This window comes from Spea bombifrons, chromosome 2 (genome assembly GCF_027358695.1).
Source record: "Spea bombifrons isolate aSpeBom1 chromosome 2, aSpeBom1.2.pri, whole genome shotgun sequence".
NCBI lineage: Eukaryota > Metazoa > Chordata > Amphibia > Anura > Pelobatidae > Spea > Spea bombifrons.
The window spans coordinates 125,208,592-125,276,908 of NC_071088.1; the positions used below are offsets into that span (position 1 = coordinate 125,208,592).

General features: G+C 38.2%; 1 protein-coding gene and 1 long non-coding RNA gene across 2 annotated transcripts; both read left to right on the top strand.

Annotated features, from left to right (window-relative positions):
- The first annotated feature begins 29,607 nt into the window (after window positions 1-29,607).
- FLT1 (fms related receptor tyrosine kinase 1) lies at window positions 29,608-60,694 on the top strand. The gene is made up of 13 exons (XM_053456395.1): window positions 29,608-29,863; window positions 40,156-40,246; window positions 40,673-40,905; window positions 42,654-42,778; window positions 45,946-46,108; window positions 46,213-46,349; window positions 46,742-46,919; window positions 48,280-48,397; window positions 50,630-50,799; window positions 50,904-51,060; window positions 55,948-56,065; window positions 57,758-57,866; window positions 59,949-60,694. Exons 1-13 carry the CDS (start codon window positions 29,803-29,805, stop codon window positions 60,350-60,352), a joined length of 2,064 nt encoding a protein of 687 aa, XP_053312370.1. The 5' UTR covers window positions 29,608-29,802; the 3' UTR covers window positions 60,353-60,694.
- Window positions 60,695-64,104: 3,410 nt separating this feature from the next.
- LOC128474125 (uncharacterized) lies at window positions 64,105-65,293 on the top strand. Its single transcript, XR_008346315.1, has 2 exons — window positions 64,105-64,416; window positions 64,454-65,293. It is a non-coding gene; the product is annotated as an uncharacterized LOC128474125 (long non-coding RNA).
- Window positions 65,294-68,317: the final 3,024 nt, after the last annotated feature.

Below are 68,317 nucleotides of genomic sequence, written 5' to 3' on the forward strand. Positions count from 1 at the left end.
GCTACATTACCCCAATCATAAACATTTCAGTGAAGGACCCTTTATTTATCTTGTTATGCAAGACATAAGAAAAAAAAAATCTATAACTAAATTCACAATGTAAAATTTCAAGATTTTTAATCTTTAACTTATCTTAGAAGGGGTAAGAGTTTAATCTTTTAACCTGCAGGTGAGAAGGAGGCATTGTTGTGCTGGATTACTTCCAATATAAGATGGAAAGACAATTATTACATATTCAATGGTGCAGAAATGATATTTTAAAAGTAATTGATTAAATTTTTCCTACTGATTCGATTCAATGTAGACCAGCCCTTTGTCCATTGCTCAAGATTCATAAAGATCTAAAACTCATTCTATTTTGAAACCTGCGGTACACTCCATTGATATATTTCTCCAACCTTTACTAGTAATATCCAATGTAAATGACACATTTTGCATGTTTAGGAGAAACTCCACCCAATTTACCTTAAGGTGAATAAATTATACTTTTATACAAACTGTCCTCGTAGAGAAGGGATAATGATTATAGAAAAAGTTTTAATTAAGAATGACAATAATAAGCCCCCTACCTTCATTAAACATAATTCTTACCAAAAATTACTGTTTTAAAATACTTTTTATCAACAGTGCCAAGAAACTGTAAAGAAATGGGCAATAATGTGGTATCGGCATATGTAAATGTATTCATGGAAGAATTAAAACAAAGTATTACCGTATTTGCTCGATTATAAGACGAGGTTTTTTCAGAGCAAATGCTCTGAAAAATACCCCTCATCTTATAATCGAGGTCGTCTTCTAATTAGACCTCAAAAAAATGTCTGCTGGGGCCAGGCTGCTTACCGGTGCTTTGGTCCCGAGCAGCGTCTCTATTAGCAGCAGGAAGCTAGCAGAGTGTCACATAATTCTGCCTCCCCCTCCTTCCTCTGAGGGCGGGGCCAGAGAAGTTGCTCGCACAGCCGGGCCCCTGCAGAAGTCTGCGAGTGGGAGATCTGCAGTTCAGGTAAGGGGGTGGGGGGTTTGAGCGTGTGTGTGATTAATGGAATGAATGAGTATTTAAATGTTTGTGAATGAGTGTGTGTGTGATAGCATGGATGTGTAAGGGGGGGAGGTGGTAGCATGGCATAGGGAGGCTGTACTCAAACTCCTATCATCCCCAGGTTCCAGCATGTACTGGCTGCCTTGGCTTGATAGGAGTTTGATTGCTGTTAGCAGTTTTATATATATATATATATATATATATATATATATATATATATACCTCCAGAAATGCCTTTTAACCCCCTATATGCCACTCTGGCATATAGGGGGTTAAAAGGCATATCATGGGGCAGAGTGGCATATAGGAGGGCATAAGACATTTCTGGAGGCAGAGTGGCATATAGAGGGTTAAAAGGCACATCATGGGGCAGAGTGGCAAATAAAGGGGGATTAAGGCATTTCTGGGGGCAGAGTGGCAACCTTGGGGGCAGATGTGCATAACTGAGGGGGGGGGCAGGTTGGCAAATAAAAGGAAATAAAAAAATATATATTTTTCTCAATCATAGCTTTTATTAAATATGAAAAAATTGTTTACATGAATTAATATTTACTAGTAAAACTTTTTTTCCTATAGGGTAGTCTTATATTCAGGCTTTTTGTTTTTTTCCTAAATTAATATTTAGATTTTGGGGGGTCATCTTATAATCAGGGTCGTCTTATAATCGAGCAAATACGGTATTTATCAATCCATGGCTTGTTCCAAAACATTGTTGACCTATTGTTGGTATGACAAAGGGCAGAAGCAAGTATTTTCTTCTTTGAGTATGTCAACAAGAGAGGGTACCATATTAAATTGGAGTATTCACAATATCTCCTGTCTGGATGTGAACATGCTTCTAGAAAAAAGAAAAAGAAAAATATATATATATATATATATATATAATAATTTTTTTTTATTTTTAATTTTTTTTAGAAAACCAACTTTCAGTCCAAACATGTGCCAATAAAAGCATTACCATTCTCACTATTAACGGGAGTCAAAAAATTGTTTCAGAAACAGATGGTTTGGATGATAGGATCCAGGAAGCAGCAGACAGATTCAGACACAAAATGTTTTAAATAAGCTATTACTTATGCCCTGCAAATTGGTCTGCCCTCACAGAAGAAGGAGACAAATCTACCACAGCTAGTCAACACACTAAACACATAATCAAAAAGCACTGGTTACAATTTTAGGGACTTATTATAAAGAGCTCACCGTGTATCTTCCTCGTAAAATTAAATATTTTCCCTCTATAAATAAAGTGTTATATTTTAACACAAGTGCCTCATTAATGGTGCCCATTAACATTTATATTGCAGGAGAGTCATAGTGGGTTAAAAGGCAGTGCAGTCCCACTCATTCAGCTCCGTGGTAAGCAATACGTCCATGTAAATTTAGATAGGACTCGCTGAAATGGGGGTAGTTTGACATAGTTGAGGCCATATAGTGTGAAGGAATCCCCAATAGTTATTTGCTGATTCTTTGTTGTGTATATTAATATTGCAGGCTTTGTGAAAATCCTGGACTGGATTGTGGCTTCCTGGCATGGACATCCAGTCTCTTGCAGTACTGGCGTTGGAGAGCTGGCCCGTCCTCAGGGATCTGGGGCTGTACAGTGTCACAATGTATATGCATTATAATGTCCATACATCACCATTGTCCATATCAGTGTATTTTCATTTGGATAACAACGGTCTAAAATTTCCATAAATTACTTTACATTTTCTTTGACGAAGAGGCTCTTTTAGACTTCGTTTTAGATGCTATACCCTGTTTAGAGCAGGTATTGCAGACAATGCACTCTTTAATCATATCCATTGAACTTTCATTGATTATGGTACGTTGTGTCTCAGGAAAACACGGAATAGGACTGAATAATTGTACCTATTTTTCTTTATTTCATGTCTGGATGATTTATGATACGATTTTGCCAAGCCATTGTAAAATGATATTTCATTAAACAAATAGAGTTTCACACTGTGTGAGTCCCTACTGTGAACTGTACTTTTTCTTTTAGGGGAACAAACATTTGAATACAAATGAGATAATGTTGGAAATACATCAAATAACGGGAGTTTTATAATCACAAAGGCAACTCACAATTCCGTTATAATCTGACACACCCTTTGCATGACAATTTCAGTTCAGGTTGGATAAGGTGTTGTCATGATGCCAAAATAGCGTGTGACTTCAGTACAAGTACTTGCTCCACACCAACATGAAATAGCTTTGGAAAATGTACTGTTTTCATTTCCCCGGGGGGAACCTTCGAGGACACAGTTGAGAAAATGTGAAGGGTCCATTGTGGGAAATGACTTGCTGCCACTTCCCTTATTGTGTGTGTGCTTGGTGCCTAATTACAAAGTTTAATAATCCCATGGTACATTGTTCCTTTGGATGTTGACCTTGTAACAGTTTGTTAGTTATATCTCCACTGTGGCGAGAGAAGTGCGCACAATCCTTGGAAGGGAAATTGCGATTGCCCAGAAATTTTAATTTATCTCCAATATAATTATGTGATCAGCGGAATTCTACTAACATAGTTCCTGTTACAAAAGACCTTCAAAAATTACTATAAAAATGCTGCCATGATCACGAAGAAACAACATATTGTGTATTGATCTGTTTTTCATTTCAAAAGAGCTAAGTATCTATACATCTCCTCCAGTTATGCCAATTTAGTCTGTTCTCTAAATTGTGAACTGGTCTATGCCCACCTGAAAAGTCATAGCTTTTAGGTCATTGCCTGAGACTCACCTTTTAAAGATGCTCTTGGACCTCGGTGCTCTGTTGAGTTTAGTAGGAAGCCTATTAAACTACTCTAGTAGGCCAACATTGCCACCACATGAGATGATGCAAGCCCTTCAGAGTTCAGCTCTAACAAAGCCGACACCTGGGTGGTGGTGTGAGTTGCACTTGAGTGTCCCTGAGTTGCCCAGAGAGTTAGGGATCCAAATGACTAAAATGCATGGAATTGGTGAATGGTGCACATTTGTGCCTTATTGATTATTTATTAATATTGCAGTATCGTAGAAATTAGATAACATTAAACACACACAGTTGGCATACACAGACAAACTAACGTCTTGTTATATCAGACACTAGTTTAGTGTAGCAACATGTGGTCAGCTTGTTTGCTATTCAGACATGTTTCTGGATTAGTATCAGTGCATAATGGCTGAATATATTTGTGCTAAAACAAATGCTTCACGTTGAAGGAAGTGCAAAGAAAGGATGACTGGGGAAATAAAAACATTGAGAAATCCAACACACGCAGAATTTGTTTTATATATATATATATATATATATATATATATGCAATTTCCAGATGGCACGAGCAATACATGGAATTATTGGAATTATATCAAATACAAGTATATATTGTTTTAAAAAGTATTTGATTACCAGTAAAAATATTTTCTTGTGGTTTTTTTCTTGCAATGCTATGTCCAAATTTCACATCATCATAGATTCATACAGTCTTGGTGAGGATAAAAATATTTCCAATAATTTGTGCAGACATAGGTTTACCAACGTGCATTCGCTGGATACTATATACTAATACAATACAGGGAAGTAAGAATGGGCTAAGTTTTCAACACCTACCATTCGTAAATGCTGCCACAGCTAAAACACATACTCCCAGAATGATGAAAATATGCTGAAGCTCCAAGTAATGACATCAAACACTCAAGGTCACTCAATGTCAGCAAGCTCTAAACTCTAGAGGTTTTACCCAGAGTCTCCAGGTGAAGCCCTCCTTACCCGAGTCTTAGAGTTACTTTCTTCTTTCTCCAGATATGGAAGCAGCGTTTGGCTGGGGTCCAACCTAAGAACCAACAGCTGCTCCTTTGCTTACAAACTGGTGATTAAACACAGATATCAGTCCTCCCAAAAAATCTGCATATTTTTACGGAAATAAATCAAAACAAATGTATTTATTTATCCAGCTAGGGAATATTCTAAAGTTTATGCAATTAGCTATATGGGAACCCACCAGCAGTTGCTTGTTCTTGATTCATGGAACCAAATGTTAGTATAACTGATAAATGTATACCTTATTGTATTTATAATTTTGAGTTAATACTTCTGCTTTGTCTGAACAAATGAAATATGTTTTTCTGTTGTCTGTCAACCAAACTAATACACCTACACCAAGAAACACTAATCCAAAGGCATGTCGATAACTGAAAAAAAAAAAGTTTCTCGTAATAATTAAAACATGTTTCTGCTTGCAACTTCTTTAATTACCATCAGTTTGTAATTTACCGTTGAGCGAAAGAACGGTAATTCCAACATCTGCTCTTACTGGCAATGATGTTTTTGCAAAACTTAGAAATTTATAAATGGATTAATATGTGGAAGATTGCAAAACCCACATGGTTCTATCAGGATGTCTGCTAGACAGTCTTTGACTTACAATGTATCACAAGCCATTCAGAAAGCAAACATCACATTTTGTGCCCAAGGAAGGTCTGCAGAAAAGCTTTCACAGTGGTTTTGTTGAAGAGACATGAGACGTGTTGGTAGCTTGGCTATGTTATGCCATGCACAGGTAGCCACTCATTTTCAGGTTCACCGGCTGTTGCATATTGATGAGTGAAGAAGAAAGCAGGCGATAAGATGTGTAGACTGGTACGAAAAGGAGTAAATATTTGACAGACAAAATCTAAAAATCAGAAGACCTAATGTCCAATTAAATGAGCTTCTGTCAGACAATGACAAAACTGAAAGTAGAAGGTCAGTTTTAACTGGGAATATCTTGTTTCTATAATATATATATATCTCAAATGTAGAATTATCTCGGATTCGGTATTTCACGGCGATGCACAAATACAATGGCACACTTCTTTGCCACAAGATGTGCTTGTAGTGTGACGAAGGCCAGAGTCAATGATTAACGTGACATTTGCTATGTTTCCTGTAGGCGCAGAATTACTAACAGTATAGATATCACCTCTCCCACTAATTCCTGCTTGCCTACCCTTTTTCATTATTATTCATCCGGATCAGAATGATCAGATGATTTTTTCTGCATGCATACTGATAAGCTCATTTAGCTGTAGATGGAAACCACTAAGCTGCCCGTCCCATGCACTGATTCTTGTTCACAAAGATAGGATCATTAATTTCTGTTGTAGGAGAGGCTTCTGATTTGTGGCTACCTAAAGAAACAATTATTTAGCAACTGGATCCCCACAGGCATCACAGATCCAAACGTACCGCCACTAAAGTCTTTTTTTGCCAAACATGGAACTCATATACCGTATTTGCTCGATTATAAGACGACCCTGATTATAAGACGACCCCCCAAAATCTGAATATTAACTTAGGAAAAAAAGAAAAAGCCTGAATATAAGACGACCCTAAAGGAAAAAAGTTTTACCAGTAAATGTTAATTCATGTAAACTATTTTTTTTTAATAAAAGCTATGATTGAGAAAAATATTTTTTTTTTGTTTTTATTTCTTGTATTTTCCAACCTGTCCCCCAGTTACGCACATCTGCCCCAGGCTTGCCACACCAATATGGCACTGTGGCCCATGATATGCCTTTTAACCCTCTATATGCCACTGTGCCCCATGGTATGCCTTTTGACCCCCTATGTGCCACTCTGCCTCCAGAAATGCCTTATACCCCTATATCCCATTCTGGCATTTAGGGGGTTAAAATGCATATTATGGGGCAGAGTGGCATATAGGGAGGTATAAGGCATTCCAGGAGGCAGAGTGGCATTAAGGGAGTTAAAAGGCATTATATAGAGCACTCTGCCTCCAGAAATGCCTTATACCCCTATATGCCACTCTGGCATTTAGGGGGTTAAAAGGCATATTATGGGGCAGAGTGGCATATAGGGAGGTATAAGGCATTTCAGGAGGCAGAGTGCACTATTAAATGCCCCCTTAACGCCACTCTGCCTCCTGAAATGCCTTATACCTCCCTATATGCCACTCTGCCCCATAATATGCCTTTTAACCCCCTAAGTGCCAGAGTGGCATATAGGGGTGTAAGGCATTCCAGAAATGCCACACACACACACACACACACACACACACACACACTTACTTACTTACTTACCGGTGCTTCCAATTTCCTGCTGTATTGCCGGGGCAGCGGGTTGACGTCTCATTCCGCGGCAGCCGGAAGGAGGTGGAGTTGGCAGCGGGGGTTTGTATGCGTCCGTCGCAAATACCTTCCCCGGCTGTCAGAGATCAGGAACTCTTGAACTCTGATCTCTGACAGTCGGGGAAGGTATTTGCGACGGACGCATGCAAACCCCGCTGCCAACTTCACCTCCGGAAGCACCGGTAAGTGTGTGTGTGTGGGGGGGGGGGCGACGACAGGAGGATCCAGGTCCCCTGCAGCGGTGCGGGGGATCTGGATCTTAGTCTCCTAATCAGACCTCTATTTGAGGTCTGATTAGAAGACGACCCCGATTATAAGACGAGGGGTATTTTTCAGAGCATTTGCTCTGAAAAAAACCTCGTCTTATAATCGAGCAAATACGGTATATAGTTGCCACCCAATGGGTTAAATAGTCCAAGGGTACTTGTAATACTTTCAGCACACTGTAAGACAATCGCTTTTAGTTATTTGGAATATAACACTTGTCCGGTGGGCCTGGAGAGAGGTCAAAACTGTGCAGCAGTGATTATTTAACCCTTTCAATGCTAACACATTGACTGTAGCATAGAAAAGAAGCCAGAGCCCATATGCTAAATTATATCCCATCAAATTAGAATTTACATAGACTATTTTTACCACATCACCTTGACAGTCACTTCAAAAGGAATAGCTTCTTAACCAATCATTTATTTTCCCTTTCGCCCCAATATTTGACACACAAAGGCAGTTGTTTTTGTTTTAGAACATAACTGTACCTATTGGCTCATATTATCTGCAAACAGAATACAAATATCTCAACGCAGAGATGAACGAACATCAGCATCCACAGAAGTACTCACACTACTTGTGTAGCCGATTGGTTGTAATGAGCTTATGTTGTGGCAGTTGTGTGTACTAATATTAATGAAAATACTTCCTAATTTTATTAGGAAGCAGAAGGCACATACTTATGAGATATGGGTAGGCAAGCATTTGAGTAATTAGCAATATTTTTGTCTTTATTTGCTAGGAGTTGAATTTCTCACTAGTGATTTTTAACATGCAATTGCGATATTAGATGGATCACTGAAATGAGTCCATGGTCTCTCCTCTAAGGTGACTGTGTTTGGAACAAAAGGTCTGAAAATATAAAACACTTATGGACTCAAACACCTCCTCTCTGTCTGGATTATGAACACTTTTCTACTATAGTTGCCAATTCCACCAGTCGGTTCACGCTAGCAGGGAGGACCACTGTGGGTGGCCATTACCTCATTATAATTAAATATGGCTGTTATACCATAACCCTACCAATGTGTTATACTTTCTCTTAGCTTTCACATATTCTTTTTATTGACATTTCTATTTACTTTGTCTGATTATGCTCTTAGAACATACGCTAGAGCAAGACTATCATTCAATAATTAAACATCTTGTTTATGGATTATTTCCATGTATTGTTGTGATTATAAAAATATAGATTAAAATTGATATATTTTTTATTGTAATTCCTTCTTTTTTTTACTAAAGAGACATTTGTGTCCTTTACACAGATATTAAATGGCTTTTATGATTTCAAATATAATGATGTAAAAAGAATGTGTTTGTTATTCTAAACTGTTATAATGATGTCTTATTCTGACCTATGAATACAATGTACCAATATGCTCAATGTTTTCCTCTTCATATCTTATCACCAGACATTAAATGTGTTAGGAGTTCATGTCTCTTTTTTGGAAGATCCTCCAGTTTCCTGCAGACATTACCCACACCCCTATAAGCATTGAGCCCTATGTCTCATAATTTCCCATTTAACAATAAAGGTGATGTCAGATTAATGGTTCCTAAGTGTTCTTCTGGGGTTATGTGCAGATATGTAGCCAGCATGTTCCTCAAATTAACCTCTGAACAGGAACCTAATCGTGTACTCATATGCAAATGTCAAGCGTTAATCTGTAATTCCAAAATATATTGCAGTTTTGTCTTGTGTTTCCGTTATTTTAATGTCTGTTGATAACCCCTAAAAAGTCTTACGTGTCTGTTCCATGTTTTGGGTTTTAGTTATGAGACTCGTTACTATTTTACACAACTTGCTTGTTTAAGTTAACATGATGACCTTAATCATCTACAGATAAACAAAGGTCACAACAACTGCAAGGAGGTGTATCAACCTGCACACAATATATTTGTAAAGAACCATGTTTTTGTTATTTGGAGTTGTGGTCAGTAAAGAATGCTCAACGCCAAATGACGCTCCATGTCAATCCTTACATCTGCATACAATCTGGCAGGAGGATTACAAGGCAATCATCACTAAGGGATCTTGAATTAAGAGGACAATATGCCTTATATGCCCAGGATGTACCCCCTGATGTATATATAATAACAAACTGTGTTTGTATTTTTTAATGTATTGCTGAGCTACATGTTATTTCTCTGCAAAGGGAATTGGCTAAGATTGAGCAATACACAGTGCTCAATGTCAGTCAGCTGCTGCAAAGGGGTATTAACTCATAGAAGGAAAGTACATTTTGCCTCTGTCTAAGTCAATTGTAAGACCCCCACCTTGAATGTACAATGCAATTCTTGATGCCTGTTCTAAAAAATGACTTGAGTTAGGGTCCTAGAAAAGTTGCATTTGCACCAGAAAAAAAGGTGTTTTATAGGGGATATGATATTGTTATACAAATACATATGGGGGTAATACATACCGTTCACTTGTTCATTAATAGGACCTTTATGAAGAACAAGAGGTCATCCATTTTGTGAAAATTAATGTTCGCTTAAAGCAGCAAAAGTGATTCTTTACAGTAGGAAAAGTAGAATTTTTACCTCTTTTGAGTCACAGTTGGGAATTACCTTTATGTGTTGTTTTTGGCTTCTCCTGTATCAGCAGCAAGGCTGAACTTGAGGAACATGTGTCTTTTTTTAACCAAAATTACCATGTTACTATGTTGTCCCCTTAGGAAGTGAGTTGAAATTTGCTGCTTTCTTGCTCACACTGACAACTTGGGTTAGAGCCCACAGGTTGCTTGTTTTTTTCATCTTCCTTTGATTCAACTCATCTGCAAATAAGTGAATGCAAGTTAATTTCTGCAAGTGCCACTCTGAATTGGCAATATTGAATTTGCAAGTTAGAATTTACTGCTGTAACCAGAAATGTAAGTATGGAAAACATAAAAACAGAACATTATATTTCAACACAAGCGATCGATAATGATGACCTCATTTAATTATGTTGAAATATGTTAAATTCCTTTTCAATATTTTTATAAATGTTTTATCACGTTTCAAGTTATGTTTAAAATTCTGCTTAGAATATATTTGCAACAAATGTGCTTGCCTTATAACTGTCATGGTGACCAAGAAAGGGGAGCAGATTAGATCTGCTTTTTTATGAGCTGTTTTTGGAACTTTACATTAATTCAGTCTATATGTATTATATTGTAGTCACAATCAGGCCATTAAGTTAACTTTTGGGACAAAACATTTTATAACATCTTTAGAGGACCTGAAGTACTGTGTACCGAAGCATTTACTGACCATGGTGCCAGTGACAGCATTCTGTACGTATGCTGTGACTCCCCTCCATGCCAGATTATCTACCAGGCACACTAGGCACGTGTCTAGGGTCCCTGAAGCTCTGGGGGGTCTCTCAGTGCTTGGCTTTGTTAATATGGCTGTATAGCAGCATTAGCCAGCTGTGCTGTGTAGCCATTTGCCATACACTCACAAAATTACTAGCCCTGCCATTTTAATCACATGCGAGGAATGCTGCCAGATGGCTGGCAGGAATTCTGAATTTTCTTTTATGTTAGGGCAAAGGGTATGTGCCTAGGGACCACAGAGGGTTCTAATCCTACTCTATACCAAAGAGCTCAGGATAAAGTTTACATGTAAGGTTGGTGCTGATGGATACACCTAAAGATATTGAACAAAAATGACTCGCTCATTCAGGAAATACTGAAGAGTAGGATAAAGCTTTAAACAGCCTGAAAACTATTAATTTCAAATTAATTTACTTTAGAAAAGATGGATATTAGTTGCAAATATGCAAGGGAGGAATATTTGGAAGTAGGTGATTGCTGTAACCAACTTATCTGTTTCTCATACTCACCACCACCGCCAGAGAGGATCCGAGTGATCCTGAGCCATCCCCAATATGGCCGACCACGCTGGTGGGTTCCTTACCAAAGATGGCCGACAGAATGACTAAACAGCCAACCGTTATAACCTGCAGTGGACTGCGCATGCGCAGCCCACGAAATAAAGAGATAATACCTTTTGTATACATTCCAGCAATTAGCCGGAGGCGGGGTTATCTACCTGGGGGCTATTTAAGGACACCTTAGCTGACCACTCATTGCCTGTCAAAGAGTTTCTTTGTTGCACTCTGAGCTTTGTTTCGCTGTTATTTGTTACTCTTCGGTTTTGACCTCGGCTTTGTTCCAGTTTATCCTGCCTGCTCCTGTCCTTGACTTCGGCTCAGCTTCTTGGTTTACCTGCCTGCTCCTGCCCTTGGCCTAGGCCTCGTTTTAGACTTCCCTACCGTGTGTGTGTACGCCAATCCTGGTTCGTGTTCAGGCTCTGCATTGTGGATTCCCAGCTGCCGGTTCTGCCCGTTACCTGTCGGTTACAATTTCCCTCTGGGCTGCTCTAATTTAACAATTTCGGGCCACTGTCTGAAACCTTTTTGGGATTTACTTGCTATTAAACATATAGCCACTAGGGTAGCCAGAGTGTTAGATTTCATTTAAATGATGGCTGGACTGTTTCTGTGCTCCTGTTGAGTAAATGTACTTGGGAAGGACTATATTATGCATATTGAGTGTGTAGTCTGTCAAAGAAGTGTTTGGCTTGAATGGGCCACTTGGATAAATTCGCCTTAAGGGCTGATAGTTGCCAACCCAAACTTTACTAATAGCAATCACCTTGTTGTCCTATAACTATATAAATACCAGTGTTTCAAAATAATGTCATACCATTTATTATTAGAAAAGAAAAGGAATTAAAACATGTTCCAACAATAGTCATATCTTCTCTTGAATTTTTTGGAAACAGAGAAGTTCACATTGCAGGTGTTGGTGATGTCCAGAGACTCGCTAAAGTCACTTACTCACAAATGTGTCACAGTGAATAATTTGTCAAATAGAGAAGACAAAGAACATTTTTAGTCTGATTCATGCTATTATAGTATTACATATAATGAGTTATACATACATATCATACAGTTTTTAATAACTTAGTTTATATATTGATAACTAGAATTGATAACTAGAATTGTCTTTTTTTTCCTTTTTCTATTCTCTTAAATAAATTGCATTTGTATGCATAAAAATGTATTGCTGATCTCACGCAAGAGAACATGTAGTCACATACTGTCCTCCAAGTCGGGCACAAAGTACAAAATGCTCTGTTGGAAAACGGTTGCTGGTAGCAGTCAGCGTTGGGTTTTTCATTAGAGACACTAGGCCGTATTCTGATGGTTTTGGCTACCACAGCTCCGCTGGCCTAATAGCAGTAATTGAACTGTGCAGGCTAGTGTTAACCAAAGGAGGGCACTATGTGGGAATCCCTCTGACTCCAGTGGGGAGTCCACCTGAGTGATGAAAAGACTTGTGTGTGTGTGTGCGTGTGTGTGTGTGTGTGTGTGTGTGTGTGCGTGTGTGTGCACACAAGAGTACACATATCTAGGGCCCCAAGAGGGTCTAAATGCAGCACTCATTATAGTGTATTATGATATAGCTCTAAATGGATAGAGTAAATCCATGTGATGTGATACAATCAACTCAAAGATAAGATAAAAATCATTGCCCGGGTATTCAAAATTAATTCTCCCAAAGGAATGGTGCCATTAATTAAGCATAATTAATTTCTCGTGTTCTTCCCTGTGGCATTATCCTTGTCTCATTATTTTATTATTTTCCCTTTCACTATAGAGTTGCTAAACTGCCTTGTCAGCCCTATTCTATTGCTGGTCATGCGATTTAGAACTTAGGTGGTAGGCAAAGGCTTGAGCCAAGCGCGTCATACCACTAGTGAACATTTATAACCCTTGAATGTCACGTTTCTTTACTAAAGCCTTGTATTGTACTTTTTCAATACGTTGCTATTATTTTAATGCATATGCCCTGCTAGCGGGATTAGTTGCATTGTCCATTTTTTGTCTCTATGCAGTTCCTTCAATGAATCTTTACACGTTGCTCACTACCTATGAGGCAATTCCCCTACTATTGGCTCTGTAGATGTTTAGGATTGACAAAAATAGCTAAAATCATATACCAGGCACAGCTGATGGAGTACTGCTGTAGTAAAAATGGCTGAGATCAATGTGAGGAAGGAAATTCATGGAAAATATGTCAATGCTTTACTCACCCCAACTGGATTCTAAGAGGTTAAAGCTGGAACAGAAAGCCAGACGTGTTTTCCCAAATGGTTTCTGTCTTCTGTCAATCTGTGGGTCACTATCTCAGAAATGAGGTGGGCACTCCTTAAACCAAATATATCAATTTGTCCAATGTTTTGACTCCCATTAGTGACCTTATCAGAAACATTGGACAGCATACAATTGTGCCATTGTACACTGTGGGAGCTTTCAACAATATATGCGGTCCTATTTTTAAGGGCCTCCGTGACTTATAGAAGGTTGTGCTCAATTATATTGGTTGGTTTAAGAGATTATGTTTTGTTCCTGTTTAGAATTTCTCCTCACATATGTGGTGCTGCCATATCTGCAGAATAGTTGAATGATTACGGGGGCATTTAGTAAGTACGGGGGCTGCATTTGGGATATGTCTCACGACCTAACTTTCTATTGCTAGTGTCAGCTACTCAGAGTGAAGGTAAATGCATCAATAGAAAAACATCTTTAAAGATAAGACTGAATAAAATGCTATTTAAATACAGCAATGTAACGCGGAACAATCACACATTACATAGATATGGCAAACCCCATAAATGTGGTAGAGAAGGGCCACCTGACATTTGACCAATCAGGCCCTAGTAACTAGGCTTATCAGGTTCAAGCACAAAAGTCCAAACATAAGTAAGTAACGACTAGACACATAGTGTATCAATTACAGAACTTAAATAGTGTTCATTAAACCATCACACCGATCATTAGTAGGGGGTTGTAAAAGAGCCCCCCCCCCAGCTTTGCAGCTATAACAGCCTCCACTCTTCTGGGAAGACTTTGGAGGGTGTGTGGGAATTTGTGTCCATTCAGCCAAAAGAGAATGTGTGAGGTCAGGCATGACGAGAAAGCATGGCTCTCAATCGGAGTTTCAATTCATCCTAAAGGTGTTCAGTGGGGTTAAAGTCAGATTCCTGCGCACACAAGAAGTTTTTCCACACCAAACTTGTAAAATCTACCTTTTGGTTGTGTAGTGTGTGTATATATATATATTGTAGGGAAGAGCTCACACATGGGGCGGCAATGACAGGCAGCAGGTTTCAAAAGTTCCAGAGGGTGTTTATTTAAATGATTTAGGCACAGAGCACCTTGCAAACAAAACAAACTCTAAGCCTGTCCGGCTCTAACTAACAATCAGGATACCTCACTATCCCACTACAGGCCTAAGGTCTGGCACCAAGCAAAATAACAAGTTGTCCATAGGGAAAGGTTCATACCTGGTGGGCTGCAGCATGGGTTGTAGCTGCTCCTTGACTCAGTCTCTCCTCCACCCTGCAAACCCAACAGCCCTCTCTTTTAAGGCTTCCTCCCCAGAAGCCTCACCTGAGGACTCCTGGGAGTAAGGAAAACCCGTAGTGGACTAGTGGTGTGGACTGGAGCTCTCCCACTTCCAACCTGTCCCCCAGTCCAAGAAATCCAGCCCATGTAACTTTAAACAAAAGAGCCCTAGCAGACTACACTCTGCTAAAGCAGCATGGATCCTCCTGGATTTCTGCTACCGTGCCTGGCTGAGAAAACCAGGTGAGATATATACCCCATCCACCACTTTCCCATACACTTTACCACAATATATACACACACACAGCACAGTAGGAAGATTTTATTGACATTATAGAAGATTGATAACCAAAGGTAGTGCTTCACCATGGTACTTTCTGTTTAACTCTTTGAGTGCCATGTGAGAACATATATCGACACCCACCCTACCCCCAGAAGGCAGCGCCAATCTTTGTAGTTTTGATCTAGTCATACTTAGACTATAAGCAGCTTACCTACGAAAATCATATATATATATATATATATATCATTTTTCCTCAGATCAAATTAAGCTATGCACAGATGTCACATTACATGATATAATATAAGTACAGATTTCTTTTTCCACAAATATGACAAATGCAAAAAATAAAATTGTAACAAAATGCATATTTAAAAAACAAACATATGAGGTTCTACAACGATTGCACACGAATCCCATGCTGGTGACAATACACAGAATATTCCGTATACATAAAATGGGTTTTAATGCCATAATTATATTAAAGGAACACAATACCTCTCACGCAGTGGTAAATGTGTCCCTGCTTGTGCCAGCTGCCCCAGAAGCAGCATCTATGTAAAGATTAAAGACTCTTAATCATTTTAACTCTAATAACATGACCTTCTACACATCTGTAATTGTAATTTGCTGTTTGATAAACCAGCCTTTAACAATACTATTGTATTGCATGTTAGGTATCAATTAGTTGTTATCGCAGGGACATGCCAGTAAGCAATCCATGGAGAGATCTTTGTCTCTTCCGTTATTAGGAAAAAAAACTTAGGTTCCAATGACATTTCATTTCCAGGAAACATATAAAACAAGGTAAACCAATGACGCTTGATAATTTGAACCCTGAGGATGTCTAGTCACATACTTTCTACTTGATGAATCAGCTCTTGTCTTAACCCCATAATCACAAAGCAGTTTTTAAGAAACCCCTCCCAAATAGGACTTGAAGATATCCTTGTTTGAAACGCTTCTGTTCAGGAAGGAATTTCCTCTTTGACATAACTGCAGGAAAAGAACAGGGAACATTATAACGTATATAACATCAGGAAGGATCCAGCATCATCATTCTGATGTAGAACATGCGGTATAAAACGTTAGTCTACGTGACTCAAAGAATTAAGCAATCCTTTCGAAGGTTCTAGTTCCCCAACATAGTCAACTGTGAGTGGAAATGAGCTGTATGCAAGTAACACATGTCTTCTGTTCAGAGAGTCATTGAGAAGGAAAAGCTGTTCCATGCTACATGGTACTTGTTTTGGGTCAACCCTTGGATTAAAAAGGGTCTATTTAGCTCAAAATGTTTGCATTTCACTAATTTAGTAAGTAAGGTGCAGGCTGCACAAAATAGGTTACTAGCCAAATCACTGGGACAGGCAAGTAATTTTAAACGGAAAGCTATCCAGATACTCTATTAATGACAATTGAACCTATTTAACCGTGAAGGCAATGCTTAATAACTTGGTTGTTTATATGGACCATCTAAAGAAAAGGGCATATCTTGCATGGTTGAAATAATCAAGATACAAACTAAGATGGATCTTCATTTTCTAAAGGATGGTACCGATAGAAGTAGCCTCACCCTATTTCCAACCCAAACCATCCCATATATATAATAATCATCCTGATATCCAACAGATTATGGTTGTTATAATAATCATAGGTATTGGTTTGCAGAGCATTTACATTCTCTCCATAGTAGTCCAACATTTTATTTATTTTAGCAATGATTTGGTAATAGTAGCAATAATAATCATAATATTCATCTGGTGTTCTGATATAAGGATAGATAGACAGATATCCCTATAGTAATAAAACATTACTTTGTTAATCAGTGCCCTGGATCACGTCCTTTCACTGCTGTGCCATCCTTTCCCACGGTTTTCCCATCCTTATCTTTTCCTTTCCTCCATCCTTCCCTCTGTCCACTGTCACCTTCCTCTCACTTCCTAACTCTTTCTTTCTCATCCCCATAGAGACATATTTTCAACGCCAACTTCCTCTTCTTCTTGTGACGCGTACTACAATACTTTTCCTATTGCCGCAATAATTTCTCCCACGCATTCACTGTTCCTCTGTCCCAAGAAAATACCTTAAAATAGCACCATGCAGATTGACTCCATTCCTCACAGCTGTTGGAGTTGTTTGTTGTTGTTCAATTTTATACAAATAAAATTGAAGACTTTTAAGTAGAGTCATGTGAAAAAGAAAGTACACCCTCTTTGAATTATATGGTTTTACATTGAACATCATCTGTTCCTTAGCAGGTCTAAAATTTAGATAAATACAACCTCAGATGAAAAACAACATTTGATAAAGTACCATGTCATGATTTATTCAACAAAAATAAAGTCAAAATGGAGAAGCCATGTGTGGAAAAACTAAGTACACCTTATGATTCAATAACTTGTAGAACCACCTTTACCAGTATAACTTGAAGTAATCGTTTTATGTTTGACTGTATCAGTCTCCCACATCATTGTGGAGGAATTTTGGCCCACTCTTCTTTACAACATTGTTTAAGTTCATTGTGGATTTGTGGGCATTTGTTTATGCACAGCTTCCTTAGGTTCCCGCCACAGCATTTCAGGTTGAGGTCTGGCTTTTGACTGGGCCAATGCAACACAGTGACTTTTTTTCAGCCATTGTTGTATGATTTACTGGTATGCTTGGGATCATTGTCTTGTTGCATCACCCAATTTTGACTAAGCTTTATCTGTTGGACAGATGCCCTTACATTTGACTCTAGAATACTAGAATACTAGAATACGTTCTTGGTCGACTCAATGAGTACAAGGTTCACAAGTTCTGTGGCTGCAAAACAAGCCCAAATCATCGCCCCTCCACCACCGTGCTTGACAATTGGTGAGGTGTGCTGATATGCTGTGTTTGATTTTCGCCAAACGTGGCACTGTGCATTATGGCCAAACTTTGGTCTTGTCTGTACAAAGAACATTGTTCCAGAAGCCTTGTGGTTTGTTCAGATGCAACTTTGCAAACCTAAGCGATGTTCTTTTTGAAGAGAAGAGGATTTCTCCTGGCAACTTTTTCCAACAAACCATACTTGTTCAGTATTTTTCTAATTGTACTGTCATGGATTTTAGTCTGAGATGTAACTTTTTGGCTTTTTGCAATTTCTCTGAGCATTGCACAGTCTGACCATGGGTGAATTTGCTGGGACATCTACTCCTAGGAAGATTGGCTACTGTCTTGAATGTTTTGCACTTTTGAATAATCTGTCTCACTGCAGAATGGTGGTTTTTAAATTGTTTAAAAACAGCAACAATTGCTTCTCTAAGATCATTTCTGATGTCTTTGCACCTTGGCATTGTATTAACACACACCTGAATGTTCCAGATCAGCAAACTGCTAAAACTTCACCTTTTATAGAGGTGTTCACAATTGCTGATGATCAATTAATCAAGGGTATTTGATTAGCAACACCTGCCTGCTACTTATCATCTTAATTCCTATGGAAGCAGTAAGGATGTACTTAGTTTTTCACACATGGCTTCTCCATTTTGGATTTATTTTTATTAAATAAATCATGACACGGTGTAATATGTCATGTGTTGTTGTTCATCTGAGGTTGTTTTTTACCTAATTTTTAGACCTGCTAAAAATTATATATTAAAGAGGGTGTACTTTCTTTTTTTCATGACGTGTAAGCAAAATATATTAAAAAAACATAAAGATGGACAATCAATAGTGTAATCTGTAAAACTACATACAATTTTTTTATTACATTTTCAAAAGAATGTTGGTGCGGCAACACCTCACCATTAATCACACTGAATAAATTTGAGTTACTCTGAATAAAATCATAGGTGAGTATATTCCTTCTGGTGAGTGTCAAAAGAAGGACATTACTCTCCCCTACTTGTACTTTTTAACCTATTCCCTCTGCCCCATCTCTCTCTTTCTCCTCATTTGAAGTCCATGCTATCCAACTATTTCATCGCATCTCCTTATGCATTGCTGTCATATACTGTCCCCCTGGCCCGGCTAACATCTTTCTTAATCACTTCTCCTCATGGCTTCCTTTCTTCCTCTCCTCTGATGTTCCTTCTGTTGTCCTTGGGGACATCCCAGTTGACACCCCATTGAGTCCCATGGCTTCAAAATATCTTTATATTACCTCCTCTTTTGATCTCCAACAACATATTAACTCCCCTACTCATGATGATGGTCACACCCTGGACCTTATTTTTTTCTAGCATGTGCTCTCTCCCTAACCTCTCTAATTCCCCCTTTCCCCTCTCTGACCACCACTTCCTTTCCTGCTCTCTAAACTTGCCTCCTACTCGCTCCCTTGCACCCCAACCTCGCCTAATCAGAGACCTCAGCTCTATAAACATTCAGAACTTCTCAATCAATTTACTCCCTCTCCTCTCTCCTATCTGAAACATGTCATGCCCTAACAATGCTACCTCTGTCTATAACTTCACTCTCATATCTGCTCGAGGATGTAGCACCAGTTACTACTCGCTCTTCACAACGTTCACTTTTCCAACCCTGGCACGCAACTGTAACCCGACACCTACGACGTTGTTCCCTCACTGCTGAACGTAGTTGGCGAAAGTCTCATTCCATGTCTGACTTTCTGCACTATAAATTAATGCTACCTTCAGCATCTCCATCTCCAGTACCACTTCCCCTCCCCTCCCTCTGTCAGTTGGGGTACCCCAAGGCTCAGTTCTAGGACCCCTTCTGTTCTCTCTTTACACTTCCTCGCTTGGCAAACTAATCTCATCCTTTGGCTTTCAATACCACCTGTATGCTGATGACACCCAGATCTATCTACCCTCCCCTGATCTCTCTCCCTCTGTCTTAGATTGTGTAACTAACTGCCTTACGTCTGTCTTTACCTGGATGTTTGCACGTTTCCTGAAACGCAACCTTTCGAAAACTTCTCATCTTCCCTCCCTCCAATGCTAAAATTCCCCCATAAATTTCCCTCAATGTTAATGGTGCTATCATCTCCCCGTCTCCTCATGCTCACTGTCTTGGTGTCACCCTTGACTCCAACCTTTCGTTCACCCCCCACATTTAGTCTGTCTCTAAAAACTGTAATCTCCATCTAAAAAACATTGCCCGCATCCATCCCTTCCTAACACAGCATGTCACTAAGGCTCTTGTCCATGCCCTTATCACCTCCCGTCTTGATTATTGTAACTCTGCCTTAGCTGGTCTCCCTCTTAACCATCTCACCCCTCTACAATCCACCATGAATGCTGCTACCAGACTTATCTTCCTCTCCCATCGCTTTCCCAAAGTCTCTCCCCTCTGTCAGTCTCTTCACTGGCTGGCGGTGCGCTTCAGGATTCATTTCAAAATCCTGACTCTTATTTTCAAAGCCCTGCACGGTGATTCCCCTTCCTACATCTCCTCACTCATCTCTAAATACACTCCTAACCGGTCTCTCTGTTCTTCCAATGATCTCCTTCTATCCTCTGTTCTGATTTCTAGTTCTCATGCGCACTTTTTTCTCTTGTGCTCCCCCTATCCTCTGGAATGCCCTTCCCCGGTCTATCCGTCTCTCCCCCTGCCTTCCTGTCCTTCAAAAAATCCCTCAAAACCCACTTCTTTAAGGATGCTTATAATATTGCATATTAACACCCCCCATATTCCTTTAGCTCACCTCTCCTAGTCCCTATTCTGCAAATACTTACACAAGTGTGGCTGGTCCATCCCTTACAATGTCATTTTTACATTTTACCTATTGTGTAATACACCCTAAATCCCTCTAGATTGTAAACTCGTTTGAGCAGGGCCCTCCTCACCTGTTGTCTCTGTAAGTCAAACTGTTATGTTACATACTACTTGTTATGTCCTGTCTACCCATTGTACAGCGCTACAGAATTTGATGGCGCTATACAAACAATAAATAATAATAAAAAATACAACTATCCAAAGTGCTCAATCAGGTTCAATATATTGTCAAACAGGGAAAAGAAAAAATGTCGGTGCGCTAAGCTAGTCTCAGGCTCAAATAATACAAATGTGTAATACGAGGCCTACCAAACAGGTGTAAGCATGCTGCAAAAACAGTGTATTGGCTGTACAATGTATACAAAAAACAAAAACTGTCTGCGCTTCTTACCCTAATAAAGTTGGCAACAAATATGTAAACATAATAATATTGTCAGTCAGGAAGATGACTTCAAGGATGAATGGATTTCTTCAAAAAATCTACAGTACCACCCTAAAAATAATAGGTCAGTAGCCATGGATAGTTATGTCACCAGTGGCATATTTTAGCCTAGGCAAACTAGGCCCAGGCCTAGAGCAACAGGTCTGGGGACGTGGCTGCCCCTCTGCCACATAACAGGGACCTGGGTCACCCTATTGGTTGGCGAGGTGTCTTGTAACACCACTAGTCGAAGAGCCATTAAAAGAGAGATCACTGATCTCTCCAACCATCCCTTTAACATTATGGAGGGCTGTGCTGAGTTGTCACAGTTCTCCGTAGTTTTCTTCCTCAGCGTGCTTCCTTTAAGTGGAGTGCCAGGCTTTGACGTCATATCATAACGCTCTGTAGAAAGAACAGTGCTGCCCTGTGTTAGGCTTAAAGCAGCGCTGAATGTATGTCACTGTATGTCACTTAATCTAAACAAGTAAATCTGGGATCTCTGTGACCAGGTAGATAATGATGAAATTAGTGAAAGATGGATCATCACAATTCAAATCTGCACACATTGAACATTTAACCCTAGTAGTGGCACTACATGTTTGCTTAAAAGGCATAATCAGAACATAGGTAATGGGGCAACCTTTTAGGGTCTTTTTCAAGGCTTTACAGGATGGGATGATTTTTAAAGACATTGAAGAATCTACGGAACAAACAATTTTTGAGGAAAGTCTAAAGAGTGTCACATATGTATCTGATCCATGCCTTATTGCCAAGAGTGTAGTTAAGATGCGTCTTGACCTTTACATAAGACACAGGAACCCTTGAACCATAGTTGGAACATTAGTGAATGATGATCTAGTAGCAGGGCATTCCAACCCCTGAGTTCCTCAAATACCCACCCATGGGAACAATCTAATACAGCTTTCTGGCTGTCCCTTGTGTTTTACTGACTAGTCCTAGCCTGTATTGATTTTACTGTTATGTTATGTTGTGTAGTGGAATAAATGCGGTCTAGGCATAGAATGATGACCATCATGTATTGTATATTGTCCCAAGAGTCTGGAGTTTTTGGATACAGATATTGTTACAAAGCTGTATGCACCTGGACACTAGCTTGTTTCAGCTTGCAGCAGTTCCGTATATGCTACTGTTGTTTAATTATTTATGTACAGGGGAAAGGAAATACAATATGAACAGTGCTGTTAAGAGGAAACATAGAATTGAATGGATGTATATAATACAATATTATTGCGCAGACACAACAAACGGAGTTTCCAGTTTCCTGTCCAACACATCTAACAATCTTTCCCATTTCTGCCAATTGGTCTGTCTTTCTTCCTCTACCTCCTGTCATTTAAATTCATGTCTCAAATTCATGTGCAGAATGATCCTATTATTAAAGAAAAGAACTGCAAGCAATTATGAATTCTCACTCATGTTTAGCAAACAAATGAGCCTGGCTTTAAAAAGCAATTAAGCAGCTGTCCCCAGGGTTGCCCCCAAAAATTGAGGAACACTGGGCGCCTGGAAGAGATTTTAGACATATTCAAGAAGGGTTAGTCAGCCTGATTTTAGCAGCAGTCTTCTCTATGTTACTCTAAACCACCACCATCTAGGACCAGTGACTGTGGTATACCATCTCATCTTTCCCTGCTAACCTACCACAACCTGCAATTGGAGCGGACCAAAATGTTAAGGGATAACGCAACTGATATTGAGTCACGTGTATTTGCATGCTAAAAACTATAAATTGCTTGTGAATTGGTGTGCAGATTAAACTTATTTAAATTTTGCAAACTGTACTTCATGTTAGATAATTTACAATACCTCCTCTGTTACATAAAACAAATAAAAAAAGTATGCTCCACAATGCCCCCCAAACCCTCTGATATGGAATGGAGGGAGTTAAATCAAGAAATAATAATTAAATAATAATTAATAATAATTTACTACTTCCTCACCTCTGAGTGGAGTAGGGGTAATAAGGTCCATCCAACGCATCCTTTGGGTACAATAATGGGATACAGTCAGTGCCGGATTAACGTAGGGGCTGATGGAGCTGCAGCTCCAGGCCCCTACCTTAAAATAGGCCCAGTCAGGACCTGACTGTGCAGGAGTGAATGAATGTTTGTGAATGAGTATATGTAAATGAGTATCTGAATGAGGGAATTAATGAGTATCAATGTATGAATGAATATCTGTGAATTAATATCTGAATGAGTATCTGAATGAATTAGTGAATTCATATTTGTGAACGAGTGAATGAATATGTGTGTGTGATAACACGGATGTGTAAGTGGGGGGCATGCAACAGGCAGGCTGTTTGGGGGCAAAGATGCCACAGGCAGGATGTTTTGGTGGCAAGGATGCCACAGGCAGGCTGTTTTGGGGGCAAAGATGGCAAGTCCTATTCTTCCAATCTGGGTCCTAGGCAGGTCTGGGTTCCAGATATGATTTGATACTAAAATTTGTGATGTTCAACAAAGCTGTCAATTCTTTCCTTCTGGTTTTAAGATAAAGTAAAAACTCAAGTGGTTTGAGAATGTGTCACCATAAATCCTCAATACAATCATAGATACATATAATGACTCAATTATGGCACAAAGAGTTACAATATTACGTTCTTGTTATCCAAGCAACCCTAATAGAAACTATAACCTAAACCATACTAAAGATAATCCATATTTTGTTACCTGCACGCAAGCAGGTATGCCACCTTTGACCTATTAATAAAAGCAACGGGAGTTTCCGGTCTCATGATATGAATGGTAAGCATGGGGGAAGCCTTTAATAAATATCCAGGAAGAGGCTAACAAAAGGCTGGGTGTATGATCAGTGTAGTAAAATTGAATGTAGGATAACGACTAACCCTTTGGTGCTGTGCTACCTGGAAACCAACACGCTCTTGGTTACCAGATTTCAGGGCCACTAGCTGCACGCATACTGAACAGACCACTGCATACACATACGCACCTACTACCACGCAACATGACTCTGCTGAGCACACAAATCTCAGCTACTGTTGCCTGCACAGAGCAGCTGCTGCTATTCAACAGGTAGTGGTGCATTGGCGGATTAATTGTTAGAGCTCAGGGCCCCCCAGAGCTCAGGGCACCCTAGGCATGTGCCTAATTGACATACCTAGGAACTCTCCGGGTTTTCCCCGAGGCTCCAAGTGATGCTCCACTTTTCTGGTTCGCAGAAGCAGCGTTGCGGCACGTCCCACTTCATGCCCACTTCCCCATTAAATGTAGGTTGTATATGGCTTTCATGGCAAGAACGTTCCCACAAGAACGTTCTGCACAAGTCCCACAAGAGGGGGCTTCAGGTAGCCAAAGCCAGAAAGTTCTTAGGTATGCTAACGGATAATCTGTTAATAATGTGCACAAGACTAATGTCCTAGCTATCATATGTTCACCAAAAGGGACTTAATAGCCTATGAAGGAGAACGAATTCCTGTGTTCGGTTGAATATTTGTGTACATTCTTCGTGTTCGTTTTTTGCCGTTTTTTGTAGAAGGGGTTAATGTGGTATGGACTATGCAGCAGCTTTGGCGCCAGGATTTTAAATGTCCGTACAAGCAACTTTATTGGTCGCCTGCAGGGGCCTCCCCTGTACTTTATTGGTTGATGGCAGACGAACCCCCTGCTGGCGACCAATAGAGTCGCTCATACAGACTTTCAAAATCCTGCTGCAGCAACTTGGCCGGCAGAGACCACTGGTCTCCATGCTCCAACAGTTAAAGGTCCATACAAGCGACTTTATTGGTCGTTCATACGGACTTTTAACTGTTGGAGCAGGGAGACCAGTGGTCTCTGCCAGCCAAGTTGGTCCCGGAGGGGAAATCCGTAGGTTCGCCGTCAGGAGTTAATAAAGCCGTACGAGTGAGTCTATTGGCCGTCTGCAGGGGCCTCCTCTGTAGAGTCTGCTTCGTGTTCGTTTTCATGTTCGCCCGAATACAAATGTACAAGTCTAGTGTAAACTTTGCCCGAAGCCCATATTACTTTAGACTTCTTATATGCGAAATTGCAAACAAATATACACACATAAAAAATGTACAAAAAACTTACTGCCCGGTTTAAAGCTGTCTGTTAAAAATGTTCACTGTCCCATATTGTAACAATGGAATCTGCTGGTGCTATATAAATAAATATAATGTAATGTATGTAATAGGCATCCAAAATAAACAGTGAAATTGCCCTCCTTGCTCCCTTAATTTTGGAGGATTTGTCACCCACATCTCCATGACTTCCTACACTCATGCTTGGCCTTGGGCTGACAGCATTTTAGTGAACATTCCTATATGTTATATATACAACTACATGATCCTCATGATGTTTATAAATCACTTTTTTAATTGTCTCCATACAAATCAAGTCAGATATTTTGAGCTTGTTTTAGCTCTGTCTGGCAGTACTCATTATTGTTTTGTGTGTCGGATTGCCCTGTGCGCACACATCACACACATGCGCACACATCACACACATGCACACACACACAGGAGGAATGTCAGGGGCAATGATGCATTGCCAAATTAGTTTTCACCCAATAAATGATGTGCATTAGTCACAGGGGAGGAATGCAACTAGCTTTATGGGTTACATTTCAGTAATAATTACCCCCATAATCACCAATGATTTGCACAAGCCTTTTCAACAACAGATGCAACCAGATAGCAACTCTCATCATGCTCAGCAGCCAGGCCCACCAGTGCATAGCAGCTAGTTCAAGATGAAGCATTATAATGTATTGTAAGAAAGGCAACCTGGTGCAACCGAGCTGCTGTGGGTTACTACTCCCATCAGCGTGGGAGAAGTTGTCTACGGCAGTTGGAGTACCAAAGGCTGCCTACTTCTGAAGACAAGTACCCAACGGAGCGCTCACATGTTATTTACAAGTTGTCACCCTTTCTGTGCACATCAAACGCCCTTTGCACTGAGGAAGGTGCGTTTTCTCAAGGATCTTTCCCCACCATGTAATTGTTAAGAGGACAATAGGGTCCTGTGTCCGTCTTGTTGGCACCAGATTTCTACAATACAGGAAACAGCATTTCCTTTCTGGACTGGAAATTGACTTGGACCGTGCTTTTCCCGTTTTATTACTAATCCACACCGGGAAACCGGGATTTGAAGACCTTTAGAAGTGGCTGCTGCATGACGCCCCGTGGGGTAGTTAAACGAGCAATTAGCACGCACTAAAAATAAATAGTTGCAGATAGAAAGGTGGGGCCCATTAGGGGCTATATATATACATTTATTAGCTATTGTCTTACCAGAATGCTGTGGTAAGTATGGGACACACATAAATATATGCCATGGAAAGGGGTTCCTGCTATTGAGAGGGATTCTCATTAACCCCCTGAGTCAAGTGCCTCTGACACGATTCATTTTCTATAGGTCGCAATGTAAGATGCGAGCTTGTTATAGAAACACAGAATTTGTTTAACTTCTCTCACGGGATTAGCCTTTACCACCTCTGCTTGGAGGATGTTCCTCTTGTAGACCACCTTCTAAAGTAAAACTTCATTTGATTACATCTAAGCCTCTGACCCCCTAGGGTTTTAGATTATGATCTGTTGTTCTAAGATTTCTCATCCTTTGAAATAAACTTCCCTCCTGTACTTTGTTCAATCACTTTATGTATTTAAATGTTTCCATCACACCTTTTCTTTCAATTTTCACCTCCAAGCTATACGTATTGAGATACCTTGGTCAAAGGGAAGAACACCTTCTTTACTCTTAAAACTTCCATGAGACTCTTCAGGGTTAATACAGTGCATGCCTCCCAACAGTCCCGATTTTGCCACTCTACCCTACTGTCCCACCTAGCTCTACCTTTCTGCTTTTTGGACAGCAGGATCGGTGACGGTATTATAGTATGGTATATATAGCAATCCCCAGCTGTGTATTTACCTTTGGTGCTGCCCTAACCTTGACCTTGGGCAGAGCACCCAGCTGCCACCATCTTCACTACAGGACACCGGGATGTGATGTCATATCCCTTGGTTTCTTAAACGCGCACAATCTCTTTCAAAAATGTACATGCTGGTCATTTACACTTAAATACAAGAATTATTGTTAATATAGTAAATTCAAGATTCTAAATTTGCTTTTTTGGCAAAAAGAAAATTCATAAAGTTCACAAGGCACATTCGGAAGTGTCATTTTTCTTCCATAAAATTAAAATGTGTGCCTAAATAATAATTCCTTCTACCCATAGTGATTTTATGTAACTTCCTCATTCAGAAGTATGATGCTTTCGCAATAATGGTTGGATTTTGGCGGGCTATTTATATAGAGCAATTCTAGTGCCGTGTTTTTGATCTTATAACCATAGCAACCAATGAAGTGATCCAATCAGCAGGTAAATACCATAGGATGCTCTCGTGATAAGGCTATTTCTTACTTTGCGCCTATTGCTCTTTTTAAAGGGACCCACCTTTATTTTTTTTGTACACTGAAAACGTTTTAGTGTCTGCCGCTTTCCCACTATTTTTGTAATATCCACTGAGCTCAAGCCATTTGTATGTTTTAATAGTTCCATAATTTCTAATCTTATCGTATATGGGTAATGCATAAATGTGGCACAATGATATAATGATATGTATAAACAGAACTATCACTATATATATATATATATATATATATATATAAATATATATATAAATATATATATAATATATATAAATATATATATATAAATATATATACCGGTATATACACAACACAAACACACTATGGCTGCCCCAGTTAGCTTTGTAACTAGATACATACATAGTTACATAGGCTGCAATAAAGACATGCGTCCATCAAATTGAGCCTTTCCCATTTCTGTTCATTTCTTGCTGTTGTAAGCTCTTTTGAGTAGCCCCCCCCTCACCTTTTGTTTCTTTCAGTCATGTTATGTAATGCACTACCTGGTTATCCATTGTACAGCACCGTGTAATATACATATCATTATATAATAACCGTAAATGTTTATACCGGGTATGTTCCACTCTTTGTGGGATGATTGTATAACTTTTTTATTATTTATTTGGTGTGACATATTTTGTTGCTAAATCATGTTTCAGTTCTATTAATAATATATGATACCTGCTGTGCAAATCAAATAGCCCATGTAAGAATAATGGGGCACCATGAGTGGCGTAACAAACAATGCCTGGGCCCCCTGCAAGAATTACAGTGGGAGCCCCCCAAAAATGTTGGCGGTACCAGGAATGGCACATTGAGAGAGCTGGGGCCCCGCAGGGCCCCTAAAAAACTAGTGTGCACCATTCTGAGCAGTATTTGTGTCCTTATTAAAATGTGTTTCAAGTCACCTTCTCTATTAACCCTTTATCCCAGGTAAAGGAAGGACTTGGTTCTCAAGTGTGGTCCCTTGGGATCAATAAATATTCAGGCATTTGAGGGTTACTCTGTGAGGTAAAATTGGAAGAAAGAACACATTCCTTTCTTGGACTCCTTTGTCTATTAACTTTCTTCAAACACCACACATATAAGGGAAAGTAGCATTTACCTGTGCATAAAGGTGTGAGGGGACATTTAACACTGTAAGTGCCAGAGGACAGGGAAATGCACCTACCGGCACTGAAAGAGTTAAAAGTCATTTTTGAGGGTATGAATGAAAGGGTCATAGACTGCTCATTCATGATGAATAGACTCCTTAAGATGGGCTGTTGGGAACTGGCATGCAACAAACGTTGATTGTTCTGGACGAGAGTATGGGGCATAGGTGGGGTGAAAGGATGGGGCATGCGTGGGGTGAGAGGATGGGGCATGTGGAGGGTGAGAGGATGGGGCATGTGTGGGGTGAGAGGATGGGGCATGTTGAGAGTGAGAGGATGGGGCATGTTGAGGGTGAGAGGAGGGGCATGAATGGGGTAAGAGGATGGGGCATGAATGGGGTAAGAGGATGGGGCATATGTGGGGTGAGATGATGGGGCATGTGGAGGGTGAGAGGATGGGGCACATGTGGGGTGAGAGGATGGGGCATATGTAGGGGGAAAGGATGGGGCATGTGTGGGGTGAGAGGATGGGGCATGTGGGGGGGGTGACAGGATGGGGCATGTGGGGGGTTGAGAGGATGGGGCATGCATGGGGTGAGAGGATGGGGCATAAACTGGATTTGAGGGTGACTCGAAGGAGAGAACCTGAGCCCCTTATACCAGGGATTTAGTGTAGAGACGTCAATGGCAGGGGTGGGGCAATTGATGCTATTAGCCAAGGAGAGGTTATATTAGGGGTGTGAGAAGTTAGCTTTACATAATGAATGGAGATGCCCCAGGGACTCCGAGCGCTGCCCCACACTCCAGGATACTCCTTCCAGCCCTGCTCCTTAGAAGACACTGCTGTGTAGAAGTCATTCTGTAGGAGGCTGCTGGAGGAAGAGGACGTCCCGACACTGCTGGATAGTGCTTTGTGCAGGATAACGCTTCATCACTACTGTAACTCACAGCCTGGGGACCGGAGAGGACACAAAGCACTCGCTGGGAGCACAGATCACCTTTATTTATTATTAATACTCACAGAACTCGCAGCCTTGCTCTGTGAATTGTGACATTGAGGTTAGGATTGCTCAGCCATGTTAAGCTGTATGACGGTGGGAATGCTGTGCCTGCTCTTTGGATGTTTAATGCTAACAGGTAGGTGAATTTCTTTACTGGGAGTTTACAAGGTCAGGTATCCAGAAGAAGGTGCTAAAGGGTTCTAGAGCTCATCAATGATATATTTGATTGGAATTTCTAGACCTAGTGCAGTTATATGAAGTGAGCAGTGACATCATAAAATGCAGTGGCTGAGATTATACATTACCCCAGGTATAGGCAGTTCCAGCTGATACCCCTGTCGACAATGATGGTGGTTTATTCGTGTGAGTTTATTGTACGTTTGTGATTCAGGATTTTATCACTAAGAGAGGAAATAAGTTGTTAAAAAGAACCAACTCTCTCTGCATTTATTATCATTGTGGTACTGTGAGTAGTAGTAGTTATGAGATCCAACATATTCTGTAGCACTGATCAATGAGTTTGAAGCACATTGAGAGCCAACTGGGGTTACGTGAAACACAAAGGGTTAACTGAGCTGGCTCCTGAAAGGCTACCAGATTTGGATATGATTCATAACTAATTCAGGACCAGTGGGGGCATAAGTAACAAATTATCCTAAATAGATGATAGTGTTATCTATAGGGAGAGGGGTGTGTGGAGTCCAGAAATGATGTTAATTCTATAAGTATGCGGTTTCAAATGATTTAGTAAAAGTTAGATTTTGTACAGGAAAAAAATCATACAGAGATGTATTAGCCAATGACTACTGGTGTTGGACTAAAAACTTCTGGATTCGAATATTTTGTTTATTCATTTGTTGCTGCACAGTGTGTTTGATACAATTTAAAATGCTTTTTTTCATTATTTCTATTTTCCCATATATAGTTATCCTATTCAAATTTGTATGCTTTTTACAGCAGTTGCAAGTGAAATACTTTTTTTTGGAGTCAGTGATCCTTTTAAATGTAATGCAAATTCCTTAGCGCATTTTTTCACATATGTGTGTGTGTGTGTGTGTATATATATATATATATATATATATATATATGTACCGTTCAAAAGTTTGGGGTCACAGCTTTCATGGAAAACAAGGAAATTTGTAGCTGTGACATAATTTCAAAAGCGTTTTCTAATAATAAATTAGCCTTTTAAACTTAAACTTGGATTAGCGAACACAAGGTGCCATTGGAACACAGGAGTGATGGGATGTTCCACTAAAAAAACAGCTACATTAGTTATTAACAGCATTAACAACGTCTATTGTATTTCTGATGCATTTGATGTTATTTTAATGGCCAAAATTTATTTTTCTGTTAAAAACAAGGACCCCAAACTTTTGAACAGTAGTGTATATATTCACTTGGATACTCTGGAGGAGGCTGTTGGATTTCCCCTTTGCATGTACTCTGTTTCTCTGAAATCGCCTGTGTGGGTGAATTTAACAAGAGACCGGTGCTTTCTCAGAAATCCAGTGATTGATAGAGTGATGGTGACACACAAATCTTTGTGTAGGTGGGATGGCACCCAGCAGTTAAGCGGTTAAATGGTGACATACATATAGTCTTACAGTATCTCTGGTTTCAGGATCCTGGTTAAAATGGTCATAGCTTATGTAATTCTCCATATCATGTGGGAGTGTGAGTATGAGTGTGTGTGTGTGTGATGGGGGGTACACGTCTAATTTCTGGTTAGATGTCAGAATATCCACAAGGTAATTGTGATATACTAAACTGGGAAACGTTTTGAGCTACCAAAGATGCTTGGTTCCTCATTTTTGAGTGATAAAGCATTCGTCCTGTGTGCGAAAACATAGTTTAATGCCAACGAAATGCTACTGAAATGTATCAAATGAAATACTTTGATTATTGAAGATGATGGACTTTGATATGAATTAACCCTTTGAGTACCAACGGTATGAACAGGACATGGAAACAATTGAGCTTTCAGAATTTTCACAGTCCCAAGGGTTACAGAACGTGTGCAAGCCTTGCATATTTATTTTTCATGTTTTATTATATGCATTACTATCTAGTTGGCCAGCTGAAAAATGTCCTTTGTCTAGCACCATGCATTGTTTTTAAATCTTTTGATCTGAAATTTTCCTAAGCCTCCATCCCACTCACATCCCACTAACATTAACCTCCCTGCTTGCCACTAGCAAAATAAAGGATCCTACTTCTGGGTCCCAGCATTTAAGAGATGTTCATATTCATCCTGGGCATCCCTGAAGAATTATGTGTAAAGATTTAAAATTGAAATTTAAGTAGAACTTAGTAGTAACCTAATATGGCTCTTTGATCTTGCCACAACTATCTCCTCTTCAAGTATGACATACCTGCATTATTCTGCTACACCTAATCCAGGGTATTACTACACTAGTAGACAGTGTGCTACTAAAAAAAAATAGAACTTGAAAATATTTTGAAGAAGAGGTCATCTGAGAAATATATCAAACTTTAAGTTTGAAATAGAAATAATAAGGACCTTTTATGACCTTAAAATGAGTCATATTTAATTGGTAAGTATCCCTCGATTTTAATTTTAGGGGGAAAAGCAATTTCTGCATTTATCTTCAACTGTAAGATGTACTTCTCCTTTCAATTTAAATGAATCGTTTAATAGATTGATAAAGTATTATTGCAGTATTATTGCATACCCTGAGCAAACAAATGGTCCTCCAAAAGGTCCTTCAGAAAAAAACATGACTTTATTCAAGTAGAGATTTGTGAGATGTACTGTGACATACTAGTGAGAAAAGCATCAGTCTGATTGTAAAGGAGTCAGCAACTCAGCACCAGACTATGTGACCTTGAGAATTTGCCCATTCACCCCAAGACCCCGAGATAATCCTCCTGAAATTTGCATTTTTGTACTTCCACCAGCAGGAACTCTGGATCAATAAATGTACATTTAGTAAACATGTTTCTAAACAATTGGAAGTATTTATTTAGAGGTCTGTTGTAAAACTGATTATAGCTATTGCTGCCAACATTACATTAAGGAAAATGATTTAGAATTTGTATAACTAGTGATTAAATCTAATCTGTCCTGTTTCGTTAAATTACTGGCAAACGGATACGTGTTCATGCAGAAAGCTGCCAAAATAACTTTTCCAGTTAAGTACTTCACAGTGGATGCAACTTGTGCATAGTCTTAGATATTAAAGCCCTTAAGACGTGACTATTAAACTGCTAAACATTGAGGAAATAATAAGCTGGGAACCTTTCTTTAGAAGAAATGTACTAATTTATTATTAAAATTGTTTTGGTCAGTTTTGCTCATATTCACACTTATACAATATACATCTTGAAATGACACTGTATATTGGCCTTTTGCCTGTGTGCTTGGGGGAAGAATTTTCCTACAGCACATTTCCGATCAGTCTCCCTCTTCCTGTGTGGTCAGGAAGTACTCTCCTCCACCTTTAAGAAATGGTGTTACAATAAAAATATATCTGTGGAAATGATACGCCAGTCACCTCCAACCTTTATCCCAATCTCCCAGCCACTCCGTACCAGTTTACTCTTCCATGCTGCAGTCCGGCATGAATACAGACTACTCACAAGTGCAACCTACGTTCACACCAGTGGACATTCCTGTTTGTCCCACACTCCTTAAATAGACTTCTTCCTGATATTAAAGGAAATGACTTTCTCATATCCTCGGTTGTGTTCTTTCCAGCTACATTCCCTAAAATAGACCATTCGCTTCCTGTTACCTGAGTGCTTGCCTGCCTCTGCTATAAACACAGCCCTGCCTTTTTCACATTTGATTTCCTCTAACTCCCCATGATACTCTGTTATCATGGCTTATCTCGTGTCCTTTCCCCTCTTGTCTGCTCTCCCACTGAGCATCATAGACGTTGTGATGTCTCATGTCCTGCCTGGCTCTTAACCTAAATTTGGATAGACCACTTTTGTGCCAACTGCTGCTATTGTGGGACTTCAACTTCCATTCCACTCAACCTTTAGCATAAAATCTGTATACAACCTTGGTCTAGACATCTCGCAATGCAAAGTCCGATTTCCTTCTTCTTGCAGTTAATGTTATCTTTTGTCTACAGTGACCTGTCTGCTCTTTATTGCCTTCATTTGGTTTTCAGATATCAGAATCAGCCACTGGACCTGTTTTAATGGCAGCAAATGCGAGGGTGCTTTTCTTTCATCTATATTTTTTATTGCTTAAAATAAAACCCTTCACATTTTCCTGCTGAGTAGTAACATTAAAGGTGTTGTCCTGCTGAATTTAAGACTGTTTTGACTAAATACAGCAATAGAAACATCATAGTGCTGCTGAATCATAAAACACTTATCAAAAATGATCATAGTCATTTGACTCAAAGGTAAGCACTTCATCCATGGGGAAAGTCTTACACAGTGGACAAGTAACAGTGCAGCCAAAGATATTTTCTTGTCCTCTCCAAAACAGAAAGAAAGAAGAACTGTGTATTTAAAGCATACACAAGCATCCCAGGGGGGCAATGGGATTGCCTATTTATTTGGCCCGGTGTAATTGTACATTTTGTACAGGTCTTTGATGGAACTCAGCATCTCATCATGACAGAATAAGCTTGGATTATATAATACATGCAATGCTTATTCTACTGTGAACTTCGTAGGGGTTTGTAACCATTAGTATACTTGCAAGCTCTTGAAATCCAGTAATCAGACTTTGCACATATCAGCAGATATTATAAGATTTTAGTTTTCACACCAAGTCTAGTAACTTATGCGCAGAATATGATCTAATGCTGAGCCATGGAGATTCACTCCATTCTCAGTGTGAGTGAGCAGTTTTGTGGAACTGTAAACATTTATTTGCGAGTTTGGGATTGAGTAAGTAAACTGTGGGATAAGTCAAACTGGAGGGGAAAGTACAGCTTGGCACATGGAGCCATGAGCAGGTCATGCAAAAAGTCCCTTTCCACATGGGTAACATTGCATACAAATAACCGAACAATTCCTACCCTCCTCCAGTCTGTCTCCTCACTGACCTAACTTAGAACAGGACCACTTATCCATCTGAGAAGTTATGGCGCAGGGGTGGCCATGCCTGTTCTCTGAGACTGGGAAACTCAATAGGTTAGGTAATACGTTGCTTATTTACACACATGGTGTTTACATGCTAATTATAGGAGGGGAGGTATTCCATACAACCTTTCAACAAACAATAAAGAAATATCAAATTATATGGATATAAGATATAAGACCAGATGACTGCTTTAGAAACCTGTATTCATTGATTAGAACACAATGAGCACACAATTGCAGCAAGAGCACAATGAATAAAATTAGCCATCCTCAGGTTGATCTGTAACTTGCAGTTGCCTCAAATTTGTGGCAGGCCATCATGCATGACTGTGTTACCGGTGTTTATACAAGCATGTAACGAGCGTTTTAAATCAAATAATAGACTGGACTCGGTGGTAACTGAATAGCAATCCAGATTCATTAACTTAGACAAAATGTATCACTGTTTTTTATCTCATTTATTTTTGCATTTTATTACTTGTGATTGATTTAACTCCAGCATTGAATCAGGTCCCCCTTCAATATTTTGGTAAACTCTAAGCCCCATATATATAATGTAAAACATGTCTAACCAATGCGCTCCCCTCAACCGGCCAGTGTAGACTGATGGAGGTCTGCAGACATAGATTTAAATTCATGGCATCCCTTTTGTACAATGACCAATGGAACCCCAGATTTGGGCGGTGGCGGGGGGGTTGCAAGGGCGACAAGACGGCAGATGCCCCCTATGCTGCTCTTAATGAAACACTTGAGCCACTGCCTAGAACCGTTCCTGTGTTTTAACTGCAATTCCACATGTAGCCACCAGGAGTGACAGAGCTAAAATGACTATAGAAAGCATTCAACCCCTGACTGGGTCCTTTCTGTATTCCTTTTATGTATTTATCTTATGTAGATGTGCACAGGACAGGGATTTATTGTGCCCACTAAATATGATGAGTGTGTACCAAATGTTTTTTGGACACTATATTAATGGACCACTTGGCTGGAATATACCCCTGAGCTGAATGATGCTAATCTTCCCCTGTCTGTAGGCGTGCGTCTTTTGCAATTTGCAGAAAAAAATTAAAAATTGTTATTCCTCCTGAGGATACATTTCACAATTGAATTCATTTATTTCAATTACTGGTTGTATTATTTTATAATTTATGCAGAATCCGCCAGTATAAACACATCCGCACTTGCATCAACAAACACGTTCACCGTACTTCATCAAGTTCATTGCTCATGGTTGTTGTGCAATGAAGAAAAGTTACTAGAATGCTTAATGCTATTTAACCTACTTGGGACCCAATATTATTTTATAGTCAGTACTGCTTTACCAACTACAGTTAATTTTCTATTAGCCATTTGGCTACTCTAAAACTGACATCTGATGTCTCCAAGCATTGCATAGTTCATTATGTCATATGGATAGTAGCAGCGGTATATGAATGTAGCTGTAATTTAATGCCGGCTTTGCATATACCCAATGGTGGACAACTGACAGGACACAGCATGGAAAATAATGAACACGAGGCAGAAGATATCCCTTTATAGCATAATTGTGGCTGCATTATCAATTACTACTCTCAACATTGGGTCCTTATCAGCACATCCTGTTCTTTATCTCTTCTTTGTATCCTTAATGTCACTTAAAGATTCGTTCCAGACAATCAATCAATCTGGTCTCCTAAAGAAATATATTTCTATTAGGTGACAAATTATATCTCTATCTTTTGGTTTTGTTTGTTTTCCAAGCATCACATCCGTTATTTAGTTTAGTACTTCTGCAAAATGTTTCTGTTAGAGTCAAGAGTGTCAAGCCGCAGGATACAGATCTACCTGGTGTTCAGCAGAGCACTTGGAGTGTTGGCCAGAGATACACAATTTTAATGTGATAAGGAATATTCTAGTTAGTATCAGGTACTCAATGATGAGTTGCCTACACCACCTGATTTAACCCACCCTTTTGGAAAGAGTGTTTGTGGTCGATGACCATACCTGGGAACTTCCCATGGTATACTACCTGGAGCTCTTCTTCTAGGTAGTGGCACCATGAACGGAGGCATGGCTAACCATTCAAAAGATGGGGCTAGCTACACATATAAGCATGGCTAGAAAAGTAAAGTACATGGGAGTGGACATGTCCAAAATGCTGCTCCCCTACCCAGAAAAGAAGGGGGGGTAACCCGGAGAATTGGTGAAGAACACTCCAGGTCTTCCATGGAAAATTATCAGGCATCTTGGGGACGGAATCAGGGCCTAGGGATTATTTTTCTAGTAGATTGCACGTTAGTCAAATCTGTGTAATGTTTACTTCAACTTCAGTTGATGTAAAGTCTCGGAAATCAAAGCAAACACATGATTGGAATCTAGAAATTCCCATCAATTTATCTTTTCTGGAAAATATATTTTAAATAAACTGTCAAATGCTATTTGAAAATGGGTTGTGGTCTGAATTCAGAAAAAAAACCCAGGTTTAGTACGGTTTAGAAACTGCTGTTTCACTGGATCCGGCTAATTCGACACATGCCGAGACGTTTATAAAGCAAAATGGGACATGATGTCACTAACTTGTGATGTGGTGCACACAAAGCAATTTCTTAAATTGTTTTTCGCAGAAAGAATATTGATTAAGTAATGTGTTAACTACTTTTTGGCATAAACCTCAAGTGTAGAAGTGATGGGGAAATGGAAGGAATTGTTTTAATATGCAGATACTTCCAGGAATCGTAGGCAGCTTCCTGGTGTATCTGTACCAGGGGAGCTCCCCTCAGAGGTATGTCTGTGTAAGAACCTAACGCTATCTATAATGCTCAAGGACCGGGCCTGCGTAACTCACATGCCTTTGGTGCATTTATGGGCTACCAGTAGACAGAAAGGTGTTACCGTGTTACTGAGAAGCGCTCCATGTGGGAGTATTTAAGCAACCAAGACATCTCTGCTGCTATTTTTAAGTGAGCTAACCTATTAGTATTCATGGAACCGTTTGTTTAGTCATACATACCTAGTTTCAAGACCTCATCATACAAAGGGACCTCTGAGGTTTTGAAAGCTAACATCACTCATTATGTGACAAAAATATTAAACACATATAATATTTGTGTATTGTTATTATATGTGTATTGTAAATACGGTATATAGCATACCATAAAACCTAGATTTTAATTTCCGTAGGAAATGTATGTTTGTCCTCTAACTATATTTGTTATTGGACAAACAGGGTAAATGTCAGATGGCCGGTGCCCAAAGTTGCGTCCCATATACCATTATTCCAGTTTGTGCGGAAGGTACAGTCGGATATAGATTTCAGCGTTAAGTTTGTGGCTGACTGCTGGTTACACGTGGCTGCACACTGTGCAAAAGTCTCATTTACTGTATTAGCCGCTGGCCTTAAAGTGCCAGAGCTGGTTTTAATTCCAGTCAGCTCCTGGTTGAGGTACTTGAATCCGAGGTGCAGCTCAACTTTCTTATTGGCTTTTTTTTATTAATGAATATTCCGGCTTAATCTAAGAAAATCAAGACTTTTATGGATGAAGATAAACCTTTAATTCTAAGTCAATACGTTTTTATGATTTGCTTTTTTTATTGTTATTGTAAAAAAAAATGAGTATAATGTAACCATATTTTAAAGTTAAGAGTTTGGTTGGGATTTTGCTTTCACCATTTTCCTGAATTATGAAAAACTACTAAAGAGAATTGTTGGAATTTACTGACTGCTCATTTTTCAAACTATCTACATAACTGTTGCTCAGCCTTCTATGAAATACCTTTCTGACAATATGCAGTGTACCAGAGTCCCAATTACTGTTGTGTCACCAAGAAATATAAATACTGTTCTTGCGCTCGCAACTATCTGCCAAGAATGTTTTCTTCCAACAAAAAAAAAAGCCCGAAGTTGCAAGCGTCTCTTGTTATGATTTGTGATGATATCAGTACTTGGTCATTTCCAGCTTTATGGCACAAGTGGCATGTAAGGACATAATCACGAGCCAGAGAGCTGAACTGCGATTGAGTTTCCTTTGACGTACATAGAGTTTCCCTCTATTTCTCATCGGTTCAGTGCTTCCATTTGTGTTACCAGGGAGCCTTAGTGATAAAAGCTTTTTTAAGATTTCGCACATCTAGAGTTGTTGAGGATTGTGAGTCAGTTGCCACCCTGAAGGATTTCTCTAAAGTTTCCATTTGTACCTACGAAGCCTAATGGCTTCCAGCCAGTTAGGCATAGTCCCAATGTCTGTAGACGCAGATATATGTAACATTAGTGGAAGTCAGGACACTCAATAACCCCGCAATAACCCCTTCATACTACATTGTTTATTAAATGTTTTTCAGGGGGATAATTGACTTTCTGGAACAGTTATACATATTACAATGATTACCTATTGTTAAGTATTGTATTGGGAAGATGATGCTTTGGTGGTCACCAAGCTGCACATGTTTGTGAGACACAGGTAGTTATTGCACTGAAACTTGATATTACAGATTAAACGGATCAACTTTATGAGTTCACAATACAGTATGAGGGGCACTTCTGCTGAGCTTGCCTCTACAACAAGAGCTGATCCATGGTAATGCAGGTATAAATTGGTGGGATGACCGTCAAGGAATGCTTTACTTTCTCTTGTGTAAAGATATTCCAGCAAGGTTCTCCTTTACTATAGCTTGTGCATTTGATCGTAAATGGGAGTATGACAAATAGACATTACTTTGAGTTGACTTGAGCAACTTGCTGAACCAAGAAACTTTAGTGAAATACACCAGGACTGTGGATGGAATAAACCCAGTAAGCTTCCGTAGAGAAGGGCCACATTTGCACTGCATGATTAAGGTGGCTTTGTCGTGTTTTCCAAATCCTACAATATGCAATCTAGATTGTAAACGTTTGAGCAGGGTCCTCTTTACCTATTGTTTCTGTAAGTCAGATTGTTATGTTATGTGCCACTTGTTATGTCCTGCTTCCCCATTGGACAGTGCTGCGGGATACGTTGGTGCTATATAAAACAATAAATAATAATACATATGAGAAACCCATTTATTATACGTTTACTTGTGCTAAAAGTTGTGAAAGTGTCAGTTTCTCTTTAATTTAGCGAAGTTACCTTTTTCAACAGGACTCTTATTTATATAATGTAACTCTAGAAAACAAACAAAAATTTGTTTGTACAGTGGCAGGAAAAAGTACCAATGGGCAGTGGATATTCTTTATCCATACCAGTATATTACAGGTATAATGAGTCTCGTGTTAAAGTTTTATGGAATCTGTTGAAGTTATATGATGTAAACACATATTACAGTGCCGTGCTACACAATAAACAGCCACTTAATATTATTTCATAAATATATAGCTAATTTTTTAATCATTTTTCTCATTAGGTCATAGTTCTGCTTCCAGGGCACCCAAGCTCAATATAAAAGCAAAGGAGATAGTTATACACGCAGGCCAGCCGCTTCATCTCACGTGCAGGTAAGTGTTTCTTACTTTATCTGTAGTTGTAAAAGTTCTACATGCCAATTGCATACTTGGCAACTCTCCAGGTTTGACGTGGAGTCTCTGGGTGAACCGCTGCTTCCCGGGGTCTCTGAGTCAGTTCCCCATTCTGGCCACATCCACTTCCCCCTCGTACAATCTATTTAAGGTTGTCTGTAGCTATTCCCACACCTGTGCACACCTAACCTTGTGAAGCCTCTCCCCAGAAGAATGTGCGCTCCAGATAACCATAGGAAGCTCTGAGCTATGAGCTATGGTCACCATAGTAGTGATGTCTCCTAAAACTGGCTAACCAAATTTCTCACTAGATTAGGTTACCAGAATAACTACTCCTTCCATGATCGTAGATATTTATTTGTGATCGCAATATTATGGCTAATGTTAAATGTCATTCTTTTACAGTGGTGAAGAAAATGTTTTTTGGAAATTCTCAGCCGTTTTAGGCAAGGATAGTAAAAGACTGCATATTACACAGAACGTCTGTGAAGGGCATCCCAAGAAAGTGTGCCGAAGGCGCCTAACCTTGAGAAAGGCTCAGATAAACGATACAGGGTTTTACAGCTGTGAACTCTATTCATCATTCAAAAGACCAGCAAGGAGGGACCTGTCTACTTCTATATATGTATTTATTACAGGTAATGAGGTGTTGGTTTTTTATAAATGCTTTAACATAAATTATATAAAATAACATAGTGAAAGGAGTCTAAGTGGTCCGACTTTGTCATTGGGGTTTATTCAATAAGCCGAGGAATAGAGCAGTCCACTATCCCACTTTTGCTATTAATGGGGATCACAGGACGGTTGGGGAGTTCCTCTATTATCCTCCGACTGTGGGCTGGGATATGATGTAAGGTAGGTAGATTGGTCTTGCTCTGCCCCACCCTGCCTCTAGACATACCACTTTGGACACCATCTTGGTGGGCATGATATATTACTTTGGAACTTGGCACCATAGTCAACTTCATCAACTTCATCAACATTCTATTGTGTAGAATGACGCTTTTATTAACTATGTCTAATTATCAATGCGCACACAAAATTTTATTCAAACAGGGTGTTTCTCTTTTTCCAAGCGATAGTTTCCTTGTTTGCTTGTTGAATTGATGGCAAAGTTACAATCCTTGGCTGAACTCTTGCAGCCCTGGTTTATCCTTTTGGCATTCTTCACTTCCCCTGGGCCAGACATCCCCTATGGCAGTCTCTGGAAGTAAAGAGCTGGAGGAGGACACAGTTGAGAAATGTCTCTTTTAGCTTCCATTCTCTAAACTCATGTCCAAACTGTGATGAACCCAAGGTAATAAAGGGGAGGAGATACATTGTTGGAAAACACAACTAACATTTGACAGTTTGGCTGTTTTAGTGGAAGGATGCAGGTTCTTCACATCCCTGCTCTTCATGGCGCCAGCCATTCCTGCTCCAATAATTAATTCCATGTTCTCCTGACACTGTTTGTATTAATAAATGTTATTGGGAAGAGGGGGGGGGTTGAATCTTCTTCTCCCTAGTTGGACTTTCTTAGCCCGTTGGTCAAAGGGTTAACAATATAGCAAAGGATATTGGTTTAGAAAGCGGGCTGTCACCGTGTGTGGTGACATTGTGTCTGCGGACAGTCTCGAGAACGCCTCTTCCTCCACCTTGTAGTGATATCTGCGGCTTGAGTGCAGGAAATCACTGCTGCAAGTTTTCGAAAAATTGTTTTTTAATTCCAGGGCATGAATGAATATGTCCCGAGGGGCCGGTAATAATTAGTTCTACAGATGATTAAAAGTAAAGCGCTTAGCGAACTTTTCACGCATCCATCAACTCTGAAAAACAACATCCTTATTTAAACTGTAATTTCTTCCCAGTAAAAGGTAGAGGAAATTATAGTAATTTACACATATTTTGGTCGTTACCATGGATACCATCCCTTTTGCTATGTGATAAACATGAATTACATATTTCCCTCAAGGACCTGATATTTGTCTTAGATTTTGTAATAAGCGAGGAATCTGCTGTTTACGCTTTAAACTAGGCAGCCACGGAACCTCCTAAACTAATATATTTATATTTATTAGTACGGGTGGATTTATAATTACAAAATTCGCAATAGAGTTAATTCAAAGAGCTGTTACCAAGGCCTTTTATGTGCCATTATTATTATTATTATTAATTAATTAATTTATTTATTTATATTAGCCATTATACAGCTGCGACCAGGACTTAACAAGTCGTGCATCACAATATGGACCCAAAAGGAGGACCCTGCTCAAACCACATAAAATAAACTCTTTTGAGCCATTTGAAATGTTGAAAAATATGTAAAAATAATACATCCTTGTTTATCGGCAATCATGGTGATATCTTGTTTGTTTAATGATCAGTCATTTTTTTTTTCTTCCAGAACCAAACACACCATTTGTAGAGATGCACAGGAACATACCCGGGGTCGTACGCATGATTGAAGGAGAGGAGCTTGTTGTTCCTTGTCGGACGACGTCTCCAAACATAACTGTCACCTTTAAGAAGGTCAGATTCACAGATTATGTGTTGCTGTATCCTAGATTGATAGGGTTAACTTTGGAGTAGTAGCTGGCATTTTTTAACAATGAAAGTAGGCGGCAGAACCGAGCTGTTCATTTTAAGGTTTATTCACTAAACTGTGAGTTTTTAGTAGATGCAAGCTGAAAAACTATGCATAGTGAAAGGTCACCTTTATGAAGTTTATCCTCAGAGAAGAGTTGCGCCGGCCATGTATCATGTATAGTCCAATAAGTGAGATTTAGAAAATATGTCAACATCCTTAGCTGTGAGAGGGTATATAATAAAAACATTTAAATAGAAATATTCAAGGAGATTAAGAGTTTGGTAGATCAGTAGATCAGTCTTCCAGAAGAGGTGGTAGAGGTTAATGCAGTGAGGGAATTTAAACATGCTTGAGACTAGACCAAGGTTTGAGTTTCTCGCTGATTTAATGATGCATGATACAGGGCTAGCTTCGCCCTTCTTGCAAGTGCAACTAGAAAACTAGAAATTGGCCAAAATGAGTAGGATTTGGCAGTTAGAGCATTTTAGTTCGTTCTGTAGGAAAATTGTGGCCGAGTCAGATCTGCTCCGTATTATAGTCCTGTTAATGTATGTGAATCACACTTGCAATGGTCGCTTTCCTCCATCGTCGTGTAGGTCCTGGGCCCAAAGGAGGTGTTTTTTTTTTAATTATCGGTAGCTTATACACTATACAGTCTTTATTAATATTTCCTACACGGTACATCACTACTAGTCACAAAGCGATTCATCTTTCTTTATGGTTACTTTAACTTAATGTAGAGCATTTTTGGAATGAACTGATTTGCAGAGAATTTCTTTAAATAATCCTATAGCAAAGAAACCTAATTGTGCTGGTTATCTGATGCCATTACATTTCCCCTGAAGCTATACAGCTATTTTAAGTTCCCTTTTTAATGTAACAAAGCACTCTTTTAAATTGCATTACAGTTTCACCTGAAAGAACATCAGTAACAGAAACCTAATGATATTTGTGTAGGAAGGAATGTTATTTTGTGGACGATGTTCAAGGTTCATATTCTCATCTTCATTCACGTGGACAATCTGCATTGTCCTCAGAACTTTGAAGTAAGACGTTAATGTCCCTGTTCCTCAAGTGTTGAACTTTGCAGCTGGCAGAACAGGCCAAAGTCATTAGGACCACATCCTGTGTTGACAGGATTTTACAAAGTTTTCATTTTCAGTCACGTTTCTCACATCCTTATCAGATCGTCTGTGCCTTCCAATGACTTGGGTCAGCCCTGCAGAATATTTCACGTTATGTAACCTTAGTAATGTATCTGTGATCGGGGGAAACCTTGGGATAATAGAGAATCTGTTCATAAATTAAAGTGTAGAACAAAAGTGTATGACTTGAGGCTGGTTCTGGAGGACTCTACTGAGTTGAAGGACACCAGACCTATGATTGACTTTATTACTGGTACTACGAATTTGATATTATTATCACTTGAATTTGGGTTAGATATTTGTGGATACATTTACGTCACAACAGTTTGGGCTTTCCATGTGCACTTGTTTTTAGAGCCAACTAGTTGCGTTGTATATGATGAGCTGGTATGCAGGATCTTTGGAAAGTTCTCCTGCAACTTTAATTCTGTATTAAAACTTGTATATAATACGTGGTTGCATAACCCAATATTTTTCATCTATTTAGTGCATATATATATATATATATATATATATAATAGAAAAGTTTGTAAACATAATTGATGTTATGTGGAAATAAATGATTGGTGTGTTATGTTCTATATCTCCATTTTCTATGGCTTTTGTGTATATATATATATATAGAAAGGCTGCCTGTCTTTTAAAAAGTTTTAAAAGTGCTCTTATCAGATTTTCCTCCTGATTGTTAAGGCATACCAAGTGTGCTGGTATCTGGATAGCTGTAAAATCAATGGAGGTCTGTGTTGTTGCCCTCCATAACTTTCTGTAGCTCAGCACTGCAAGGTGTCTCTTCGGGTAAGAAGATTTGGACACCTGAAATGGGGGAAGGTCCGGACTGGCCATCTGGCACACTGGGCAATTGCCCAGTCAGCTGCTGGCCAACAGTGCCCCATACTCACTAGATTGCAGATTATGTGCTGCTGTGTGCGTCTGCCGGCTGGATATGCTTGGACACACTAGCTCAGCATAAAAATGTAATATAGGGCTTTGCTCCATAATTGCTCTTTATGAATCACCCCCATTGCATGTTATATGCTGAAAAAATCAGTATGCATACATAGTACATGTGCAGCTATATCACGTCCAAAGATTAAACTCTTTACAATTTTGATTTAGCGTCATTTCCAGTGTTAGTAATCATTGTAGAGAATTCAGGATCCTATTTATAGGCAGATGAAAGCTCCAAAAATAGAGTTTGTTGCTTCTTTTTTGAGACACACAAGCAATTGTTTGCATGACACTTGTAACAACAGCGAAGATTAGAGGCTGAGACAAATGTCGGTTCCCATTAAGGCGATGCATGCGTGTGTACGTATAGGAAGTCCAGTTCTTTTAGGATATTCTAAATTTATAGAAATATAATTAGATGTCTGCACAACTGTTATAGTGATTTAAAGCATCAATGCGAGCCAAAAATAAAGCAAATCACTGTGCAAAGCTCCTTAACAGTAGTGCATTACGAGAGCGTGACCTTCAGTTTTTTCCCTTGTTTTCATTCATCTAATTTTCAAAATGACCAAAAAATAGTTTATGAGGTTAATCTGTATTTCCTACCTTTTGTATATTCAGGAAAAAGCAGTCTTACAGTCTTTATAGTAATAATAAAACAATATCCAGGTTTAGAATGGGTTGCCCAGTCTTGGGTAAACTTGCATTGGACAGTGAAATTGTAGGGTTCTGAATCTTTATTTGGCCTTCTGAAAAACTCTGTCCTTCATGTCTAGCAGATGTTCCAGGTGACAACTTTTGTTTGTTTGTTTTATTCTCTGATATGCTTCTTGTATTCTAGATGTTCTTTATACTTGGTGGGCATGCAGTTCTTGTATGGTTTTAAAAAGTAACAATGCCTATAACCGGTCCTGAAATGCGACCTTTATTATAATTTTAATATGTCCTAATTAAATATTGCGTATCACTGCGCTTTATTTTTGTTTGTTATCTAACTATATGCGTTATTTATCTAGATGAATAGTGGTGTACTTAAGGCTGACGGACAGAACATTATTTGGGACTATAAAAGAGGATTCATAATCCCCAAACCAACATACAGATTTATTGATCTCCTGAGTTGCGAGGCGACAGTCAATGGATCTGTTCACAGTACAAAATATATCATAATCAGACTAAGTGAGTAATTTATTATTAGTATACGTTAATTATTCTTTCAATAATAATTATTCTTTCAATGTTATGGTGACTTAAAAAAATAATTTCCTATTAATCACTTACAGCCAGTGCAATTCACAGCATGCAGCTTAACGTGTCAAGCTCCATCAGACTGTTGACGGGAAATTCTCTTTCCATTAACTGCACTGTTACAGCTGACTTAAACTCAAGACCTGAAATACAATGGGAATATCCCGGACTGGTGAGTGACTAAAATTCTATGCTTCTCAAGTATCTCTCATGTCAAGGGATAGTGCCTCTTTTCCATTCCAAATCCCAGTATGAGGGAACAAAATGTTTAAATGAGGGTTTATTTCTCTGGAGCTCCCTGCTTCCTGCAAAGTCTATTTTGTTCCCCTCGGCTGCCGAATAATTAATTGTGATTATTTATTTTTATTGAAAGTATGCTTATGTCACAGATGAATAAATGTAAAAAAAATACCGTTGTCTTTTAGAACATAATTAGTCTTTACATTATGAGTTTCGTGTTCTTTTTTGTACATGATGTTTTGTACACACCATATTGACATACCAATTGAAAGTTAAGTGTCTCACCACTGATTATTAAATGGGCAAAACAATCTTATTTTGTAGAAGAAAAGAAAACTTGCTTTCATAATTAATCGGATGGACAGATCAAACCCCAAATCAATCACATTCTACAGCATACTATTTATTGATAAGGTCCAGAGAATTGATGAAGGACAATACATCTGCGCTGCAAAGAATGGTCAATTAACAAAATCGGTTAACACAACAGTACGCATTCATGGTAAGATATGTTACATAGTGCAAATGATGTAAGATGCAGTATTGGTTGAATCGGGACTTTAACAGAGTATTTTTGTGTCCAAAGAATTACAGTACAGATAGCTGTCAATGAGGTCTATTTACATAGATCATTGTGAGAAGATTGTTGAGACTCACTTTAGACTCAAGCCCCAGGAGCCTGCAGGCCAAACAATAATAGAGAGGGGCATCTCCAGTGCAGTAGTATGAATGTGCTCCTGAAATATTAGATGGAGCATTTTACTGTTGGGAATGGCCACAGGTGGTGGACTACGATGCTGTTTTTGAAGGCACAGCTTCTGGTTGTCTTACAGCTAGATGACCAGAAGAACCTGGAATTAACTATCCATCTCCCATTTCTTTTTAGGGATTCAGGCTCCTCCAGAACGTCCCACCAATGGCAGTAAATAAATACTGTGTAGACAGGGGGAGCCTGATCCCTTATGGAGATACTTTAAGGGTATGAAAACTTAGTGCTGCAAGTTACAAGCAGCACTACTGATATTTTGTAAATTAAGCATTTTCACTTTACTTTTAAAAGGTATACAATAATTCCACGATACATAGATGGGGTTCAATATGTCAATGCATGCAGAAATAAGATCTGTACTCGCAGTTACAATAAGTTTCATTCATATTCATCTGCTGTTGTATAACGCGTGTCAGCGTTAAGTCAATTCAAAGGCCCATTGTTTTAACATTGTAGTTCATAGCTGTTCTTTTAAACTGTTTCTGAATAAGATGAGCGTAACCAGGGTCAATGGGATGTTTATGTGGTGACTCACGAACTGAGTCACTTAAATGAGTCAGTTTTTCGGAGGAACCAAAAAAAAGTATACAATTTATGCTGATAAGACAAAGAGAATTCCAGAAGATAAACAGCCTTGTCTATTCTGCGCCATTACTGTTTTATATAAAACTAGTTTATCTTTACTATAAGTGGGTCTATTTTATTGAATGGGTGTTATCATGCAAGGCCACAAGAAAAATCTGGTGTGTAGATTCCAAAGGGTTAAAGCCCAAATATTTCCTAGCATGACGTTCTTCCGCTTAATGTGCAATTTTTGTTATATTCAAGCGATAAAACTTGTCTGTAACTGAATACTTTCCTTTAAGAAACGGATTGATGTAATAGCCTGGTCCACCAATACAGGCTTTTGGTAGCTCTTACCTCCTTGAGCATAGGTCAATCAAATTGATGTCCAACGTGGAATAAGCCCGATTACTGACCATCCACTGCTTGTCCACTCTCTGTTCTACTTTGTGGTTGCTAGCAAACTAAAACTGATATTTTAAAAGTCTAAACTATAATAAAAATACCTTTTTTTTAATTTTGTCTCCAGCAAAGCCATTCATTAATGCAAAACCCAAACATAAAGGCATTTTAGAAGCTGTTGCCGGCCAAAAGTCTTACCGTATTTCGGTGAAAGTGAGAGCCTTCCCTTCACCAGAGGTTAGATGGTAAGTTCAACATTTCCTGTTGCCTTCTATTTCTAAATGGTTTATATCTGGAATATAAATCTGGAATATATATACTACTATTACCTCCCTGATTGATATCCACTTAAATGAACATGTTTTCTGAGATATTCCTTTGCTTAGGATTCCAACAATGTGAAAATCGGATTCTATTAATTTACCAAATGGGCAATATTGATTTCATATAGTGCTTATAATAGACTGATGTGAACCTCGTCACTTGCATTGTATTCTAATTCTCTTTGTGATTTACCTAAATTAACTATTGTTGTCGGTTCTTGGCAAGAATGGAAAATATTCTAAAATTAAAGGTTCAGAACACCTTAATTAAACAATGTTATCTATAGTTGATCTAAAAGTGCATTAAAATCCGTTTAATGTATTAACACGAAACAAAGGTTTGCGTGAGAAATGTAATTAGGAAAACAAATATTGAGGCTCCTTGTTTCCAAGCTTTCACTTCTTAAAATAGCAATGGAGAGACAATAAATAGCTGAACTTACTTGTCGCTTACGGTCAGAAATGAGGAATTTGCCTTTTACTTATACGCAGAGTCCATGTTTAGGTTCTGAGTCAGCGGCGTTACACAAAGTGCTATGCCCTCTGCAAGGTGTCTTGAGGATTGCGTCCTATTACATGTATCGGTTAATGTCTGAAAAGCTATATCTTAGAACATGCCATTATGAACGTATGGAATTCATAGTCACTGAAGAGCCAGGGCATGATAACATACACTTTATGTTTGTCTAGTAACAGATCTCAGTTGCGCCAGCTTCAGTTGTATAGTAAGAAGCTCTAGGGCCTCTTATACCCTTCTGCACCCTTGGCCTCCAGAGGTTTGCACCATGTCCCAGTTCTAAACCATTATCCTCGTCCAGACAGCTGTATTGGTGCCTTCACCACCGCTGCTGGATGACAATTCTGTGCATTTGCCATCTTTTCTCTAAATAGTATTCGCAGTTGATGCAGCTGTTCTATCATTTAACTTCCCAGCATGTAAACTTAGCCTGGTTGTCCTTTGTCCATGATGGTAGGACTGGGCATGTCAATGCATCTCTTCATACCTAAAAGTCATTGTGCTGCATCTATTACATTATTGGGTGCAGTATGAACAAGGACCACCATTCTCAACAAGCATCCTGTTCTAAGGTTCCTCAGCTTCATATATAAAGCTATTTATTATTTTTAATCTTTTAGTTATATAGCACCAGCAACTTACGCAGTGCCTCATACAATACATATATTCAACGGGTCTAACAAAACTAGACAGACTAAGACAAACTGATTGATTCTTTTATCAAATGCAAATGGTTTCAGATGTCCCATATTCATATCTTGTTCAATCCAACCGAATTAAATGAGTTGGCTCTTTTAAACATGTTTAAATCTACAATGCAGAGGTCATATTAATAAGGGTTACGAATGGTACTTGTGGGAGAAAAAATAACAAATATATTGTTTCCGTAAATGTTCGAAATTCCATTCTCTAAAATTATCTCAAGTTATTTTTACCAATGCAATAGAGAGCATAAATTCAACTTGCTGAACAAAGGGGGGATTATATGTGTGTTATAAATAATATATCTGTCAGAAATATGTTTTTCTTCTGAATTTAAATATTTATGGCAGGAAGCATAAACTATGAGGAACATGCAATGTTAGTTGTATTTGTCCAACTGCTTACATTTGGTTGGTGCAGAAGACATCAAATATCCATAGAATGTATATTTTTATATAATGGGCTTTTTAGCTACTGGTGATAAATGTCCATCTAATGGCACAAGTCTCTCCTGCAAAACAATTCCATATTCCTTTAAACTGAAAATACTATCATTTTCTGAGCCCTCAGTCACTATGATAAGAAGCATGAACAATGGAGCTTTGTGCGATAGAATGATAATGCAAAGGAGAGCTTCATTGGCTAAAAAAAAGATGAATCTGATGCCTTCTGATGTATCTTCTCCACCACCCTCTATAATAATATTGGTAGTACATGCGTCATATTCATGCAGGGCTTGACCATTGGTGCCTTCTAATAAAAACATTTCAATTAAGCAAACCAGTCCCATCCACTATAGCTTGATGCCCTTCGCTTAAGCGGCAGCCTAGCTCGTCTAAATGGTAGGATCAGCCCTGCGGTTGAGATCTGCAGTTGTTGTATTGCTAAAATAATATTAAAAATACTAAAATATAATTGTGTTTTTTTTTTAACAGGTTGAAAGATGACTTACTGGCGGCAGACAAATGTGCTCGCTATATTGTAGGTGATAACCACTTAATCATCAAGGATGTAGCTGGAGAAGATGCAGGAATTTACACCATCTCGCTGCATTTGAAAGAGGAGAACCTTACCAAAAATCTGAGCATGAGGCTCATTGTTAACGGTAAGCACATTTTATCGTGATCTCAAGTTTTTGTTTAGTTAAACCAACGGGTGCTTGCTTGTCTTTACCATTACTGATTTATAATTTTGTTTGCCAATTTGCAGTAAAGCCACAGATTTATGAAAAATCGGTGTCTTTTCAAGAATCCCATCTTTACCCACTTGGCAGCAAGCAAACACTAAGATGTACAGTCTTTGGAGTTCCTGCTCCTACTATAACATGGATGTGGCATCCGTGTCCACCCAACGATTCTAAAGCACAGTAAGTCTTGTTTTATGAATGAATAATTAAATCGGGTCTGTTAGAATGATCTGTCACATGTTATATTATAATTTAATGGCTGCTTACAGAATGTTTACAGTGAAGATGATTATTATACAATAGCTATTGTTGTGTCTATGTAGCTATAATCTACAAAGTAATTTATCAAAGTAAGAATGTAGCAGCTACGTATGGTATTCGGTAGGTTGTGTGAAGAAAGGAAACATATGGGATAGGAAAGGAAAAAGAACCCTGTCTTGTTCTACTCCGAACAGATTGTAAATTCTACAGATTGTGTGAGATGAAATATATTATTATTATTATTATCATTATTATTATTTACATGTGGACGTGTGAACACAACCCGTACGCATTAAAAGTGTATCCACCAACAAAATTTTCTGTTTTTAACAATTTTCTACTAAAGAAAACTAAGAGAAAAAGAGATATACAGTATCAGCTTAGTTGTTTTATCTTTTTACTGAACTTTTTACTTTTTTTAGAATATCAGTATAGATTCAGGTACATACATGGATGCCCTATTTATAAGGGAGTGAAATTATAAGACAGAGGCTGAAACGCTGGAATCTGTACTTAAATAAATGGAATGCATGAAACCAAGCATAATTGTCATTTAATGCGGGTTATTTAGAAATGTGGTTTTAATTCACAGTTTTAATAGCTGTGAATTATACCTGCATATTGGACCATCCCATTGGAAGAACACTTTTCAAACTTTGCTCTTTTATAAGTAACACTATATGAGTTACTTATATTCGTTGAGCGTAATTAAATGTTTTATGGCGTGGTTGTGTCGAGTCCCTTTGAAATGTTATTTTATGTGATACAGATAAAGAATTTTACAATGAGCCTGCTACAGAGGCTGGGCTTCACAACAGAATGTTTATTTTGTATTTCCCACCATCTGGTTTTAATGTGGCTTCTTCTGCTGAGAAAATAATTTCTAAAATAAGTTGACTAATTTCTTCATTTTTGAGATATTTTGAGATAGAAATATAACATACTAGCAGGAAACACTGCATTAAATATATCGCACTGACATAGTGATCCCTGGGCAGAGATTCTGCGATAAAAGTACAAATGTTTTTTCCCAGCTTTCTTTAATTTTAGCCAAACGATGAATGACTGCTTGAAGTTCCGCATGCGTTTGCAAGGGAGACATCACTGAAATGTAAAGGGACCTCTCAGCGTATATATAGAAAGTCCATGCGATGGCTGCAGCGTCCCATTAACAACACAGAAAATAGTAAACAACATTAAAGTAAATCGATAACCTTTAATTATGAAGATTAAAGGACAGCTAAAGTAAGATTGTGATAAAAAGTAGCTATTTCTGGTCAAACAAGACAGGTAACTGTCTAAGGTGCTGAAACAGGACACAGTGAATAATCTTTGCCAATACCAACGTTAAACACTATTAAGTGCTTTTACCGGATCCTAATACCAGTAGTTGGTTTATTAATCTGAAATAAAGAGATGGCGGGGCGAACATTGATCCATTTTTATAGCTGTCACTGTATTGAAGCATTACTTAAACTATTACCCAGTGCAATTTATGCAAGCCTTTTAATATAAATAATGTAAAAGACGTTTTTCTGTTTAAATTTTCATGAATTTGTTGTTTGAAAGCAGTTTTTCTCTAGGCATATGTCTAAGGAACCCTGGGTAAATTATAGTTTTTTTGTATAAATGTTGCTTAAAGGTAATTAACCTAATATTTTTTTTACGTATCTATAAGTTTATTAAATCTTTTTGACGTACCAGCATACATAGAGCACGATATAGGGTTGTGTAAACTATGAAGACCTCAGAATTCTGTTCTTCGGGAGTAATACCGTGGCGTGGGGAGAAATGGAAGTCAACGGCCACTGTTTACCTAAGTGCCACAGCTTTATCATGAAACTCATTTATAATACTGCACGAGCACGGTATACAAATGTCATACCGTACACGCTTTCCCCGGAAACGTTTTTCATTCAGGAGTTATAATTATAACATTCTATTGTGTTTGGCATGCCGTCTACAAATGGCGGCAGGGTCTTCAAATTTGCTTAAAACACACAAGGAGTGAGCGGCGTGGAGTAGTGGGAGATTAGTGTTAATGTGCAGGTTGATAACAGTGGCCTTATCCAGAATAGGCCATGGGAGCTTTCTTATCTTCCTCTGGCAGGAGGTGCTTTGAGCTTCCTGTGCGAAATCAGGAGCATATGCGGCTTTCCTCTTGTTGTTTGGCTTCCTCCACTATACAAGACTGTTCCCAGCACTGCTGTTATCTTTACATCTTCAAACATGGCACAATTTACTTCCTTAAAAGCTTTATGTATTCTTAAGGGCCAAGCTATATCCCACATTTTTTTTTTTAAATTCCATGTTAACTCCTTGAGAGAGGAAACAATTATTTTGGAATTATCACATTAAGCTTTGATTTTTTTTTATTTATAGAATAAAACTGGTTAAATTAATCTCAACATCAGGTTAATGCGAGTTTGTATATTGGCTGAACCTTTTAACTCACTGCCTCGGCCGTGCATTATAAAGATTTCATCCCAGTGAGCTTCCCTTGTTGGGAGAGGTGACCCAGCATAATGCATAGTTAATATGGGGGGGGTTGGATTGGGATTTTGATGATTTAATTATCCATTATGAGTGAGAATATCTCCCCTTTAGAATGCATACTGAAACCAAAGAGTTGGAACCTTAAAACTTTAATATAGACTACGGTGTAGTGACTATACATCGGCTGTTCACTACTTTGAAGAGTGCTACAATCCTTTTTACCAATATCGAATGATCTACATGGGCCATATTGACCAAGGCAAGATTTTAGGCAATCAGACAGGAGATACCAAAGAAATATTTCTTTAATTTATATATTGTACATAATCTTTGATATGTGCAGTGAAGTTCTCCTCTTTTTTAATAATAAATAATAATATTATATAAATAATGCTATTATTAATCAATACAGCCATAAATGCTCTAGAAAGGACAGGCTCAAAAGGGTTAAAGCAAGACACAAGAAATCTTGGTGGAAGTGAGGAATTGCTGTAAGACCTTTGAAAAAATAATTGCAGGAGCTCTCAACTTCCTGCTACTGTACACTGCCAGATTTATGACCGTCTTCCTCTTCTTCTGCTTCATTCTGGTATATAATATTAAAATAGAAATGATGACTTTTGTTAAATTCTATTCCCTCTTTTAATGTTAGGAGTAGGAAAAACACAAGTCTACAGTCAAGGACAGGCTGACGGAAAGTCAAGAATAAATATTCCCAAATCCCAAATCATTTTTTTTTTTTTTTGTTAAGAACGTTTAACACAGTTTGAAGTCATAGTAACCGTAGTGGGGGAAATAATTTAGTCGCATTAATAAAGCCCTTTTGTTCTATTCATAGATCCTGCTGAGACTGGTAGGTCAAGTGATCCTGAAATTTTGGTGGTAGAGAAATGATATATATATATATAGTAATAGTAATCTGATGTTAATCAGGACCACACAGTGTCCTTCTTCAGTATCGGACTGAAATTTAACACAGAAACCATAAATAAATGAATAATAATGCAATAAATAAAGTGCCATTGTACTTTTCCATTATATTGGAATGAACACATGGAATGACAAAAAAAGATTGGAGAGATGGCCCTCAGGAGCTTACAATCCAGTACAATGTAATACAAAAGTTGTTTGGAAACCCACCTTTAACAATTTTGCTCTCAATCATATTGAGGTCGATCAATATTAAGAGAGTTGGAGGATATATTTAGATTTTCATCAAAAGTGCCATTTATTACACTTGGAATTGTAGAATTTTACCTGAATGTAGTTGACTAACTGTTGTTTCTACAGTTATACCCTAATTATGGTTATTATGGTTATTTATTATTAAAGGAGACTTAAAATATAGGAACCCATCACACTGAAGGCATTGGTGGGGCCACCCTAAATTGTTTTACGGGCTTGTTACTTGTCAGTATTGAGTACCTACACCTCTTTTAAAATTATAATAGAAGTACAGCAGATTATTGGAACCCCATAGCAAAAGCCCCCGTACCCCAGGTGATGATAATCTGGAGAAAACCCATAACGCCTTGGGGAAGCCCCATTACATTGACGTGTTCCTATGAGTTTTCTTTATTTTCAGGTATAGTGGTCCAGTTAGATCATATTTTTAAAAAACTTAGTGATATCTAGAAGGCAATATTTTTTTAGATACAATTAAGTTTATAATTATGCTGAGGAATTTCAAAATTGACTCCATGGTGGAATTTTGGATTATAAAACAAATTGTATTTAATAGCTGCTGATTCATGGTTCAAGGCACTGGGAAGGACAACTCATCCCATTCATACGTGAATCCAGACTTGGACAAACCCTTCCTGGTAGCTCCACTGTGTTTCCACCTGAATCCCAAAGGAATCATTGGGGAATTTCCATATAATTTCCACTTCCACAAATTCCATTAGTTCTTTGTGCTGACTATGTGTATTTAACGAGAAAAGGCTCAGAAGAAGCTCTAGTATCAAGACAATGTTAGGACTGAGCAATACCATGAAGATTTAGAACTGTAGATTAACTTGCACGATGAATAAGTACCATTCATGTAATCAATACCACTACTTATTTAATAATCCCTCACTGGAACAGAGACGAACCAAGGAAGTTTATTTCTTCTTGATTTCAGTGTTGGATAATACAACGTGTAGGTGGTTTTAGATGATTATGTAGGATCCGCTTCTTTGACCTACCAGCATTCCTTGAATTTTTCATGATTCACTTAAAAATGTATGAATTACTAAGTAATTTTATATCATATATCATTTGTACAGTGGTTCGAAAAGTGCCTTAAAAATGTACTCTCTCGTGCAGGTGTGATGTTACCACTAAAAATGATCTTCCGGTGATTCTTGGAAAGAACAGTAGCCACCTTGGAAATAAAATCCAAAGCCTTAAACAACGAACGCAGATTATCGAAGGGAAAAACAAGGTAAAAAATTCAAGAGTCTTATTATTTTGAGCAGAATAAGCACAAACTTTTAGAGTATGATACAAATACAAATAAATTAGTAATACACAGTATATGTGTTATGGAGTTTTTACCTTACAAAGTCCTCCCCATACAAAGGACATGGAACAAGTAAAAAAAATGTTTTAAGAATATAAAATTTGCTCTAGAGTATTCTACTCTAGTAATCCAGAAACATTAATCAGCAGAATATTGTGTTATGTTCCTTACTATGCAAATATATAGCCTGAAAATTTGTGTTATATAGTGAGGACGAAAATAAAAAACATATTTTTAGCTTATCCATGACATCCTTAATTGCACTGATCTAGGAAACAAAAATACCTTTCCAGCACTAAGCTAATAATACCCAGAAGAAGAGAGCATCCTTCATGATTTCATGGGCAGCCACAATCACCCGCGGATCAACAACTTTTGAATTACAATGTGTATCCCTTGAATAAGCAGTCCACTCATTCTTAAAGTTTGCCACCTTTATAGATAATACAGTCCACAGCTTTACAACACTTACCGGTAATATGACATATTGTCGCATTATCTACACAGCCAAGGCTAGAAGACTCTAAAGGTGCATGTATGGTTCTATATACCCATCTGGGATAAGTCTAAGTCCTTTTGGTCATTAGCTGCCTTAAGATACTGGTCAGAAGTGAACATAAATGGTCTGATGGCACGTATGCTTCAAGCACCATTCCGTAGGGCTTGGACCATAGCAGAGGCTGGTGGCAGCTTCGGTTTAGACTGGATCCTTCGTATTGTTTGTCCAGAGTGAAATCCCCGTTGTTTTTTTTTCAGTGCTGGAAGTAATTGCTTTGTAAATTCACATATTTGTGACCTTTTTATTGTTTATCATATAAGCACACAATCCTTGAATTCATATTGTTTGGAGTGCAGGAAGCGCATTCTATTATTAAGAAGTCATTTAGACTATAGAGGAATGACAGTTATAGAGCTCCAGTGATGTTTCCGCTGAGTGCTGTCTGAACTTATATTAAGAAAACATTAAGGGCATTATTGAATGAGCCAGTGACACAAGTGTTGATACTTAGTCATATTATACTGACTTCCACTCTTCTTTAATAATTTAGTTCCCACACCCAAGCCGGTTTTATTCTCACGTTTCCACTCGGCGTTACTCTTCTTACCCTTCGCACAAGCTAATTTTAGTGTCCTACCCTGTGATACGTGACTAAAAGTGTGTTGTCTGTTATTCATACAATGAAATAAAAATAATAAAGGTTTAACATTTACAAGTGACCATTACCTACATACACTTAAACCACCCACAGATATGTACCTTGTTCACACGATAAAACATTTGTTTACAGTGCATTCTGGAGTCCATGAACTTTTGCTGAATCCCTTTCCTTTGGTTCCAGAGAATATACCATATATTACATATAGGTCTTAAATATTGTTAAAATTTCTATTTCTAAGGAAGGGGAATACAGGTTTTTCTTCAAATGTACTGTTGTAGCCTAATAATGTTTGTAGTTGACAATCCAACTTCACTTCTTTGCCCTTACCTGCAAGTATTAATCCAGCTCATCACATATTTAAGTAAATTTTGATCGTAACTATTTATTAAAGCTACCTGATCAAAAGGTGTTTTGCACCCTTGAGCTAATGTAATATCTATATATTTTTTTTCAGACAGCAAGTATTCTTGTTATAGAAGAGTCTAAGGCTTCCGGAGTTTACACCTGCGTGGCCACCAACAAAATTGGAAGTGAAAGACGGCACATACGTTATTATGTAACAGGTAAGCTATAGGGCTGAGTCCGTACTGCATATAAACCGCTATTTTCCCCCCTCCAGTTACACATGTGTAGTAGTTAGGTGGTCTCTTGTCACACTTTTGCAGTCGAGACCTTCTATTTGCCTCAATTATAATGCAATAATGGTTGGTTATTACATATGAACAACTCCTGTCTACTAGACAATTGAAGGACTATTGGGTCAAAGCCTTAAAAAAAGTTATAAAAAAAAATCATACCAATGATATGACTGCAAATATAGTTAAGAGTTTGCATAAATTAGTTATTAAATAAACGACATTCTAATTTGTTAATTTGTAAGTAAGCTTCAAAATTTCTCAAGGGCCAGAAACATCTGGTGCGCTTGGATTTGTTGGTCTAGAAGTCCCCCCTGGCAGGATGAGGAACATCCCAACGGGAGTCCAACAGCCTGACTAACCATGATATTCCAAAATTAAATATTCTAATCCCTGTTTTCCGCTTGTTATTGATGTTTTGACTGCTGAATCACAGCGTGGGATGAGACAAAGCCCAGTGGGTGTCCGAGACTATCTGTTTTGACATTGATTTTGAAATGGAAGACATCCTAAGCGTAATTTGGGCCTGACGGCTCTTGTGGCCATTTCTTAGATGCCGAAAACGCATGTACAAAACACTTCAGTCTTCTCAAGTCAAACTGGAGTAACCTATGTGAAGTTTTTTTCGTTGCTTTATTGGCACGCAGCACGCCTGTGGGTGTGATTGTAATTACCAAGGGTGAAACAGGAACAGAACAACCTTATCTCTCTTGCTTCCCAATGTCACAAAACGCATTTTATTTTGAGATTCCTAGTGGTGCTTGGCAAAGATAAACAACATCTTCCATCAGGAAACCTGGGAGCTATTTCCACAGGAAGTTTCAAATCACTTGAGTAAATAAAACTCTTCCACATTACTGCAGCCGCGCCACTGAACGTTACAGTGATTTCAATAAATGGAGCTGGGTATAAGAAACCAGGGGGACACGGTTATACGGTATTTGATTTCAATCCAGAAGGTTCTTAGCTCTTCCCTGAGAGCTTGTACAGAACCGAGAATCATTAACGACGCTAAGGAAACATAAAAAGATGAAAGCACAAGCACAAAAGTTCATCTTGATATCACATTAACCTCTCAAAAAATATCCCTTGTTAATGTCTTTGATTTCAGCTCCTTGTTTGCAAACATTTTTTAACCCTTTATCTGCCATGAGAAATATTTGCATTCATCCGTTGTAAAAATGGGAAAAAAATGCAAATGACTTTTAGAGAGGTGTTCCTCTACACCAGATGTTACATGTCTTCTATGTGGTTTAATGCAATGCTTAGTTTCTTCTATCTGGTTTAATGTGGGGCAGAAGTCACTTGCAGAAGGATCTTGGTTTAGATTCCACGTGGGTGTAAGTTTTATTCAAGGACAGGTTAATAGGACAGGGTTTTGGAGCAGAGGCTAAAATTATCCATATTTTCCTCTGATTTAAAGAATTTGGGCCAATTTGTTTTGTAATTTTATACAATTCCTCACCTTTCCAAATTAGATAAAGTGATAGGACAGGGGTCTTATTGAGATTAACATTGTGAAAGTCCTGTGAATTCTATCGTAGTCGCATATATGCGGTTATTAGTCAATATATGCTCATGTACTGTGGAAGCGCATGTCAGAAGTCCACTTGGCTACTGTAATCACTACTTGTCACAGATTTTATTGATGTTTTACATTTTGAGGTTCCTACTAGGTGACTTTTTGAAAATAGAAGTCCATGCTTCTCAAAATTTTACACTGAGATCACTTTTTCACATAACTTCCATTGTGATTCACAATTCCTTCCCTCTGTGTCAAAGAGTGTAATTTATGCAATGTGCATCACAGGTGGCAATTAAGCTAATGAAGATACAATAATGCCCATAAGTAAGACTTTCTAACTGTTTGAAGTGAGGAGCCAAACTCAATACAAACCTTATTAAGAATTGTATGGTTAAAGTAGGACATTGTATTTAAACATGCAACCCTGTAATTCTGTAGATACCATGGAAATATTAAATAACATTAGCATTTTTGGTTATTTGCAGATATACCTAATGGATTTCATGTAAGTTTAAACAAAGAGCCAGCCGAAGGAGAAGACTTAATATTATCATGTTCGGTTAACAAGTACCTGTACACAGATATTAGCTGGACTTTACTCAGGAAGACTGGGAACCGAACAATGCATCACAGCATCAGCAAACAGAGAGATGCCGTTACAACAGAATACTCGACGACTCTGGTGGCGCTCATCAAGAATGCCACCCATGCGGATTCAGGAAGCTATTCTTGCAGGGGAAAGAACATATACACAGGGGAAGTAATTCAGCAGGTGAAAGAAATTGCTATCAAAGGGGACAACTGCAATAAAAAAACATCTTTCTCAAGGACCTCTAAATTGAAAAGAAGGAAGAGCAACTGTACAACAGAAAGCAGTGGGGCCCATTAAAAGACTCATGGAAACTTACAGCGGTCTCAAAGATTGTGATTAATTATTGAAGGTACTGAATATGCTTCATGGAAGTATTGGAGAAGTGGCAGTGCATGTGTGGATTAGTGAGAGTGAAGCAAAGTAAACTGACCCAGCTGAATTGTCATATCTACTACGAGCAGGAGATTCAGTAGCAAGGAACTCCAAGCAACTCATTCTATGAAGGATAATGTTTCAGGGATCATCCACAATGTTACTCCTGTTCTAAAACCATCTAGTTTTATTTTCATGTTGTTTAAAAAAAATGTAGGACTTAATGAATGCACCTAATGGTAATTTCTATAGTTCAGAGATTGAAAGCAGACCTGGAGATCATTAATCCTACATAGGAGTAATATAATCTATTTTTGTGTGTGTGTATGACATTTGGGTGCGAGTGGAAGAAATAAGCTAAATGATAGAACTTGGAAACAGAGATAGTTCAGGCACTACAGCTGTGTGGATTACACATCTCATCACTATACCTGAGAATTTACCAGGATAGGCTACCTCTTCTGGGTAGTGGCTTCATGGAGGAGGGTCTAGGCATTTATGGGGCTGGATTAGTAGGAAGGGCGAGCAGGCATGGCCAAAAGTAACCAGGAGACCCAGGGAAAGCAGTGCTTCAACCAGAGACCCCGGGTCAAACCCTAAGAGTTCCCAGGTATGCTCATCACACAGTCAGGGTGAGAGATGTAGTCCTTAGTAGCTGGAGTACCAAATGCTGCATATGTCTGGTTAAATCCAGGACCTTTTTGTTATTATAGGCAGCTCCAAATCTGGGTGCAAAGATATAATTTATTGAAAAAATGTCTTGTAAAATGAAAAGTACCATTTTTCTCTCACTTTCTACTTTCTCAACATTTTACCCATTATACCAGTCATTACTAGAAATCCCTCTGATGACATAGGACACCATATATGCATTGTGCTAGAATGTCCCCAGCACTAACTATATCAACACCAACCACCAAACAAATTTGTATTTAACATCATTTTGTCCCTTTTCTGAAATCCTGCATGTTACAGTAAGCAGAATACATATACAAAAAACATACCTAATGTGTATACCAAAGGAGCAGCCATTTAATCTTCCCACCCTCAAAAACATTAATTATTCATCCTCAATATTAACTTTTCTTTCCCCTGTTAAGTTACCATATTGTGGCACAACGTTCAGCATTCCTGAAGTGAAATAAATCTTCAAAAACAATTACGCTGATTAAAAAAATTGAAAAATAGACCTTAGATCATTCTAAAGAGTGCCAGAATGCTTAACTTAAACGGAATCTGTGAATAAAAGCTTTGCAATGGGCCATTTTTGTGCTGTATTCTATGTAAAATGGTAATATGTCCCTTAAACCTTTGAAATGCGTTACTCATCTGCTGGCACACAAGGGGTTAAATGGATATCGTGGCCTCCAACATGAATGTGTGCATGTTAGGTGTTCACATGTGCATTGTATACATTGCATATGTATGTATGTGTGTGCGTGTGTTTGCGTGTATATGTATATATATATATATATATATATATATATATATATATATATACACACATTTTGCTTGCTATATGTATAAATATGTATGAATGTTTGTATGTGTGAAAGAAAAAAATATTTTATTTGTAAAACTAAACCTTTTGTCTATACAATAAAAAATCCAAAGAATATGTGTTCTATATGTAGAATAAAGAAATATAGATTATTAATATTTTAGGAAAATAACAGAATTTTAATACCACTGACATAATGTATGTTTTTATATCTTTACATCCCCCTACTTATGTCAAGATATAATGACACATATATGATTTTTTGTTTATAATGTACATAAACGGCTTTTTGTGCAATTATACATTATCTCCATTATTATAGTACTGTAAAAAAAAATTAAAATTATATATTTAAAACTGCCTATCCACTTTATGCAAAAATATCATGTACATAGTTTTTGTGTAATATTTAAAAAAAAAAATGAAAAGAATGTTCTAACATTTTACAGAAGGTAGCAATATGGAGCAAATATGCAACCTGCACCGGCTCTTGGTGTAAAATGAATCTCGAAGTCTGCAGCAGATCTTAAATTTAGCAACTTTCACAAATTCTTTTTTACAGCTCTCTTTTTACAGCTCTCTATACCAAAATAACCCATGTAACGGAATTTACTAATATGTGTTAGAAAACCACTTTATGTATTTATCATTGGAACAGTCATTTTTACTTCCTGTGCTCAGGATCTGTATAATTTTTCCTCCTTTCTGTTTTTGGTAATTTTCCTCTTCTCCTTTGGCCAAAGCTTTAGGAGTTAAGTAATTTCCAGTGATTTCAAATGCAAAAGCAGAAACTATATAGAAATACATAATTATATGATGAACTATGTTGGTATTGTAGCTGGTAGAATACAGTGGCCAGATAAGCGAGTGTTTGGGATCATTTGCCCACCATGGTGGTCTTGATGTTAATGCGGTTTAATAGTATGCTTGTTCTATTGCTGCCTTCTGTAAAAAGGTTCTGGTCTCGTCTGCTGGCCACCTCTGAAATATGCCAGTCATGGCTTGATGAATATATACGTGTGTGATCATGCCAGATAATCTTTTATGGCCTTTTACTGGAATCCTAGACCTTGTTACAGAAACCCACCATACCGCACACTATCCTCGTAGCTACTATTAAGTGGTGCTTATTTTGCTTAACTCTTGGGGGAATGAAAACTAATTAATATATTTCTTTTATTGTGCTCGACTTTGGTATTTCTTACTTAGAGTCCATTGTTAGACCATCATAGTATTTGTTAAAAAGGGTAAAAATCCAACGGTCATGATTAAAATGAGTGCGTGAACAATCAGTATAATTATTAAACGTTCAACATTGAATTGGTTAAGTTAGTTTTTTTTTATTGTAACCTATCCTTGAATGTTTCTTGCAGGGAAAATCAACTTAACATTAAAACCCTAGTACTGAATTCCAGGGAATCTATAAATATCACACGCATAGCTTGTTTTTTTTTTTTGGATTGATTTAGTTAGGGCAATGAACCAAAATAAACAACTCTTTAAATAGAATATTTGTGGAAAAGGGACAGGAAGAAAGGGATTGAGAGAAAACAGAAACAAAATGGAATTCTTCGAGAATTGCGGACTTTGGGCATGACTTAATCTTTTTCCCAGTCTAATAAAATAAACAATTTTGTCATCCAGCCATAAAAACATGCAGTATACATTAAAAATATTGAATATTTGCACGTATGTGTTGGGCTTTGTGATCTTACTGACACGTTCATTGTTTTTACTGACTTGGTAACGTGGTCATCAAAAGTTCAATGCAGACAGAGCACCAACGAGAGACTTAATACTTTTGTAAGGCTTGAGGTTAAAATGCTTGACATACATCATTAGAACAAATACGTGTCACCGCTAAAATAGGTCGTTCAATGTATGTGAACAATGTTTATAGAAGCAGGTTTATGAAGGTAATTACTATGTTCTTGTTGCTGATGTCATGTGGTGACGTAATGTCTTGCATGTTATGGCATAAGATTACATCATCATTTTATAGAGTAATGTTGGCTTCCTAAATCGACGGTGTGGGTTTGGTAATGTACGGTAGGTTAATTCTGAATCTCAGCAAATTGCTTCATTGACTTGTGCTTAATATTCAAAGTTTAATGTTTGAATGTAACCCATATGCCCCAAAGCATGGATTCGAAGGTTGATATCGCAACTGTGTATATAAACAGGGTTCAACTTATTTCATGTATGATGCAAGATGTTTAACTGCACTTTAGAAGGCAGAGCAATTTGTCCACAAATCTGTGCTAAGACAGGCGAGTTAGATAAGAAAAATGCAAATGTATGTGATTAGTACAACTGCCAAAGGTGAGTTCCATACATCCATGGCAGAATAAAAAGCACAAATGGCATTATCTTGTAATTTAATAAACATGTGTGTATTCCAGAACAATGTTTATTTTTAAATATTATTCTATTTGTAACTTGGTAAACACAAAACACAATGATACCAATAATTATGCCCCAAAATGGGGTTCTAAAGAACAGAACTCTTCAAGTTTTTACTTTAGGCTCAAATGAGCTCAGGAGGTCGCAGGTCTCAAACTAAGTCGCAGAGCCACCCATGTTCATCGATTTTTTTGTTTTGCTCAAAATAAAAAAAATGTCACGCACAGATACTTTATCTATGGATCCTGTTATTTTCCAGTTGCCTTTAATTTAACCAAATCTATCAAAAAGCCAGTTAATTACAAGACCAAACTTACAGTAACTCAGGCGCCCCTAACTTGCCATAGAAAAGTCTATGCAGATATTTTAGAAGTAGCAAATAATGCGTTTCTGTTAAATCTGTTGCGACATTTTGTGACGTTATTCTTTCTTTAAATACTTGAAATTATTCGCTAAATTATATTTTGCAAGAAAAAGTGAATGCCATTCACATCAAAATAACAAAAAAAAAAAAGATAATTCCACATGAAAAATACTCACTTGGACGCTACTAACTTTAGTGACCCACACAAATACACTGTGAACTGGAAGGAATCTTTCCATTAAATTAATGTAGGTGTTTATATTCATTACACATAAATTCATAAACCAATATAACTTATTTAATTTCGAGTGTCAGAATCTTATTTATAGTAACAGCAGTCTAAAATATATTAACATATAAAAAAAATAAATATTAAATATACTTACGGGATCTTTTTTTATTGCAATACAACATTTATTGGTATTTGATTGGTAACATATATTTTGTATATATTTTAAGGTTTCATTTGAATTAATATTGAATATTGTATTAACAGTTTATACAAATGTCCCTATTTTTGCAAATGTTTGTTATTTTGACATACTTATTGGTTTTGTAATCTGACTTCATTAAGAATAAATTTGAAATGTAATGAAAACTTCTGTGTTTTTGTGTAACTTGTTGGGGTGTTCATTATTCAAGGCTCTTTGAACAATGGCTTCTGTATTCTTAGTGACTCAGTATTAGAGTATAGTTGTTTTGTTCCTTTGAAAAAGACATCACATAAAATGACCAGAATAGAAAAAACAAACATGTGTGAAGTTATACAAAGATACAATATGACAACAACATCTTCTGATTGAGAACCCAGTAAGCAGTTTCCTCTTCCAGAATTCTAGACTAAGGTCCCATGACAATGTTGGCCTTTCACGTGGGAATTGTTTTGTCAAGTGCGGAGGGTAAACAATAGCATTTCCTTCTAATACTAGACTTTTCAGGCTAAAAATGTTGGGAAACAATCAATAACCTGGAAGTTGTCAGATTAAAATGAATGATATTTACAAGTATTTCACCTATAATGTTGTAGATCGCTTTTTGTATAGTTCCCAGGTTTTGACTAGACAATAGCCCAAAATTAGCTTATTGTGTCTCCGGAAGCATTTATATAATGGATATGGTTTTTATGTGAAAACCATTTTCTTGAAAATTTCTTAAAATAATTGTAATAATGTTTAGTATGAAACTTTGATATTTTAAGGTGCCTGAATCTTAATTCAAGAGACCTCCTGGAAGGTCACCTCCTGGTTAAGTGGTATGTTTACCAGCATTATATGAGATCATTTATGCAAGGTTACAAAATACATCACTATGCTTCATCTTTAAGGCCACTGACAAAGAAGTCATTCAAACGTGTTCAATTATTAAACATAGAAACATGGCTTTTAATGGCTTTTAGTCTGTCATTCACCCTTTTTTGCTGTACAAATTTTAGTCGGTCCTTGGTCTCGTCTTATATTCAGGTATGCCCATCTCATGCATGGTTGAATTCCCTAAATGTATTCATCTCTACTTCTTCTGTTGCAAAGCTGTTCCGCATATCTACCACCATCTCAGAAAGATAAAACGTCATTACATTTAAGGCACTCACTCTAGATTTCTCCTCATTTGAGGTTTGTTATATAAGCGTAAGTAATGCTCTTATATACATCTCCCGGCCCTGCTAATATCTTTCTTGACCACTTCTCCTCAGGGCTTCTCCTCCTTTGAAATAAACCTCCTCCTGTACTTTCTTAAATGCCTTTATGTAGTTAAATGTTTCTATCAAATGATGTCATTCTTTATGACCTTCCTTCTCTTACTTGCTAATTCTTGGGATACCTCACGTTATAATGTCATTGGACTACATCGTAAAGATGGGCTTTGAATACTCCTGGAGTTTACATCGGTGAGCAAGGTAAGGAAGATATCATCTGGAGATATCATTCAGTGGCCCTACAAAAATAGAATGTAGTTCTAAATAAAACAGCTCATCAGTCTCCTGAGATACAAATAGCAAATGTTCCTTGTTAATATTTCTGAAAATGTAGAGTTTTTCAGAGGTCTCAGTTAGGATATGTCCTGATCTATTTTTGGGGACATGAATAATCCTCAGTAAATGCATCTGGTCACGTCTTGACACTGAGCGAGTTTGCATCATAGTCTCGGTTATGGGAATCTGTGTGAAACATCTGTGGAATTGTAATGGAATTCAGAAAGCAAATAACAAATTAAGTCCAAGCATCCCAAAAAGCTTTATAAAGGACATGAAGCGCTGTATTTGAATCTGTGACTGTCTGAACTATATTAGGGCATCTGACCAATAATAAAATTAGAATAAAAATGCGACCAAAAATATTTGTAATTAATATTGCTTAGAAGAATCAATTGAAAGGAACGTTCTCTCTATTAAGCTTGTTTTGTCTGCCTTCTTTATCTTTCAAATCATGCAGCTTTGTTAGAAAAGAGTATTACATATAAAAAAAAAGTAATGCTGCTCCACTACTAAAAATAAAATATAAAAATAAAAACAAATTTCTTATTATGAAACAGCCAAGCACAGAGAAAAACTTCCAGCAGATGAAGCAAACAGAACAAAACCCAAGATCAGAGGCCATGTGGAGTGACTGACCACTTCAAAATGAAAAACTTTATTCATCACTGTAACGAAGGTCAAAAACGTGAATAGTTTAAGTAATTAGGATCGGAATACTCACAGATACGCCTCCTGTCGTGTGTCGTACACCAGAGATCTATGCTCTAAGAGAACACCAAATTACCAAAAACGTAACAACTGACAATATAAAAAATTAACAATAACATGAACACACCTAAAACGTACAGGTGCAGAGGGAAAAAAGGGCCCTGCTCTGGCAAGCTTACTATCTTCTGAGCAGGGTGCAGTTGGCACCTTCTGGCACGGTGGGTAGATACAGCTGAGTGGTCCCCATTCCACCCCAGTAATAAACGTATACACAAGAAGACGCTTGGTCTGGTTCCATAGTGAGAATAGCTTAATGTCTATCTCATGCATGTCTATCCAGGAGAGGGCTGGCAGCCTAAGGCCTGGGGGGCAAGTCTAGTCAACTGGCCCATTGCACCATGAAAGCGGCTGCGAGCGACATTGAAAGTGGCCGTCGTGCGGCAGTCACTCCACCAGCGCCTAATGAAATTAAAGTGGCCGGTGTGCACACACCGCATGCCTCAGCTCTTCATCACACCCCTTTTAAGACGTGGGAAGAGGAGCTGAGGCATGGCCGTTGGGTCCGACAGCCGCATGATGCAGGGGCGTACCTAGAGTATTTGGCACCTGTGGCAGATCCTGTATGTGGCACCCCCCCCACACACACTTTAAAACTGCATAGTTTCTATGGTTAGGCAAACATTGACAGGGGTACAGTGAAAATTGTTATCATTATATACTTAGGGATTATGCTGTACCACCGTCAATGTGTGCCTATACATTGAGCCAGACACTGACAACCCCTATCACTATATACTTAGCCAAACATTGATGTGGTGTAGGCTTACCACTTTAGTGACTGGCATAGTATATAGTAGACTTGGGCACCAGGGGGCTCTTCGTGTTCGTCTTCGTGCTCGTCTTCGGGGGAAAAAAAATCTTCGTATTCCGCGAATATTCGCC

Excerpts from the sequence above, each read along its gene's own strand:
- FLT1 (XM_053456395.1), top strand. The coding sequence starts at position 29,803 with ATGTTAAGCTGTATGACGGTGGGAATGCTGTGCCTGCTCTTTGGATGT. Across the intron at positions 40,906-42,653 it reads TATATATGTATTTATTACAG|AACCAAACACACCATTTGTA; the intron begins GTAATGAGGTGT and ends TTTTTCTTCCAG. Across the intron at positions 51,061-55,947 it reads CCCAACGATTCTAAAGCACA|GTGTGATGTTACCACTAAAA; the intron begins GTAAGTCTTGTT and ends TCTCTCGTGCAG.